The sequence below is a fragment of the Megascapheus bottae genome, chromosome 1 (assembly GCF_031878675.1).
Source record: "Megascapheus bottae isolate mThoBot1 chromosome 1, mThoBot2.hap1, whole genome shotgun sequence".
Taxonomy (NCBI): domain Eukaryota; kingdom Metazoa; phylum Chordata; class Mammalia; order Rodentia; family Geomyidae; genus Megascapheus; species Megascapheus bottae.
The window spans coordinates 38,621,107-38,683,497 of NC_143509.1; the positions used below are offsets into that span (position 1 = coordinate 38,621,107).

The window sequence follows — 62,391 nt, forward strand, 5'->3', positions numbered from 1 at the left end:
GTTGTAACTCCTCTGAGCAAGTAATTTACAGTTTGACAAAGTGAATACCAGGAAGCTGGAACATGTGTTGGTGGCAGATGTGTGTGTGTGTGTGTGTGTGTGTGTGTGTGTGTGTGTATGTGTGTGTGTGCGTGAATGTTTGAGGTCAAGCTGGAGGAAGATCAATAGAGAGAGGATGAGCAGGTAAATGCAATCCCCCTAATAATCAATGTATATATGTGAATTGAGGAGGTGAGTGGGGTTGGAAGAGGTGGAGAGAATGATGATGAAAGGGGTGACATTTATCAAAATGCACTGTAGTCACAAACCAACATTAATCCCTTTGTACAGCTCCTTAAGAATAATAATTATTTTAGCAAATGCAAAATAATCTTATGGAACCTTAAGATGATGAAGAATGAGAAGACTTCTCCATGGATTAGAGGATTTGGAGTGGGAAAAAGCAACTAGTCAGAGCAGATGCAGTCACTCTCCACAGAGGCGGATAGGGGGAAGAAATAAACTATCTCAATAAGGAAAAACAGACCTTTGAGCTCACTGAACAGCAGGATCCCTAAGCTACGAATTCAAGACCCCTGACATCTTAGGCTTGACTTTCTTCCTTTGTTTGTTGTAGAGCCAAAAAGACAACTTCTGTGAAAACATGTCCTACTATCTGAAGTCTTTTAACACCATAATGAGAAAGCATCCAGAAGAGATTTTTAGCAGCCTGAATCCTCAATAAGGACTTTAAAATACCTATATTATACAAATGTATTTCATTTTAAACTGAGGATTTAAGTACCAAAAATTTACTTTAGAGGTTATTCAGAAAAACTTATGTAGAAAAAGGATGGTAGTTTTGATACTAATAAAACCTTTTCTTCACAATAAATAAATATCTCTAAAGTCTTCAAATAACTTCAGCCTGGCACCGGTGGCTTACGCCTGTAATCCTAGTTACTCAGGAGGCTGAGATCTGAGGATCTTGGTTCAAAGACAGCCCAGGCATGACAATTTGTGAGATTCTTCTTTTTTTTTTTTTCCAGTCCTGGGCTTTGAGCTCAGGGCCTGAACACTATCCTTGGACTTTCTCAAGGCCAGAACTCTACCACTTGGGCCACCACACCACTTCTGGCTTTTTTTCTATGCATGTGGTACCGAGGAATTGAACCGGGGTCTTCATGCATGCTAGGCAAGAACTCTACCACTAGGCCACACTCTAAGTCCCCTTTGCCTTGTTTTTGAAGAACTTCACTTTACATGCCTTTCCAGGTAATAATAAATGTCTTCAATTTCAGAAAATCCGTATTTATTAACATTTTTTTTCTAAAAGGAGTTGAACTCAAGGAGTTTACTTGGCTGCTGCTCTACCACTTGAGCCATGCCTCCAGTATGCCTTTTCATGGTTGTTTGGAGATGCTGTCTTTTGAACCATGATCCTCTGAATCTTGGTCTCCTGAATAGCTAGCATTACAGTGATAAGCCACTGTTGCCCAGCTCTTCTTAAGAAACTTGATGGATAATTTTGCTGTGTATGGAATTCTAGGCTGATGAGTTTATTCCTGTACAATGCTTCAAATGTCACATTTTACTCTCTTGCTTATTTCTTTTTTAAAATTTTTATTGTTGTTATAATACTTATACACAGAGGGAATTACAGCTACGTAAGTTAGTAAACAGTACATTTCTTTTTAGACAATGTCACCCCTTCCCTTGCTCTCTCCCATTTTTTTTCTTCCCATCTCCACTCAAAAGTTGTACAGTTCATTTTTAACATAATGTCCAGTGAACGTCATTGCTGCATTTGCTCTTCATTTTCCCTCCATTTCTTTGTTCTCCGTATACTTACAAAAACATATAAAGAACAAACAAAAGGAAAAGAAAAGAGGGCCCGGGAGTTTGGCCTAGCGGTTAAAGTGCGGAGCCCAACCAGCCCAACCGAGTGGTGGCCGGAGCATGCGGGAGCGAGCGGGGCCAGAGCGAGAAGGGGCCGGAGCAGGGCCGGAGCGAGCTGGGCCAGAAAGAGAAGGGGGCCAAAAAAAAAAAAAAAAGGAAAAGAAAAGCAGAAAAAATAACTCTTGTTTCTGTCTCCTGGAGTTCATTTCAATATACATTGCATTTCTTATAATCTGCCCTTCTAAAAAATATTAATAGAATTAACTTGCAAAAGTTCAGTATCCCTCATCCTATTTTTTAGTGTGCTAAGAAAGACTTATTGGAACCAATCAGTTTTGTATCACTCCTCACACTCACATAACCATACACACAGACACACACAGAGATGTGAGTGAATCCTGAACTTCCTAGAAAACTTTCTAGACATGGATAAAATGAATGTGAGGTTTACAAAGTTTATGGTTGTCAAGGAACTCAAGTGGAATTCTAACCCCCAGAGTTCAGACTTTTCTTTTTTTTCCATATATTTTTTATTGTAATTAATAGAAGGGTTACATGATATTTGCCAGATAGAAGGTACATTAATTCACATACATTGATACCCTTTCACCTGTCTTGGTCCCCATTTTTCTTAAAACTTCAAACTTTCTGCAGGAAAGCAGAAAGTATATCAGAAATTACTAAAGAAAGTGAAAGACAAACACAATTGCAAAATGGAAAAGGAAGAGCAAGCTCCATTGCCATTGTCTGTCTTCTGTCAGGTAGGCCGTCATTTACAAAGCCGAGGTTAACGGAAGGCATCTAACTGTGGTGCCTGGAAGCTTTTCAAATTCATCTTTAGAAAAAACATCTTAAACGATCTTAAAAGATGCTCCTCATTAGAAGAGGATTTATTCCTCAGAAAAAGTGAATCATTGGCGGGGAACTTGGCCTAGTGGTAGAGTGCTTGCCTAGCATACACGAAGACCCAAGTTCCCAATTCTTCAGTACCACATACTTAGAAAAAAAAGCCAGAAGTAGTGCTGTGGCTCAAGTGGTAGAGGGCTAGCCTTGAGAAAAAAGCCTAAGGACAGTGCTCAGGCCCTCAGTTCAAGCCCCATGACTGACACAAAGAAAAAAAATCAGAAAAAGTATATCATATTAGAATACAATTGACACACTAAGTATCAAGAGATGACATAAATTCTGCACATTCTTGAAACATATATTGTTCAATAGGCAGAACTAATGAAGTGGCATAAAATCACAGATTTCTGGGAAATGTCCAAGAGCTGAAGACCTCCTTCTTTCCTTTTACCAAAGTTGAAAACTTCTCTTAGTGAGGAAGTGACCAGCCAAATAGTCTTATATTTTCAATGCTAATTGTGTTTGTGAGTGTGTGTGTGTGTGTGTGTGTGTGTGTGTAATGGTTTTGCACTCTCACTTAGCTTTTTTTCCCTGAAGGCTGGCACTTTACCACTTGACCAACATGTCTAATTTAGTATTTTTACTGAAAAATTGGGGATCAGAGTCTCACAGAAACTTCCTCCCCACACTGTGTTTAAACCATCATACTCAGATCATAGCCTCTTGTGTTGCTAGCATAACAGTTATGAGCTACCTGGTTTCAATGTCAGTTTAAAAGAAACAATTTTATTTAATGCTTATCAAAAATCTTCCTCCATGTAACTGTCTATTGCTTTTAGAATTTTTGTAATGGTTATAAGGGACTTATAAAAACAATATAATTTTCTTTTAATTTAACTTTATTGTCAGGGAAATGTACAGTTACATAGCAAGGTAGTGAATACATGTTTTTTTGAACATTGTTACCCCCCTCTCATGTTTTTCTTCCATTTTTCCTCCTGTTCTTCTAACAAAATATTAGTAGTTAATAGCATGACTTCCAGCTTGCTTAAAACTCAAGTATCTCTCTGCCTTGGCCCAACACTTTACTGTGCCTAAGAAATATCTACAATGCTAGTAAAAACTGAAGACTTCAAGTCTTACATTTCTGTGTTATAATTTAATCAGACTATTTAAGATGGGCCCTGAACGGCAGTGTTTAGGTTTCCCTTCCAGCTATGAGTGACCTGAGGACCCACATGGAAAAGTCATATATTAGAGTTAGAATCTGAAATGTCCCTGGAAGATTCTTGTGTTTTGAAAGTTGAATTTCTCAGACAGCAGTGTTCAGAGGTAGAACTTTTGGGAAATGATTGGATCATAAAGGTTCTAATCTGACCAGAATATGTGGTGTTTTCATCATTTGCGCTAATGCTAGAAACTAGGAGGGTCTTTTATTCTATTCCATTGGTCTCATATTTCTTTTAGTACCTGTACTATACTATCGATATTGCAATTCTCTAGTCTGATATTGTGATATTTATAAGTGTTGCACATTTTTCTATTCTTTTTTTAACCAGTCCAGACCCTTGAACTCAAGGCCTGAGAACTGTCCTTGTGTTTTTCTCAAGGTTAGAGCTCTACCACTTGAGAAACAGCACCATTTCTAGCTTTTTTCTATGCATGTGGTACCAAGGAATCGAACCCAGGTCTTCATGCATGCTAGGCAAGCTCCTGGCCCTGCACTTTTTAGTTGGAATTGCTTTGTTTATTTGAGTCTTATGAACATAACTTTTAGGATAACCAATTTTTCTATTTTTGCAAAGAATAGCATTGAGATTTTGATAAGTTTGAAATATACATATTGTTTTTAGTAGCATAACCATTTTCATGATATTCTGTAATTCTTGAGCATAGGAGATCTTTCCATTTTCTTTGCCCTTTTCAGTTTCCTTCCTTAAGAATTTAGTTTTCATTGCAGGGTTTTTTTTTAGCTCCTAAGTTTACTTCTACTTTTCTTTCAAAAGCAACTGTGAATGGAAGTGTTCTCTTGAAGTGTTTTTCTGTTCATGTTGCTGCACAAAATCAACATCAGTATGATGTTTATAAAAGTAGTTATACTTACAAAAGTGATCTACAATTTCAATGCAATATCAACTAAATTCTAGTGGCATTATTCACATAGAAAAATCAGTCTTAAAATTTGTATGGGAACACAAAAGGTGCCAAGTAGTTAAAAACAATCTTGTGCAAAATAAAACCTAGCTACTCAGGAGGCTGAGATCTGGAGATCACAGTTTAAAGCCAGCCCAGACACTAAAGTCTTTCTTTTTTATTGTAGTTAATAGAAGGATTACAGTTATATTCTCCAGATAGACGGTGCATTACTTCACAAACACTGATACCCCTTCTCATGTTTTTGGCCCCATTTCCCTCCCCTCACTTCCTCCCCTCATCTTGTTTTTCCCCCTTTCCTTTCCAATTTCAAATAAAAAAATAAATGTGTATACAATATACCAGATGACAAAGTAAGATATTGTAACAATATGAAATTAACCAAAGGGCAACAGAAGAGAAGAGAACTAACAAAGTATATTAAGAACAACAATCACACATCATATAGCTTTTGTTTCCATATTCTGGAGGTCCTTCCTTTAGCCTCTAGATTTTGAGCTATTGTAAGGTTTGTACTAATTATTACAAATGAGGGAAACCATTGAGGCTATGTTCCTTTGGGTCTGGCTTACTTCTTTTAATATGATTTTTTCCAAATTTTTCCATTTCCTTACAAATGGTGCAATGTTGTTCTTTCTGATGGCAGCATAGAATTCCATTGTGTATATTGTGTATAAATACCACGGCCTCTTCTATAAGTGCTGCTGCCAGAACTGGTTAAGCACCTGCAGAAAACTAAAGTTGGACCCTTCTATGTGACCCTGCACCAGGATTAATTCCAAATGGTCAAAGACCTCGAGTTAAAAGCAGATACACTGAAAACTTTACAAGAAGGAATAGAAGATACACTAGGTCTCCTTGGTCTCTTTATAAAGACCCAGAAGCACAACAAATCAAAGAAATGTTGACTAGGCAAGCATTCTACCACTAGGCCCCGGGGATTTTCTTTTAAAGAATCTGAAGGCAAATTTTACTTCTGCAGATGAGTGGGCCATGAACCAAAAATTTGTCAAGCAAGCCCACAGAGCAGGCAGGCTGCACCCTTTCTATCCCTAACTCAGCAGCCCCTGCCCTTCTGCCCACACTGCCTAAGCTCATTTTCACAATGTTCAAAAAAGGGGTGTCTTAATTATCAGGATGTAATTAAAACTTAAGGGGCTTCGAAAGGGATGTCTTAATTAAAATGCTCAGAAAAAGGATGTCTGTAACTAAAGTGTAATTAGTACTGGCCAAGCCACCTGGCCAAAGCAGGAACCCTTCAGGAGAATCATTCTCTCAAGGAAGGAAGTAAACCATTTTGATAGAAAAGACACTATCTCACAGCCTACAAAATTGTAGCAGCATCAACAATTTTAATTTATAGTATATCAAATTTGTAAAGGGGTTTTTCTAAGCATTTTATTTTAGTAGGCTTATATATTTTAGAAAATGAATGTATTTTAAAATAGCAATTATTAGCTACACAGAAACTGCTTATTAATGTAGTTTTCCATTTGGCGCAAAAACTAAAACTTTGGATCTCTTACAAGTAAAGCATCTAATGCCAATGACTTCAAATAGATGTATTTCCTAATGTAAAAGGGCATACACCATAATATTTATTTAGTCTAGGCAGATAAACATAGATCATATTTTAACTAGCAAGACTATCTTAATGATGACTTTTTTCATGTATATTATGCTTGTTGATATACCAAAAGTTTTAAATATAATGTAGAACATTTAAATGGAATGTATTTTGGATGAAATGGGTCATTTCATATTTACTACTTTCATATTTGCTTTAAACTGAAAATATACAATACTTAATATTTAGAAACATAACTCTTATATAATTTTACTTATGCTCCATTTATAATATATATATATATATATATATACCTCTTCATACACTTTGCAACTTCTTTTTGAGTTTTAAGAATTTTGTTCTACGTTGTTTTATCAAATTATCAAATAATACTTTTAGGACAAACTACGTCCTGAGAGGGAGAAAATATTAGTTTGTAACCTCCAAAGAGTCAAATATTTTTTCCCTCTTCTCCCCAGCCCTCGCTGTGGTCCTCTTGCTCTCGTCCTCTCCGCAGGCCTGTCCACAGGCCTCTCACCTCTCTACAGGCCTCTATGCCCCTTGCCTCTCCGCAGGCCTCTACAAAGGCTTCTCATCTCACTAAAGGCTTCTCCCCTCTCCACAGGCTTTGCCACAGCTCTGCTCTTGCAGTTCCTGTCATCTTGTTCTGTTCCTCTCCCCTCTCCTTCAGGGAAAACCGGCCCCCCATCCAGTCCCCGCTGCATCCCGGAGCTCCTGGTGAATGGCAGTGACTGAAGGCGTGGGGTGGGGCTTTCCACCTCACTAGTTCTCACCAAGTTTTCAAAAGTCCTTTCTCAGTGATGGAGGAACACAGTCTTAATATTCAATGTACACGTGTGAAATTAAAACCTGGTAACTTGGGGGTTGGGGAACTGGCATAGGAGAGGGGGACAATGGGGGAGCGACATTGACCAAGATGTTACATACTCATATAACCATGTGTTGAACTGAAAACCCTTTGAACAACTACTTACAATTTTTTAAAGCAAAAAGCAAAGATCTTTCTCAGCTTTGAAGTTCTAAAATAAATAATGATGCTCCTCAATAACTTTCTATATCTTCCTACCTGCTGATTCTTTTCTTTGATACAACCTGTAAAACTTTGATTTTGGACAACATTGTTTTTCCAGTGAAATAAATTACTCTCATTGGCCTTATATTTTAATGAAGATTCAGGATGTCAAACAATCACACTATTTCTCTACACCCAAATAATTTACAAAATAGTTGTTATTGTAATAACCTGGCAGGCTTAGCTGCCAAATCGTTTTTGTAAAAATGCTTAACCTGCTCAACCACCCGCATGTGGTTTCATCTGCACATCATAAGGTGATGTCCTAAGGTGACTACCACCCCACTGAAGGTCCAGGGCTGCTCTCTATCAGCCTGAAGGTGGAGACTAGCCACAGTGCTACTATTAAGCTAACTTCTTGCTCTGTCACTGAGTGCAGTGATTGTATTGATGGAGGGTTCAGGGCCTCTCAAAATGGCTGGGCATCACTACCAGTGCCCCTGCATACCTGATTCCATCTTGGATGAAGCTACTCCCATCTGTGAACAGAATTTCCTCTGGATGCTCAAGGGGGTTGTCACTCAGGTCATCTCTTACTCTAGTCAGTGTCTGAACAGTTCTGGAGGGGCATCCTGCCCGGTTGGTTATCAGGGAGCAGGGTGGCAGGACTCAAGGCATTAGTCTGGATAAACATAAAACTTGGGTGATTTAATAATTGCACTTGGGGTGCACGTTTGGGATGCAAGTTTGGGGCGATCTGAGCATTCAACAACCACCATCCCAATGGGCCCTCTAGTAAAGTCTCTAAAGAGTGTGGAGTGACTACCAGTAAGTCTTTCCCAAAAGTCAGCTTATATGTCTCCTTTACCAACATTAATGAGGCTGCCACTGCACATGTAAGCAAGTGGGCCAACCTGAAGCCATGGGATGTAGCCTCTTGGAGATGCAACCAGTCTTCTCCAGGATCCCAAGTTCTGAGTTTGCACCCCTTTAGCTGTTCCCCTTTGCTCAGAGACAAAAAGCTGGTAAGGCTTTTGCAAGTTGGGGAAGGCCAAGACTGGCGCTGATATTAGGACTGGTTTTAATGAGTCAAAGGTCTGTTGTTGCTCTTTCCCCAATTTAGGAGATCATCTCCTCCAGCTGTAGCCAAATACAAAGGCCTAGCTATTTCTGCAAAATCTGGAATCCAGAGGCCACAGTATCCTGCCCCTCACCCCTTGAAAAGAATTCCCAGACTTGTTTATTAATTGAAGGGGGAGGTATCTTTAGAATGGCTTCAATTCTTTGGGGCGGCGTTCACTGTCTTTCCTTCAGCTCATAGCCTAGATAAGTAGCCTGGGATATGCAAAGTTGTACTTTCATTGCTGATACCTTGTAGCCCAAATGTTCCAGCTCATTGAGCAAGTCCCAGGTGGCCTCCTCACAAGCCTCTCTGCTTGGCTGGCTGCCAGTAGAAGGTCATCAACATATGGTAAGAGTGTTACCCCTGAATGGTCAGTTCAGAATGCTGCCAGGTCTTGCCTGAGGGCTTCATCAAAGAGCATTGTAGAGTTCTTGCAGAAGCCTACCTCTGGGTCAGTCTATTCAAAGGTGAAGGCTGGCTTTTGCCAAGGGTAGACTAAAAAAACACCTTTTAAATCCACAACAGTATATATAATTCTTTCTGGGAGCCACTGTCTCAGGAGAATGTAAGGACTAAGGTATATGTTCTCTATCTCTTTGTTCACTTCCCTCAGGTCATGTACTAGATGGTAATCTTTATAGGAAGGAGTACTCCAGGGAGAGTGACAGGATATGAAAATCCCTTCCCATCTTCAGCGGTTGATGTGTACAGCAATACCTTTTTTTTGCCTCCTGAGAAATTGGATACTGCCTTATATTGGCTGGCTGGGTATTTCTCCTCAGCTGCATCAAAATAGGGACATCTTAAGACATAGTGCACTTACATCCTCGCAGACCCAGAAGCACCAGGCAATAAGATAATCGTGCTTTGTAGCTCAGTATGCCTCCGACATAAGAAGAAAGCCGCAAAAGTTAGAAGGCTTTGAAGAAAACTATTGTTGGAGTTAGTGAAAGTTGCACAGGTGTTTGTGAATAGAGAGGAAACAAAACAAAGGAAAGTAGAAAGGGAACAGGAGACCAAGAGTCGAGCCAAAAGAATTATTAAAACAGTGATAGCAGCACTTCAGGCAAGCCAGGACCCGTGAGGGCACCAATGCAAGTCCAGCAATAGGCAACCCAGACAGCATCCACAGAGGCCTCCATTAGCAAAAGATCATTGTACCTTTTTTCAAGGAAGAGGACACTGGAAGATGTCTGAAAACCAGGGAAAGGAATGGAATAGTTCCTAAACTTGAGTGCTGAGGAGGGTCTGGGCTCTGTTCCCCAACTCGGAGCCCAAAGTAGGGGGGTAAGAAGTTGAGACTGGATGCTAGTGCAACTTAGTCTGTTCTAAAGAAATCAGATGCACAGAGATTGAATTTAAAAACAAAACCAAGAAGTAAAGCTGTGGCTCCCATTTTGCTACTAGCTTTGAGAAAAATAAGCTCAGGGACAGCACCTAGGCCATGAGCTCAAGCCTCGTGGACCACAACAACAAAAATCCATTCACTTCCAGAGACATATTAAAGTAATTAATCAGGATTACCTGTTGTGCACCTGTGGCTCACGCCTATCCTCCTAGGCTGAGATGTGAAGACCACAGTTCAAAGTCATCCAGTGAAGGAAAGCCTATGAGGCTCTAGCTTTGAGCACAAAGTTGCAGGGTCCCTGAGTTATAGCCCCAGAACTGGCAACAAATTAAAATATAAATACATAAATTTTAAAAATCAAGATTTCTTGACAATTGTTTTGTTTATAACTCACAACAAGATTCTGAGAACTCCAGCTTAAGTTTTGTTGTTGTTGTAGTTTTTGTGGGGCATGAACTCAGCCTAGACACTGTCCCTAAGCTCTTTAGCTCAAGGCTATCGCGGTACCCTTGAGCCAAGCCCCACTTCCTGTTTTCTACAGGTTAATTGGAGACAAGAGTCTCAGGTCCTTTTGTGCCCCAGCTGGCTATGACCTTGGTCCTCAGAGCTCAGCCTCCTGAGTGGCTAGGATGACAGGCGTGAGCCACCGGCGACCGGCTTCCAGTTTAAGTTTTAATACTTATACAATCCCCTGCGGTTCTTTAATAAAAGCACATTCTAATTCTACAAGTCTTGGAGGCCATAAATCCAAAGGTGATAAAGAAAAGATTTAGTCCCTAGAATTGCCATACAAATATTGATGGTAATTTAGGTAAAAGCACTTGCTGTAGTGTTATTTGTAATAAGGAAATACTAAAAACAAAAGTCCATCAATAGAAGGATGAATTGTAAAGAAGTATGTTCAGATATAGACATGAGAAAGGTTATCAATGTTTGTGAAGTAATGCACCTTATATCTGGTGAATATAATGTAACCCTTCTATATGGAAAAAATAAACATATCATATGACAGGCTCTGGTTGCATGCAACATGAGAGTCAACTGACCCATCCCTGAGAATAAATTTAAGTGAAAGAGCCAAAAAAAAAGAAATGAAATGAAATCTACATGCATTACCATAGAAAAACCTGATAAACAATGTTGACTGAAAGATGAAAAAGCAGCGGTATTTACAATGACTTATGCAAACATAATGACAATGTGATTATAGAAACATATGGATTATAACAACATACATGGAAAGAATAACTACCAAAAAGGTTGCAGGTTTATGTAGGGAGGACAAAGGAGACTGAAATAAGTATAGATGCACAGTAAGACTCAGGTACATCTTTCATGTTTCTTTTATTTTTACATACTTGTATCATAAATAAACCTTGTCTTTATGGCATACAAAAATTTTGGAGCTGGGAGTTTGGCCTACTGGAAGAGTGCTTGCCTAGCATGCATAAAGATCTGGATTCGATTCCTTGGCACCACATGCGAAGAAAAAAGCTGGAAGTGATGCTGTGGCTCAAGTGGTAGAGCTCTAGCCTCGAGAAAGTCTAAGGACAGTGCTCAGGCCCTGAGTTCAAGGCCCAGGACTGGCAAAAAAAATTACTGTATTTTTCTCCACAGATATATTTTAATGTTTTCTCAGTACTTAGGATCAAACCCAGAGCCTTGGGCATGTTTGGGCAAGTTTTCTGCCACTAAGCTAAAATCCCAATCCATAATTTTTTTAGTATTCTTTTTGGGGCCTACAGTGGTATGAACTTAGAATTGAAATAAAAAAAATGGTTTATGCCATCTAGAATTTACTAGGGGAAATATGATTATGTTGTCTGAAAATATACTAAAAGACAGTGTGAAATGGTAGAATCTGCACTGTATAGGAATTAAGATTCCTGACTCCATGACCTTAGGAAAATTTACATTTTAGGATATTTAGGATATTTGTTTCCAAATCTACAAATGAGTTAGAAAGGGGCAGGAGGGAAGTAAGGCCACAGAAATTGGAAATTGGAGATGTGGCCTCTGATCCTCAACCTGTCATTAACTTGGCTAACTTTGATTCTTGTGTAATGTAAGACAAAAAAAAAATCTTAAAATCCGATACACCTAATTTGGGTAGTGGTTATTTGTATTTCTATTTTATTTAAATAATTAACAGCCTGCAAGTCTTTATTTATGAACATCCATTATACCTATATTCATACTATAAAAGGATGGAAACCACTCAATTGTTCATTGATGGATGACGAATGGATTTTCTTGATGTGATATATAAAGGAATCATAGCAGTAAAAAAAGGAGACTTGACAAGATGAGGGGAGGGTTAGGGGAGGGAAATGGGGACAAAAACATGAGAAGGGGTAGCAATGATTACATAATGCACCTTCTATCTAGCAAAAATGATGTAACCCTTCTATTAATTACAATAAAAAATAAAAATAGGTAACTTGACTCATGCAATAATATGGTTTGGGGCAGGGAGTTTGGCCTAGTGGTAGAGTGCTTGCCTAGCATGCATGAAGACCCGGGTTCGATTCCTTGGTACCACATATTAGAAAGGAAAAAAAAAAGCTGGAAGTGCTGTGCTCTAGCCTTGAGAAAGTCTAAGGGCAATGCTTAGGCCCCGAGCTCAAGCCCGGGACTGGCAAAAAAATATGGATGGATCTTGAGGATATTATGCAAAATGAAATAAGACAGATGCAAAAACACAATGTTCACATGACCCTACTTGCAAAAAGTGCTTAGTGAAATTTACACAGACAGAGACAGAGAGGAATAAAACAGTGGTTGCAAAAAATCAGGGGAAATAGGGATGGGAGTTATTGTTCAATGAATATTGAGCTTTACTTGGAAATTTTAAAAAATGTTCTGAAGATTACTATAGCCATAGTGGCACAATAGACATGTACTTACTGGCACTGAACTATATACTAAACTGGTTAAAATATTGAACTTTGTTGGGCTGGGAGTTTGGCCTAGTGGTAGAGTGCTTGCCTAGCATGCATGAAGACCCGAATTTGATTCCTCAGTACCACATACATAGAAAAATGCCGGAAATGGTGTTGTGGTTCAAGTGATAGAGGACTAGACTTGAGAAAGCCCTAGAACAGCACTCAGAACCTCAGTTCAAGCACTGGAAGTGGCAAAAAATTGAACTTTGTTGCATATACTTTTTAAAATTTAGAAGCATGATTGTGGTGTGTATCTGTAGAAACCAATAAATGAAATTGTGGCACTCTTTCAAGAAATTACTACACAATTATGAAAAATGAGACAATTTCTCCTAGGCTGGAATTGAATGCTTTTTTGGACACACTGGTTGCCAAAAACCCAAGGTGATGGACAGTGTTGATAGAATGGTATTGTAGACCACTTGTGGCAAATACTCAAGAAACTCATGACTGGCATTCAGCTCTGAGCAGGGAACAGGGAAGCAGAGAGTTCAAAACTTACAAGTAAAAAAATCAGTTCATTTATTAAAAGCACAGTCCTCAAAATTACCTGAAATATTAAGAGAGCTATGAAATGACTGAAATTCATATAAACAAGGAAGTGTATTTCAGATGGATTAATTATATGCCAAAGTACATATAGGTGCAGAGCAGGGACTAGATACCCAGTATGTACTTTTCCAAAATGATTGAAGAGTTATGTAAGATTTGTCATTGTATACTGCTACTTACTAAAGCAGAAAATCCATTTTTTGCCCAAATAAATTAATTTCAGAGAAATTTAATAATGTCAACATTAACTTTTGGTAACATTTTTGGTAACATGTTTTTGGTAACATTTGCTCTCTGTACAATTTTGATTTTAATTTTCATCAGTCATTGGATAAAATATTTTTGTGGATCTTCCTGTTTGAAAATTTCATTAATTGTAATTCCAATTTAATTTCATCAATTGTTATTATGCAGGAAAATGTATAAACATATTTTGATAACTACAGCAACTACACATTCACATGCTTATGCATATGTATCTATGTACACAAATAGATAAGTATCCTGATTCTCAACTGTTTTTCCCAATGTCATATTTTTAAGGGCAGCACCTATGGAAAGGCGTTATTATCTATTAAAGACGGTGTGCTTCCTACCTTATTTACAATTATAAAACAACAACTAAGTGGCTTTATTTACCTACTAGTAAAACTTTCTATCCTGTGCAAGGTAGATTTTAACCAAAGATCCTGCTTCCAAGTCTGTATACCAACCACAAATTGCTAACTGTAAATTTTGAAGAATCCACAGGGTGGCACTAGATTCCTTTAGTTTAAGTTTAAAACTTGGAAGCTGTTCCTAAAAATCAGGATTGGAGAAGTGCCCTGACCTAGGCAAAGATTAAAAATAAAAGGTAAACTAGGCACAGGTGGCTCACACCCGTAACTTCAACTTCCAAAAGGCTGAGTTCTGAGGTTTGAGATTTAAAGCCATCCAGGAAAATCCTTGAGACTACCAAAAAAAAAAAACCAAAACAAAACAAAAAGCTCTAGGACAGTGCCCAGGCCCCGAGTTCAAGCTCCAGGAGCAGCATACTCTCTCTGTCTCTCTCTCTTACACACACACACACACACACACACACACACACACACACACACCAATTAAAGATAACATGGAAGATATTTTTATCTTGCCTGAAGGGAAGACTGTCAGCCAACACATGTGAATTCCAATCTCACACTTAACCATACTTACCCAAAATGACAAGCGTAAGTTATGGACAGTCTATAGAGGAGTGTATTTCTTCCATTTACAGGTAAACATCTGTTCCTTTGAACATATTTCACTATTGGGGCTAGATCACCTTAAAAGCATTTCTAAACTCTCTTCCCAATGTCTATCCTACTTTAGGTTGTGTGTGTGTGTGTGTGTGTGTGTGTGTGTGTGTGTGTGTGTATGTTGTGTTTAGGAAGGACTTTTATTTTTTCTGTAAGAACTCATAGCTACATCCCTGTTACGTAGTACATGTCACAATACTGTTTAAATTGCTTTCAATTTTTCTGTAAATTCCCAGTTCTCAATTGTTTTGAATATCCTACAAATAGGAGTAATACTTGGTGAGTAAAATCTCAACTTAAATAGTACAAGTCTTAAAAACAGGCCACACACAAAAAGGTGCATTTCTGATCCCTTGACAATCTGATTTCTATTTAAAATAGTCTGACATAGATGTATACCTATAAACAATTTTAAAGTATAACTCCCATACTTGATATTGAATAAATGAATAAACTTCAGAAATATGTAAAGGAAGGAAAGCTGGAAATCTCCAGTTTTAAAAATTAGGTTGATGCCCATTATCATCATCACTCTCTTTTAAGCCAAAATTCCATAGAGATGATTATGTAGAATAGGCTGATGCTTTTTACAACCACAAATTCATTGTGACCCATTCACCTCATTCAGAAAGTTTTCTATGCATACACAAGAACTTTTCCCATGACAGTGTCTTGTATTCAGATTACAAAAAGTATAACAGGCACTGTATAGCTTATTCTCATTTCCTCCACCTCCTCCTCCTCCTTCTTCTTCTTGCCAGTCCTAGGGCTTGAATTCAGGGCTTGGGCTTTGTTCCCGAGTTTCTCTATGCTCAAGGCTAGTAGTGCTCTACCACTAAAGCTACAGTACCCTTTCCAGCATTTTCTGAGTAGTTTATTAGAGATAAAAGTCTCATAGCCTTTCCTTTTGAGGTTGACTTTGAACCGCAACCCTCAGCTCTAAGCCTCTAGAGTAGCTAGGATCTTGTGCCACTGGCAGCTTTGGGTTTTTTTTTGTTTTTTTTTTTTTTTTTTTTTTTTTGCCAGTCCTGGGCTTGAGCTCAGGGCCTCAGCGCTGTCCTTGGACTTTCTCAAGGCTACAGCTCTACCACTTGAGACTCAGACCACTTCTAGCTTTTTTTTCTATGTATGTGGTACCGAGGAATCAAACCTGTGTCTTAGTGCATGCTAGGCAAGCACTCTACCACTAAGCCAAACTCCCAGCCCAATTTTTTAAATAAATATTAAGTTTAAAAGCATAGTGAAGATAAACCATAGTTCTCAAAAGACTACATCTCAATAATACACTTCATTTAAAAACTCGTATTTGTCAGAACATTTTATATGTGAAACATCCAAGAGATTAATGAGCGTGTCATTCTTAAATACATGTTTATTTCTAGAAGAAATGTTTGTGATCCTGCTAAGGCCATTTGTCTAGAATCTGAAGGGAAGATATTCAAATACACCAATAACATCAAGAGTATACACTAGCTCCTGGGTGACCCGGTGCTGAGTAAGATACATAACGATATCAACTAATGCCATTCCAATTCCAAGGGTTTACAGTTCTTTACATAAGTTCAGGAAGGATGGAGCAGATCATGTGCAGACATTGAGGACCACAGATTTCCACAACTGGCATAAAAAGAAGGTTCTGAAAAGTCACTTCCTCCTTTGATCTCCAACTCATAATCAAGCCATTTTCAGATAAGACTCGGAAATTGTTTTATTAACTTGAACACAAAATGCCTGTAATAATAACATCAAGCCTTTACCAGAAATCAGTGCATAAGAGAGAATATACAGCCAAAATAAGCCATCAACATAAGCAGTATAAATCTTAAGTAACTTTCAGATTTCTATATTCAATATAAAGAACATTTTCAAGTTCATAATTCACAGTTGGTTGGTTTTAATGCCATGACATATTTGTCATTTCTGTAGTCAGAGAAGTGGTGATTAGCACATTACCACATTGCCCCAATAGTGTACACAGATCTTAAACTCCTGTGTGATATTTAGGGAAGATTTTTGGAAACAACCAAATTTTATACAGTTTGGTCTAGCACTTTTCAGAAATATCTTTTACCAAAAACTTGGTCTGAGTAAAATAGCAAAAGCAGCTTAAAAATTTGCCATGCCATTAAATGAAGGTTGCAAACTCCTCCTTTGTTTTCCATGACTTGTTCTCTAATTTAAGACAATAATAGTATTGAAATACAACCTTAACAGTAAAAGCAAAATCAACTTTGCTTTGGACCTAGAGCATAATACATCCAAGAGAGGGCACTTGTCAGCATAGTAAGTGCACAGAATGCTTTAAAGCAGAGCCGGACATACTCTAGTAAGGCATTTGAAAGCAGACACACTACATCCAAACTAAATCATCAAAGTCAGCAGAGGGTGCCACAAAGTGAACACCAAATAATGCAGAATCTACATGAAATTCTTACCAAAGGACACACAGATTTATAAAACCATAGGAAGGTACTCAGGTACCAATAGAAGACAAAAAATAATGACTAATCACTCCAAAAGAGTTGTGTTCCATAAAGGTCAGATTTGCTAACTATAAGAGGCTATGTAATTTCCATAGGACAATATCACTCAACTTGACACATGAAGTTCCTTTTTCAAAAAAAGTCAGAGATATAGTATATGATAATACATTACATAGCTCTGAATAATCAGTGATACAGAATACTCACTTTCACTAGTGAGAGGGTCCCTTAAGCACTTACACATTTATGAGTGAATTTAAAAGCAAAAATAAAGTCTGATAACCCTGCATTACCAACAGTGCAGTGAAGCTTTAACAATTGTCACCAGTTCTAACTTAACTCTGATTCTGGGCCGGGAGTTTGGTCTAGTGGTAGAGTGTCAGCCTAGCATGCACAAAGCCCAGGGTTTGATTCCTTGGTACCACATATATAGAAAAAAAAGCGGTAGTGTTGTTGAGGCTCAAGTGGTAGAGCTCTATCTTTGAGAAAGTCCAAGGACAGTGCTCAAGCCCTGAGCTCAAGCCCAGGACTGGCAAAAAAAAGGCAAAAACAAACAAACAACAAAAAAAAAACCCCAAAAACCAAACAAACAAAAAAAACACCTCTGATTCTGAGAGTATCTTTAAGTTCAAAAAAGTATAAAATGTTTAAAAATAAAAGCTTAATTAGTAAAAAAAAACAAAAAACAAAAAACACCATATATTTCTTTGAAGGACCCAAAGAAAAGTTTTCACTTATTTAAGAACATACAAATCTTTTCAAGCACAAGAACATGATTCCACTGATTTAAATTTCAATTCTAATTCTCCATTGATCTTTGTAACAAGTCATTTAAATTCTTTAGATTTACTCACAAGGAGTGGGTACAAAAATCAAGGCAGATGTTAAATATTTGAAACTTTACTAGAAAAGCTAACAATATAAGGCTCACAATTTCAACAACTCATTGTACAGCAAACTTGTTTTTCATTTTGTTAATTACAACTAGAAGAAACATGGGTAAGCATGCTCTAGAAACTTAAAATTCTTGAGACAAATTAATATTTTCATTTTCTAATCTACATAATCAGTTCTATAGCTGTTTTAAACAGCTGGATATCTATGAGGTTCATCCTTTCTTCCCCTCTATCTTCTGATAGAGGAGTTAAAAGCAGAGCAAGAATTTAAAATAGTGAAAAAAAGCAGCAACCAATTAAAATGAGACTGCATAATTCAGGAATAATAAACCACTGGCTGCGCGGAGAGGGGGAAGAGAGTCTTATTATGAAATCAAAAATGTTTGAAAATGAAGCAACTGAAATAACCTACTCTAGAACACTGCAGTTTGCAAAAGGTGTTTGATTTTCTTCATTCTAAACATATATAAGAATAGAAGCAAGAAGATTAAAGTCAATAGGAGAAAAATAAATGTTAACTGCTTTCAAAAAAAATCTTTTACAAAAACAATTAAGTCCTTGTTAATGATACCAGGAGGGAGTGTACTGTCTGATATTTTAGTGTTGAATAGTGAAGAGTAGCAAAATTTAGTGGTGGGTATGCTGTAAAATGTTTACAGGTTTGATATATTTTTGAAATTCTTTATGAAAAGTTGCTAAGAAAAATGTTAGTATTTCTATAACAAGATTAGCAGTGTACCTTAAAGGTTTTAAGTACTCAGAAAATTTAAATGTTTAAACTAAGTAAAGGAACATTGTGTCAAAAAAAACCCCCAGAAACCCAATTTGTGAATACTATCAGAGAAAGATGGACGGTTAATAATATTAAAATGCTTTTTTATCTGTATGGAAAATATGTGTACTTCTTTTGATGCAGAGATAAACCAACACAATTAACAATTATTGTGCATGATAGTCTTTTAATACCCTTTATTCACAAATATGCAGTTTTCTACTCTCTAAAGAAAAAAAAATGAAAAGTCATTGTGGGGGGAAGAAAAAGAAGTTTTTCCAAATATAAGTGTCAATCTCTCACAATCCAGCACAGTAAGTATCATCATTAATTAAAGGTGTAATGTGTCGTGGTAGTTATGGACAAACTATGCAAATTGGATTTATTTAACAGTTTTACTAATGTATCAAACTGAGATTGCATTGGAGAAGAAAAAAAGATACAGAAAAGAATTCATGAAGATCTTTGCTCTCAAGCTCTGGTTTTATGAATCATGATTAATGGCAATAATTCTTTCATCTCCACTCTCTGTGAAATGCTACCACTTGCTAAAGGCACTCATATTCTGGGCTTAATGGACACAGAGTCACATGCAACCATAAGCCAGTACTTTTTTGGTAGATATCCAAAAAGGGAGTTCATAAGTGATTCCCATTCATCCTGGGAAAACAATTATCAGTAGAAATATCTTATGAGAAACTATTTACACAGATTTATTCAGCTACACAAATACTAATAGTTCACAACAGGACTCCGTTGTCCAGAACATTACCACCACAACAAGACACTTTTTATTATATATGAAACTCTTAAACATTGATGTGGCTAATAAGGAAAAAAAATGGCAAGGGGAAAAATTTTAAAACACTATTCAAAAGTCAACATTAAGCTTTTGCCTACCCTGAAAATACATCCCTCAATATATTCCTAAAACAATTCTACCATGGTATATTAATATACACACATATATGTATGTATACATATATGTCACATATATATGTGTGTGTATATATGTATGTATATATATATGCCACTTCAAGTTCCTAAGCAAGTATTCTCAGTCTAAATTTTAAAACAGTCAAGAATACTGTGTCAAACAGTAACATACCTCCCCTGACATAAACAAGATTCATTTCACTTAGGTCACAGGACAATTCTCGAACTAGCATTGTTCACAGTATCAAGTGAAAATGGGAATTAAGCAATTACAAATCCCAGTGTTATTCCTTAGAATATATCTACAGAGAAAGATTTATAATGTCGTGAATGAATATGCACATTTCAGTGTGTCCATGTCTGTGTGTGTGTGCATACATGTATCCTTTAATCACTGTTCAATCTGTAGGTAGGTATCTGCAGCACAAAGTTCTGCAGAACAGCCTGTGAAGTAGGGTGAGAGACCTGTGCTTCCCATTAGCCTGGTAGATCACAAGGGGTATGGAGATGATCCAGGTCATAATTCTTTATTCAGTCTCGGATTTGTAAGTCTTAGATGGAAGCTGTGCATCAGTGGCTCATGTCTATAATCTTAGCTACCCAGGAGGCTGAGATCTGAGGATCACAGTTTGAAGCTAGACCAGACACTAAAGTCCATAAGCACTGTATCTCAAATTAACCACCAAAAGTAAATAAATAAATAAATACATAAGCTAGAATTAGAGCTGTAGCTCAAGTGGTAGAGTACAAGCCTTGAGCAAAAAAGCTCAGAGCCAGTGCTAAGTCTCTGAGTTCAAGCCCCAGTACACACACACACACACACATTCTAAATGATCTTCTAGGTTTATCAATTAATTAAAGGAAGAAGTAGTGAGGAAGACTTGGTGAAAAGGCTTGTTTTCAAAGTGGGTGGTATAATTATCCACATTGCAGAATTCAGTGCATGAGACAAGCAACACAAACAATAAACAACATGCACATATTTATAAGTTACAAGATATGATACACAAGTCAGGACCAATAAAGTACTTTTTGTTCCAACTGTTTTGGAATCAAATGAGTAATGGAAACACTCAGCTTTGTAACTGAACTTAAAAAAAAAACACTTTGAAAGCATATGCAATCTGATCTTTTAATTGAAACGTAGAACTTCTCTATTACAACCTCTTATTCTCAATACCTTGGAAGAGTTTCTAATTATTTTCAATAGTGATTTTTAATGACAACCTATACAAAGATATTCACAGAGCAAAAAGACTTTGACATTATGAATTCTTGGTTTCCTTATCCCTTTTCTCTCTCTTTTACTAAATGTTTTTGTTTGTTTAGGTTTCTGTCCCTACTGAATATATGACAGACAGACACATGATTTCCTGGGGGGGGGGTGGGAAAGAGTACAGATCCTAAAGCATATTACAGAATAGGACTTACTTCACAACATAAAACCATCAGAGAGCACATGTCATTGTTCCAAAAGCAACAATTTCCTACTTAAAATGTCTGCAACCTCTGTCACCCTCTGGGTCACCTAGGGAACATGGAAAGAATATAGCAAGTAACTAGCCCCAAGCCCAGTCTACCAGCATAGAGACTTGTGAAGTTATTCACCAACTTCTGAATTTGGAAATTAAGAAAGAAATTGGGTTTTCATAGGCAATGTGGTACTAAAGTGACATATAAAACAAACACATCTTTTTAGTGCAAAGAAATAAAACAATAAACTCTATAAAGCTAACTTCTTTCTTCACAAGAAAATGCATTTATGCATTCATAATATTAAGGGCACTGGGAGACTGGAAACCTGAATACACAAGGCTCGAAAAAAACAGCAAGCCCTTAAGTCCACAGCTTTTTGAACATATATAATAGCATTGCTAAGTGGGGAGAACAGAGGAGGGTGTCCATTAATTTCATTTTCAGAGGAACAAAAGAGAAAGATGAATACCACTGTTACAAAATGTAAATTCATATCCGTATTATTTTAATATTATGCAGAATATATATTCAGGAAAATTCTCTCCAAATGATATCAAATAAACCCGTGGGGATGGGTGGGTATATCTACACACACATACACACCTCTACCTCTACAGAGGCAAACATGAGATTTTTAAGTAATCATAGAACCAAGTGGTTAACACTATAGTAAAAATCTGCCCCCAAAAATCATACTTAGCACAATGAGTAACCAACTGGCAAACATGCCCTATACTGCCCTAAACTGACAATTGTACTTTAAAATCACTGGAAAAAAAGTGTTACTCAAAGAATTATAGACCCAGATAGAATCTCAACAGACCACTAATTAGTTCTTCTGCTTCTGAGAGAAAGCATTTTTACCAAATAATTCACCTTTCAATAACACATCATTTTAACAGAATAAAGTAACTTAGTACTGTTCTAGAAGTTAATCATAAAACTGATCACAAAAAATTGACAGGTATAGAACGCTCAAAAATTGTTCTGTTGTATTACTGAAAAAGAATGATGATGATAATTTCCCTCCTCTCCATCCATTTGCCCATAGAATTCTCAAGGTTACCCAGAAGTTTCACTTTCACTTGATAGCATTAATAATCATATGTATCTTATGATAGTATCAAAATATTGCTCAATATGAACTTCCTGGTGAATGTGGCATGGATGGCCACCATTCCTAACCAAAAGTATAAGTCCATTTACTAAAACATAGTAAATAGATAAAATAAAGTTAGTGAACATTCAGAGTATTTTACTAGTTCACCTAGACATATACTATGGCTTTTATGTAAAAGACATAATAATACAATCATAATTACCAGATATTAAAATCATTTGTAATACATTTTTAGTGTCTTCAAGAAAGGCAAAATAGGGACTGGGATTTTGGCCTAGTGGTAGAATGCTTGCCCAGCATGCATGAAGACCTGGGTTCCATTCCTCGGTACCACATACATAGAAAAAAGTTGGAAGTGGTGCTGAGGCTCAAGTGGTGGAGCTCTAGCCTTGAGAAAGCCCAAGGACAGTGCTCAGGCCCTGCACTTAAGCCCAGGACTGGCAAAAGAAAAAAAGAAAGCCAAAATATAAAGATCAAAAGCAAAATTCATGTATTTTTCTAGTGAAAATGCTGATGCTGAAATCTGATCAATTTTTCAAACAACATCTCTATTGCAGGAAGTGGTATTTTTCATAACATTCCAAGAAACGATCAGGACAAAGAAGAATGTAAAAATGTAAGGATTAAAGTCTCCCAAAATAAAATAAAAAGCAATCTAATGAACTATTGTTTAAGAATAAAAACTAGCAATTAAAACATAACTTTAAGTTAAATCAAGAATGTCTTCATATTTCCTAAACTCACTGAAAAACAAAATTATCCATCTTAATCCTATTAGCTATTCAAATCTGGGCTTGGAGAACCCATCATAGGCTAGAGAATAAAAATGAGCTTATTAGGCTGATACAACTAGGTGTTTCATGAAAAAGTAGGAGAGGAGGAAGTGGCCATTAAATGTGTGAACTTATACTAGATGGAAGAACAAAAGCACTTTGAAAATATCTAAATTCAAGAGACTTTCATTTCAAAATGGAGAGAAGTGACAAGGAAACAAAAATCCTAATGGAGACTAGAGCATATGTCTTTACTGAAATGACAATGCACCATGGCGATGGTTTCAGTGAAGCCTTGGAAAATGAAAGCTTCTACTTGCCTGTTTTTACTGAGATTTTAAGAACTCAGTTTCATTTAGAGGTACATAAAACTAAAATAGCAAAAGAATACGACTGTTAAATAGTCTAAGTGATCAGGCTACTGACAACCAGAGGTTGGCCGTGAATAACAAGTTCTTTCTGCAGGAACAGGAAGGTCACATGCTGTACAGAGCGCAACACAGTTGGCCTTAGAATGCATTATGACCTAAGAAGCAGCTTTCCCGCCCCCCACCCCGCCCCCAAGTTTTGAAATCTCACAGTACCACTGCAGGTTACATATATAACATTAAGCAGAGGAATGTACTCATATCAAAAGGATCACAAAGCAGGGCAAGTTGACAGAAGGCAAACCACAGGCAGGGCAAACTGCTCTATCTGAAGATGGCAATCACTATACATATCCCAGATTCTCCATCTCATTCCTGTACCGCTGTTCAGACACCTTGCTTTTATGTTGTTTGCTCTCTAAATGCTGCCGGAATTCCATCTCTTCGCCAGCTCCCACATTACACATTGAGCAGTAAAACTGGCCACTTGGAGTGACACACATGGCTAGATCACGTGGAATTCTCTGCCGAGAGCGTGGATTGAAGTAAGGACCTGACGAAGTAAGATATAAAAATAATGCATTTAAAATATTCATTACAAAACAATTGTAACTCAAAACACAAATATATTTAAGTATATGTAAGTATATATATTGCATATATTTATAATTTTTTAATTTTAGAGGAAGAATTTAATGGATTTTCTTAAACTATAGTTTAAATTACAAAGATAGAAGGGTTCCAGCAGTTAGTATACAATATATATGTTTGACTATATGTATTTGGCAATACAGCCAAACACAAACTTTTATGTAGGCTATGCCTCTGAAACATGAACACAATTTAAAAACATACCTTAAATTCTAAGCATTAAATACCTTTTTTTTTTGGCCAGTTCTGGGGCTTGAACTGAGGGCCTGGGCACTGTCCTTAGGCTTTCTCAAGGCTAGCACTCTATCACTTGAGCTTTTTCTGTGGATGTGGTACCTAGGAATCGAACCCAGGGTTCAGGCACTCTACCAGTAGGCAACACTCCCAGCTGTAAGCATTAAATTCTTTTAATTATGTTAATATATTATCCAAGGGAAATTTTCATACAGCTTTAAAAACAAAGATATGCCCTTCACAAGTGTTTATGAGATTTTATAAGAGAGATTAAAAAATGAATGCAATGCAGTCCCAAAAGAACAAAGGCTCCATGTTTTCCCTCATTTATAATAATCAATATGCATCTAAGATTTTCCTAGCAGAGAAGGAGCTCAACAGCTCAAAAGGTATGTGCATATGGCCATAAAGGAAGAGGCTAAGTGAAATGAACTCCAGATAGGGAAAGAAGATATATCCTTGTGATTGTTGTTTTTAATGTACCATGTGAAGTTATTTCCTTACTCTTTTTTTTCTTTTTTCTCTCTTTCTTTTATCTTTCCCTAATGGTTCTTCCTGTTGTTGCTGTATCTGACTTTGGTACCTGGTGCATTGTGGATAAACTTATTTGCTTATTTGAATTAGGGAAGGGAAGGGGAAAAACAAGATGAGACAAAAGACAAAAGAACCATTGTAATAGTGATATTCACAAGAAAATATATTGGAAATGAACTCTACAACTTGAGAGGGGTATGGGGAGGGAAAGAAGAAGAAGAACGTGGGAAGGGGTAACAATGTTCGGGAAGTAATGTACTCACTATCTGACAAATATAACTGTAAACACTATGATAATAAAAATAAAAATTAAATTAAAAAAAGAAAAAACATGAATGCAATGAAAAACTATGTAGTAGGCCAGGGATTCAGCTTAGTAATAGAGCATCTCCTTAGCATCCATAAGACTTCAAATTCCATATCTAGAACCACATATACAATAAAAGAGTATGTACTTATCAGTTAAAATGCATAGAAAATGCTTTAATTATGCTTATAATATTAAGTAGAATGAGAACATCACGACAACACTTTCTATTCTTATTTCAAAGCATGATACTTGAAAATATTAGAATGACTGTAGGAATTTTGGTGACATTATTTTCTTTTTGGTATATTATTGATTTCTTGAGTTAGATCATAAATCTTCTATCAAAATAATAAACATTCTATGCTCTTTGCAAAAGAATTTTCACTCTATTCGACAAATCTTGATATAGTATTTTCACTAATTTTTCATTTTTAGAGTTTTAAATTTCTAGTAGAATCTTTTCTTTGAATCAGGAATCATTACCAAGTATTTAAAAATTCCTGAACAGGGGCCTGGAGTTTAGCCTAGTGGTAGAGTGCTTGCCTAGTATGCACAAAGACCCGGGTTTGATTCCTAGGTACCACATATATAGAAAAAAAGCCAGAAGTGGTGCTGAGGCTCAAGTGGTAGAGCTCTAGTCTTGAGAAAGTCCAAGGACAGTGCCCAGACCCTGAGCTCAAGCCCAGGACTGGCAAAAAAAAAAAAAAAGTTCCTGAACAGAAGGAAAGGGTGACATTGTCCAAAAAGTAATTTACTCTTTACCTAACTTACATAAATGTAACTTGTCAACCTGTCTGTATATCATCTTCATAATAACAATGCAAAAACTTCTTTTAAAATCCTGAATAAATGGAAATATTCTTTAGTTTTAATTTTTGATACTGACATCTCACTAAATTATACTTTTGTCACTACTACTTTTATCCTAAAATGTTGTTTATCTGATATTAATATAACTACTCAAGCATCCTTCAGTTTATCTACCTTTTCTTTATCTTGTCTAATAATGTCTTTCAACTGATTTCAATAAAATTTCAACTTATTTCAAGAACATTTTAATTACTAATGTTTACACTTTTTAAGTGCATTGCACTGTATTTTCTAAATAGTATTTTTCTTAACCATCTCTTTTCAATGAACTTTTAAAAGTTTTCTTTTGCTGTCTTACTGTCAACATAAATAGCTCTGCTGGCATGTATTGCAGGTAGAGATTGGGAAAGGATAAAGGACAGTTCAGTCCTACTCTATTAAAAACAGTGATAGGACTGGGAGTTGGGCCTAGTGGTAGTGTTTGCCTAGCATGCACGAAGACCATGGTTTGATTCCTTAGTACCACATACATTAAAAAAAAAAAACAGATGTGGCTCAAGTGGTAGAACTCTAACCTTGAGAAGGCCCAAGGATAGTGCTTAGACCCTGAGTTCAAGGCCCAGGACTGGCAAGAAAAAGAAAGAAAGAAAGAAAGAAAGAAAGAAAGAAAGAAAGAAAGAAAGAAAGAAAGAAAGAAAGAAAGAAAGAGAGAGAGAGAGAGAGAGAGAGAGAGAGAGAGAGAGAGAAAAAGAAAGAAAGAAAGAAAGAAAGAAAGAAAGAAAGAAAGAAAGAAAGAAAGAAAGAAAGAAAGAAAGAAAGAGAAGGAAGGAAGGAAGGAAGGAAGGAAGGAAGGAAGGAAGGAAGGAAGGAAGGAAGGAAGGAAGGAAGGGAGGGATAATCACAACATAATATGTTGCAAATGGTCTTAACTTGTGGATGGGTAGGGAGGAGGGAAAGTGGGAGAAAAAAGTGGGAAGGGTAACAATGTTCAAGAAGAAATTTACTCACTACATTATATATGTAACTCCAACCCCTCTGTACATCACCCTGACAAAAAAAATAAATAAAAAAAAGCAGAAAAAAACTCCTATCAACACAATTCTCATTTAATATACTAAAAAAAAGCACCAAGAGAACATTCCAGAGTATATGTTTGTCTGTATCCCATTTCAAATATACTATTTGAAATCTCTAAGTAACAGTTCAAAAAATTATATTTTCTAAGAACTCCCTATATCATTCTGATTTACTACCTTGGTTAAAACTACTGCTAGGAGGCCGCGAGTTTGGCCTAGTAGTAGAGTGTCAGCCTAGCATGCACGAAGACCCGGGTTCGATTCCTCAGTACCACATACATAGGAAAAAGCCAGAAGTGGTGCTGAGGCTCAAGTGGTAGAGCTCTAGCCTTGAGAAATCCCAAGGATAGAGCTCAGTCCCTGAGCTCAAGCCCAGGACTGGCAAAAAAAAAAAAATACAACTACTGCTAGGAGCCAGGAAATGGTGGTTCCCATCTGTAATCCTAACTACTCAAGAGGCTGAGGTGACACAATTCTAGTTTGAAACCAGACCAGTCTAGGCAACCTAAGATTTACATATATATGTGTGTGTGTGTGTGTGTGTGTATGTATATATAATGTGTGTATGTATGTGTATATGTATATACTATGTATGTATCTATGTATATAATATAAAATATATGTATAAATACATATAATATATGCATATATACATATACATATATACATATATATTTTTAAAAATATCTATAGATAGATAGATAGATAGATAGATAGATAGATAGATAGATAGATAGATATTTAGAAATGTATTGTAAGGGGCCAGGAGTTTGGCCTAGTGGTAGAGTTCTTGCCTACCATGCACAAAGACCCAAGTTCAATTCCTCAGAACCACATATCTAGAAAAAGCTAGAAGTGGTCCTGTGGCTGAAGTGGTATAGTGCTAGCCTTGAGGAAAGTCCAAGGACAGTTCTCAGACCCTGAGTTCAAGCCCCAAGACTGGTAAAAACAAAAAAAAAATATTGTAAGGGTGATGATGTACAGAGGGGTTACAGTTACTTAAGTCAGGTAATAAGCACATTTCCTTTTAAACAGTGTCACCCTCTTCCTTATTTTCTCTCTGTTTTTCCCCTCCTGACTTTCCTCCTCTGAGTTGTGTAGTTCATTTCCAACGGTGTCTAGTGGGTTTCTATGCTATTGAATTGGTTTACTTTTGTCCCACCCTTTCTGATTAACCACTAAAAAGCCAGATGTGAAGCTGTGGCTCAAGTGGAAGAGTGCTAGGCTGGGTTTAAGATGAAGGAATAACATGTCCTTAAATACACACACACACACACCCCACACACTGGTTCAGGCCTATAAACCTAGCTAATGCAGAGGCTAAGATATGACAATTTCAGTTCAAAGCTAGCCTTGGCAGAAAAAGTCATGAAACATTTACTCCAATAAACAAAAAACCAGAAGTAGAGTGACTCAATGGTAGAGCACCAAATTTGAACAAATAAGCCAAGCAAGAAGTGTGATGCCCAGAGTTCAAGCCCCGGTTATTGGCATAAAAATAAAAACAAAACTCAAGTGTCAAAAACCAAAAACAGCAAAAATAATAAAAAAAAATCCTGTGAGGGTTGGAGGTATAGCTCTGTGGTACAATAATTGCCCATCTCACAAGAGGGAATTCCTGCATTCAAAATCTAGTGTCACCACCAAAACAAAACATAAAAAAAGATGATTAATTTCCTGCTCATTAAAATCAATGCTATCATTTTATTTTCTCCAGGGGGCTAGGGATGTAGTGTGACTTCTAGTATGTTCAAGATCCCGTTTTATCCTCAGCACTGACAGAAACAAGAAACATCTTTCTCATGACGTAGAAATTGAATGTGGGGGCCAGGAGTGTTGACTACTGGTACAGTGCTTGTCTAGTTTACATGAAACCCTGTTTACATGAAACCCTGGGTTTGATTCCTCGGTTCCATATATGCAGAAAAAAAAAAAGCTGGAAGTGGTGCTATGGCTCAAGTGGCAGAGCACTAGCCTTGAGCACAAAGTGTCCAAGGACAGTGCCCAGGTCCTGAGTTCAAGCCCTAAGACTGGTAAAAAAAGGAAAGAAAAAAAAAAGAAATTGAATGTGGTATAATGCAGTACCATAAAATATAAAGGAACTATGATAAATGATAATAAATAATTAACTACATAGAAAATAAATAAGACCTGAAATACACAACAACCTACAAAGCCACTAGACCAATTCAACAGAACAGTAACTGCTCAATGAGTTCTCATGGCTTATCTACTACTAATAAAGGAAATAAAAATAAGAACTTTTGAAGAATGTATGTGGAAATTTCCAAAGCATATAAAAATATGCATACTACCTGAATTATTCTGTACTATATACGTATTTCTGTGGAAATTTCCAAAGCATATAAAAATATGCATATTACCTGAATTATTCTGTACTGTATACATATTTCTTCTATTAGGCATCATCTTAAATTCATTTGCTTCTTTACGGTTTCTTCTTTGACCCACTTCTGAGGAATCCCTAAAGAAAGAAAGTTTAGGACACATGAGATTTCTAAACAAGGATCCATTTCTGTTCTTTTTCTTTGAAGGCACTGTCTCTTTGTAACAATACCTACGAGAATGAGTTACTCTGGGCTTCTGCCAGTCTCAGCCTCTTGGCATGATTCTTCCCTTGATAGTGAGCCTGTGCCACAGCAGGAGAACTAAATGAGGCATCACAGAGCTTACAGTAGTCATTCTCTGTGGCCAAGATCACTCTGCCTCCAGGCTTGAAAGAGCCCACCTGACATTAAAAAAAAAATAAGAAAAACAAATGTTAACAGAAAATAGAGAATCCATTATATCATTTTAAAAGTCATTCTGTAGAACTAAAAAATAATCAAAAGATACAGCATTATCAAGCACTCAGCTTGTTTGTTTAATTTTTGGACACTTGGGTGTGAATTTTTGATACATAGACTTAACATTTCCTAAGCAGGTGCTATACCACTTATGCCTGCCTCCAAGCCTAGGCATTCAGTTTTATAAGAAAATGAAACCGTTAGACTGGAAGACACTCATGGCTTTGTATTATAAACATCAATAGACCAAACTTCTGATTGACTTTGCTACAATTATTGAAGAAAAAAGTTTTTTTCTATATATTTTTATTGTAATTAATAGAAGCATTACATTAAATTTACCAGATAGAAGGTGCATTATTTCACAAACATTGATACCTTTCTCATGTCATGGTCCCCATTTCCCTCCAACCCCACTCATCTTGATTTCCCCCTTCCCTATCCAATTTCAAATAACCAATTAAACACATATAAAATATATCAGATAACAATGTGAAATACTGTAACAATATGAGATAACCAAGGGATGGCAAAAGAGATGAGAGATAACATAGTACATTAAGGGCAACAATCACTCATTATATGGCTTTTGTTTCTATATCCTGGAGGTCTTTACATTTAGAGTCATACTATATGGCCTTATGTATCTAGATTTTGTTCTACTGTAAATGTCTGCTAGGAAAGACCAAGGTTTCTACTGATTATGACAAATGAGGGAAACCACTGAGCCTATGTTCCTTTGAGTCTGACTTACTTCACTTAATATGATTTTTTCTAAGTCTTTCCATTTCCTTACAAATGGGGCAATGTCATTCTTTCTGACAGCAGCATAGAATTCCATTGTGTATAAATACCACATCTTGTTGATCCACTCATCAACTGAGGGGCATCTGGGTTGGTTCCATATCTTTGCTATAGTAAATAGTGCTTCAATGAACATCACTGTGCTAGTGGATTTAGTATGCCCTTGTTTCTGGACGATTGGGTAAATGCCTAGTAGTGGAATTGCTGGGTCATAGGGGAGCTCTATGTTTAGTCTTTTGAGGAACTGCCATAGGGCTTTCCATAGTGGTTGAACGAGTTTGTACTCCCACCAACAGTGTAGTAGTGATCCCTCCTGTCCACATCCCCTCCAGCATCTGTTGTTATTAGATTTCTTGATCCTGACCATTCTAACTGGAGTGAGAAGGAATCTTTGATTTGCATTTCTTTTATGACCAGAGATGTTGAGCATTTCTTCATGTGTCTATAGGCCACTTAACAGCTCTTCCTTTTTTTTTTTTTTAACTAGTCCTGGGTCTTGAACTCAGGGCATGAGCATTGTCCTTGGGCTTTCTCAATGATAGCACTCTACCACTTGAGCCACAGCACCACTTCTGGCTTTTTCTATGTATGGGGGTGCTGACAAATCAAACCCGGCTCTTCATGCATGCTAGGCAAGCACTCTTACCACTAGGCCAAATACCAAGCCTGAAGAAAATTTTTAAATGTCTTTAAGAATTTCCACACAGAGGACTTGGACAAGGAAATAAAAGTTAACAGGTGAGGCCTAAAAATCTCATTTCTAGAAAGAGTAAAATAGGCTCAGAATCTATTAGTAAGCATTTACTAAATACCAACTGTTTATTGGGCTTTCTGCCTAGTTCAGATGGATTAGATTGTTTTCAATGTTCTGATCCTTATAAAGTCTACAAACCACATAGAGATATAACATAATGAAAGAAAATTAAGTAGCAGATCCAGAAAATTATATTCAGATTGGAGAACATATTAAAAGAAACATAACACTATAGGTCTTTGTTAGGACTCCCCAGAAAAATGGCTATCATCTAGGTAACTGACACATCTGGGGGTATGGGAAGTCTTCCAGGCTCTACAGCCAGTCAGTTCCTAATGCTCTAAGGATCTGCTATGGCCACATCTCCTTCTTACTCTCTCCCTACATAACCTTTCTCCCTGCTATAAGATGCCCCTCCGCAAGTCTCCATCTTGGGGGAGCAGGTTCAATTCTTATAATAAATTTTCTCCTCTGCCTGAACAACCACATCGTGATCTCCTTTTTCCAATATAGTTATATCTACTTTTCCTAGTTATAGCTATATAGTTCTAGTTATTAGTTTCCTCTTGAGGTACCCTTTAGGTACCTTTGAGTAGGGAGCTTTCTGGATTATGTTTTTCTCACACAAACTTCAGAGTCCATTCCCTTCTGTTCTTTGGAAGACAAAAGCAGAAGAATAACACGGACTTGCATTTTTTGTAGCTTTTGAAACATGGTTTCTACTCCTTAATCTTTGAAATACTATTTTCCCCCAGAATGGCACAGTAGTCATAAATAATAACTGTAAACTGTAATCTCAGTTCTCACAATAGTTCAAAGCAATATTTAAAAAATTCAAAATTAGAGGCCAGGAGTTTAGCCTAGTAGTAGAGTGCTTGCCTACCATGCACAAAGACCCGCGTTCGATTCCTTGGTATCACATCCATAGAAAAAAAAGCCAGAAATGGTGCTGAGGCTCAAGTGGCAGAGCTCTAGCCTTGACAAAGACCAAGGACAGTGCTCAGGCCCTTAGCTCAAGCTCAGGACTGGCAAAAAAAAAAAAATTCAAAATTAATGAAAAAAACCAGTGGTAAATAAAATAGTGAAAACTTAATGGTAGGATAACTAATACTGATTTTTTTCTTTTGCCTTCGAGTAAAATATTACTTGGCATAGCACTGTTACCAATCTTGTTTGTATTTAATATTTTAAAATATTTTTATTTAACTTATTTGCTTTTTAAAAAATATTCCTTTAAATATCATTAATTGTAATTGTTTAGTTTTGGGATATTCACTTAAATTCTGTGCACTTCGCATGTCTAATTATGGACCCACACTTCAGTAAATGCTTTTAACAACATAGAAGTATCAGCCTTACTTTTCAAACGGTAGTCCATGAATCACAAGTATGAGCCTTGCTGGAAGTTTATTAGAAGCTCAGGATTCCTGAGTAATTTTCCAACTTTTCATATTTGGCAGTGGTGGGGCCAGTTTCTTTTGATCTTGGACCTCTGTTCTTAGTCACCATAGTGCAAATTTATGTTTCTAGTGTCATTGTTTTAATGCTTCAAATATATATAAAAGTTCTAGAATTTTTTATTCTTGTAGATTCTTCAGGGGGAATGAGATATACTGAAAACAAAAACACTCAGAGAAATCATCAAGCTGAATAGTTTTCACATTACTGATTGCTGAAGGCTGCTCTACGACTGGATGGTTGTCTCCTATTGGGGATGTTATTAACTAGGATGTTTACCCTAGGAACACAGCCTATGCAGCCTATCATCACATCACCATCTCTGGCTTTCTTTGGTGGTGGTGGTGGTGGTGGTGGTGGTGGTCATGGAGCTTGAAGTCAGGGCCTAAGCACTGTCCCTGAGCTCTTCTGCTTTACCACTTTTAGCCACAGCACCACTTCTGGTTCTCTGGTGGTTAACTAGAGATAACATCTCATTTTCCTGCCTGGGCTGGCTTTGAACTATGATCCTCAGATCTCAGCTTCCTGAATAAATAGGATTACAGGCATGAGCCACCAGCCCTCTGACTTTTGAAGGCAGCTATCTTTCCCTTGACAATCTTCTCTCCCATGAGACAGTGCTATTTTCTTCAAATATGACATGGTTTCAAGAATCTTTATCATATATTATTTTTCTTTGCCCCAAACCTTGGTTGCAACTCTTTGATAGCCCAAGGAAATTGAATACTGTTAATTCCTGTCCAAGTATGAAAATTAGATAAGCATACTTATTAACTATTTTATTTTGATTTCTCAGCTCTGGTTAGTTTTGAAAGGGCAAGCAGAAAGTGACTCCATTTAGGATCTGACACCATTCCCTCTTATCTGCAAAGTTTGTTTGTTTGTTTGTTTTTTTTTTTTTTTGCCAGTCATGGACTTGAGCTCAGGGCCTGAGCATTGTCCTTGGACTTTCTCAAGGTTAGAACTCTACCACTTGAGCCTCAGCACCATTTCTGGCTTTTTTCTATGTATGTGGTACCGAGGAATTGAACCCGGGTCTTCGTGCATGCTAGGCAAGCACTCTACCACCAGGCCAAACTCCCAGCCCTCTGCAAAGTTTTTTAAACTGCCTCTGGATGGACTGTAGTTACCTAGACAAGTTTTTCCTGAGAGTGTCTGCTCTTTGCTGGGATGCATGTCCCAGTTGACTGCTGGCATGTTCCACATTGGAGGTACAGGCAATTGACAGATCACTTTTTATTTTTCAGTTGAAGCAACAAGATCAACAGAAACAGTTTTTAAGTAGGGCTTATCTGGAACTTGCTAAGAAGAACGGTTAAGCTTGACTAATAAATACTTATATATTCTTTATCTCTCTGTCAATCTGACTAAATGCTGCAGAGGTTAAAATCTGCAATGACAAAACCAAATAGTAGATGAGAGTATTGAAAAAGTAACTGTGTAACTGAATATAGCACTTTAGGGTATGGCTACTTAGGACTGAAACCATTGTCAGCTCTGCAGCCAAGGTATCCTACATACTTGGGAAACAAACATGAGACATATTTGTTGGTGCCCAAATCAGATGAGCTTCTTTGCAGTTTGGGTTTAAAACTGATCATTTTTTTCCCTTTGGCCTGTGGAGTCATTAAGTCTTGGTTATTATAGAACTGCATGCAGTTTGAGTTTAAAACTGCCTGTTTTGTTTTGTTTTCTTTTGGCCTGTGAAGCCAGTTAAGTTTTGATTACAAGAAAATCTTTAAAATAATTTTGATATACAGCAGATATGGAAGTGACCTTGAGCCCAGGAATATCCTACTAGCCCAAGGTGTGCCAGTTACCTAGTTTGTAGGTGCTAGGCAGGGACTACTATGTGTGCTTGGTGGGAAAAGAGAAGGGGCCATTTTTCCTGGGCATATCTAACTATATATTGTGTTCATATATATATATATGCATAAATATATATACATTTGTCTATATTTATACATACATACATAACTATAATAAAGAAATAAAAATGGAATAAATTACAAAAAGAAATAAATCACTAAATCTCTTTCTTTTCATTCAAGGCATAGTCTATACCCAATGTTGTCGGGGTTTTTAGCACTCTTTGCCTTCTGACCAGCAGGAAGGGCAAAGAGAACACGCCCCGACTAAGATGAAACCAAGAAAGGATAGGGCTGGCTGGCCACCTTCACCCAGCCCTCCCTTCTCCAGTGGGAAGACACAGACACACCAGGGAGAATGTCAAGGCAGACTCTTTAATGGGAAAAGACCAGGGGCTAAAGTAAGAAGCAGGAAACTATTAACATAGAAGTAGGCAGGACAGGGGGAGGTAGGTGCGGTCAGAGAGGGCGGCAGGGCCAATCCATGGGTTCGAGGTAGCCTTATTTTACATCACAAACCACAGCCAAACCTCCCAACCAGGAGACAGGCAGGTTGGATCTCCAAAACCAGGAAGTGAGCACTGGGCCATGAGGTAGGCCTTTTACCCTTGATGTGACATGCCCCACACAATGTCATTTAACTCTCAATTCTGACACAAGCATACTCCTGTAACGATATTTGTTTCACTATATCAGGTATCACTACCAAATTTAATGAGAAATTGCAGTGTTTCAAGATTTTAGCAAGCATTAAATCTAGCACAGTTCAGTAAGTTAAAAGTACCAAATAAGATGCTTTAGGAATTTTTGCCCAACTGTACCTAGTTGAACACATGGACAATGAATGTTACTCAGGAGCATTTTTACAAATAATAGCTTCCTACCTTTCATATATGTCTCACCTGTGGAGGCACTGGAACAACTGGAGTTGCTGTAGGTTCTACTGCATTGCTCATTCTTGCAGGTGGAGGACAATTATTGGCTGCATAGTAATTTCGGAGTTTTTTGCCATGGTTCTTACCCTAGAAGTAAAAAAAAAAAAGAATGAAAACATTATATTGAGTTAATTGAAGTATTTATTAAAAATCACAAACAACACTAATTTTATGCTATTCTTGGTTCATGTATGTCTGTACGTAAAATTAATAGCAAAATTTTATTTACTAGATCTGAAATATAAAAGCTTCTTTACTCTTAGAGATGATTAAATTTAATTGGGGGCAGACAAGAGATGAAAACTAAAAATAATAGTAATTTCCTATACGTTTCTAAAAACGTACCATATTTTCCAATGATCTGTGCAGTCAACTTATTATTTGTAAACTATTACATACAAATCTCTTGAAGTTCAATAAAATCTACTTTAGAAGTAATGAAATTGTTAGCTTCAATTATTTTTACAAAAACAGCAATTACAGAGCATTTTTAACTTACAAATGACTTTCAAATACAATAGTTTACTTGCCACTTGCAAAAATCCGGTTAAGTAACAACCGTTGATATTACTTACATATGACATGTAAAGAATTTGCAACCTGAAACTGATGGAGGGGGGCTTGCCAAAGACCCTTTTCCAAAGGGTAAAGTAGCAGATTCAAAGCCCGAAGCAGGCCTTCTAAAGCCAAAACATGATCCTTTTCACTCTAACTACAATGGTTTTAGAATCTACTATGTACCTCTACTAAAATGGACTCACCTTATGTTTTATTTATTATTCACTTGTTTGTATATCTTGAGTGCATACAAATTAGTAGCAAGAATTAATGGTCTAAAAGCATTCTAAGTGCCATACACTGGTGGTTCACACCTATAATACTAGCTATTTCAGGAGAATGAGAACTGACGATTGTGGTTCAAAGCAAGCTTGGGCATGGAAGTCAGTAAGACTCTTATCTTCAATTAACCAGAAGAAAACTGAAAATAGTGCTGTGGCTCAATTGGTAGAGCGCTAGCCTTGAGCTGAAGAGCTCAGGAAAAGTTACCAGGCCCAGAGTTCAAGCTCCATGACTGACAAAAAAAATTCAAACCCACTGGTAAATGTTCATTTATCATCTACGTTATTCGAAACCACAGAAATAAACTGAAGACCAGTATAAAAATCTACAAGAGACAGGCACCTAAGCAACAAAAATGAACTAAGTCATCTATATCCCCTCTAATACTCTAGCTGTGCTTCTACCACATCCACAGTGACTCCCGGAGTCAAATCTAATGTTATGGTCTCATCTGTATATCTTCATCTAATTTTGATTCAAAGCAGCAAGACAAAATTGATTTTCCTTCCTTTCCATCATTCTTTTTGCCTATCTTCTGTGATTCCTTTTCCCTTTCCATCTCTCCTCCTGTACCAGACCATAGGCTCTGCATTACTCAAGGCCTCATTTTTAGACTTCTCTCCATCACTTCTCCAACTCTAAGGTTATTTTATTCAGTCCTATAACTTTAAGACAAAAATTTAGTTGATGGGCCCCAAAATTAGCTCCATCTCTGATCTCCAGTACCATGTATCCAACTGACTTCTTGCCATCCTAACTTTGAAATCTTCAGAGGTACATCCAACGTGACATAATTCCTTTCAGACTTTCTCCTTGCCACTCCATATGTCTATAAATGGCACCACAATCGATCCAGTTGCTCAAGATATACCAAAATTTTTCTTGGATCCAATCTTCCTTAAAACACTTTTAATGTATAAGGAATTCTTGGTGGCTAACCTTCGAAATACACCTCCAGTCATTCCACTTATACAACAACACTAAATATACCACAATAATTCAAACTACTTTCACTTATAATAGGAAACAACACCTAACGAGGCTCTGCTGTCAACTCTGTTCCCTTGTAATTTTCCTCATTATAAACCAGACTGACATAATTCTAGACAAAGATCAGTTTATGTCACTTACTTAAAATCTTTCAATGACTCTTCACAAATTGATATTTAAAACTGACAAATCTCTCTGTGTGTGTGTGTGTGTGTGTGTGTGTGTGTGTGTGTGTGTGTGTGTGTGTGTGTGTGTGTATGCATGCCAGAACTAATGCTTGGACTCAGGCACTACACAGTCTGAGATTCTTTGCTCACAGTTCATACTCTAACACTTGAGCCACACCTCCACTTCTATTTTACTTTGCTATTGTTTTGAGGGGGTAGTTAATTGAAATGAGTCTCGTGGATTTTTTTTAATCAGGATGGCTTCAAACCATGATCTTCAAATCTCAGTCTCTTGAGAATCTAGTATTACAGCCATGTGCCACCTGCATCTGGGTGACAAATCTTATTTTTAAGGCTTTATAAGGGGGTGGGTAACCTTACTCTGCCAAAGGCAGAGGTTTTTTTTTTTTTTGAAAACTTAGAACATAATTCATAAGCCATTCAAAATTATCATTGGACATGGATGGACTATAGAAAGCCAGCGAGGAGCAGATGTGTCTTTCTGATGACATATTTTTCATGGACTTATGTGAATTATGTGCTGGACATTCCTGTGCTTGCAAAAATGCTTTGGTCCTGTGTAGCTCTCATATCTAATGCCATATAATGCTCCTTTGTCTTGCTTGCCGTGTTCCTGATTTTTATGTTCCTTAAATGTACCAAGAACATTCTCACTCTGGAGCTTTTGTTTGTATGCTCTTTTTACTCAGATGATACCTTCTTCAGATCTCTGCATGGCTGGCTCTCTTATCATGGACATCTCCACTTATGCTGCTGTATCATCTCACTAATCCTGAAGTACTACAATCATCATTTCCAAGCAAATACACACACCATCATAGTACCACATTATATTATTTTATCTTAATACCACATAACTCCATCTAACATAATATTCACTTTAGTTTTTTTCTTTTCTTTCTGAAATGTAGACTCTGAAAATAAGGACTTTGTTTTTCTCCTCCAGTGCTGAGATTTTTGTTTTATTTTTACTTTTATTCCAGTACTAGGGTTTGCATTCTAGACAAAGTGCTCTCCCTTGCCTTCCTCACTCAAGTTGGACAGTATCACTAAACCACACTGCCACTTCCAGCTTTTTGCTGGTTAAGTAGAGATAAGAATTTCATACACTTTTCTGCTGGAGCACAACCATCAGACTTCTGATTAGTTTGGAATACAGTTGTGACAGTAATTTCTAACATAGGGTAAGCAAGCTTTAAACATTAGTTGCACAAATGAGTTGGATAATGTATTATGATACAACTAGGAAAGCAGGAGATTTTGCTTCTGCTTCAACTCTAGATTGTACCAAAGAAAGTTCTTTTGAGGAGACACTGACTCATCATTGAGTAAAACTTTATCAAGAAGGTAAAATTGAAGGGAAGAAAAAATTGTGAATTCAGACAACATTATGAGCAAAGGTCCAAACAGGTGAATTGTGCAGCCCCCAGAAAAGATGGCCTTCAGGATTTTTAGTGGAAGTGGTAGATGTTAAGATACATAGCCTGCCCATCCTTAGTGATAATGTCCTTGACCCAGAACTTGCACCTTGGAGGTAACAGAAAGCCTCTGAGATTATCAGCAAAATGAGGGAATATGACTTAATTGTATTTAATAAAACTTAACCTGGAATAAGGAGGGGGGACAAATTAAAGTAGACCAAAGTTGGAAGTTAGAAAGAGTACCAAAACCCAGAAACTGCAATAGGGTGTGATAGAAAAACAAATACTAAAAGCCCACTAAGCAAAACTGAAAATACCTAATCTATCAAATAAAAGGAAAACCAGATAATGTGTTATGAAACCAATGGAGATTTAGGATTCAGGTGAGACTGAAAAGAAGATATTAACATGTGATGATATTTAAACTGAAACATATTACCTGGACAGAGTAGAGAGAAATAATTTCCCATAAACACTGGAATAAAATGAGGGCAACGTGACACAAGAGAATTGTTGGATGGAGGGGGGAAAACACAGAAATTGGAAAAGACAAGTACAAGTAATAAGAAACTGAAATGAGGAAAGAAAGCAAGCAACAAGGTAAATACAGCTAAAATTGATTAAAAACCATTTTTAAGATGGGCACTATTGGCTTATGGCTTATGACTGTAATCTTAACTCAAGAGGCTGAGAGCTGAATATTCCTCTCAAAGCCAGTCCATCAGAAAAGTATGTGAAACTCTTATTTCCAATTAAACACACACACACACACACACACACACACACACACACACACACACACACACACACACCAAGCTGTGGCTCAAGAACAGAGCCCAACCCTTGAGTAAAATCCAGGACCAACAAAACAATAACAATTATTTTTAAGGGGGAGAATGGATAGCATCTTTGCAAATGGTTTTGCCCCACTGAAACATAGATTTATCATTTTACCAGTATTGAAAGGTAATGTGGTCTTTAAGAGGTTGGTGAGGTCAAGGAGACTCTGAACTCAGGAAGAGATGAATTTAGTCTCCCTATACTGGGTAAGTTATTTCAGGCATAACTAGCAGCTCCTCTGAATCTGTCACATGTGTGTTTCTTCTGAATGTGATGGCCTATTTCCACTTCTCCATCACACAACAAACGTAGCACAAGGCACTCACTGGAGTTGAGCACCATGCTTGTAGACTTTCTTGACTTCAAAACTATGAGCCAAAATAAACCTCTTTCCTTTTGAAATGACCTGCATGGGTAATTTGCAATAGCAACAAAAAATGGACTAAAGGACTGGGAGTTTGGCCTAGTGGTAGAGTGCTTGCACGAAGACCCGGGTTCAATTCCTCCGTACCACATACATAGGAAAAAAGCCCAGGACTGGCAAAAAAAAAAATGGACTAAAGATATCATAGGTCAATCTGTTGAGACTAAGACCATACTACAGGACATCTGGATGAATCCCCCTTAAATAAGGAAGGAGGATTAAGGATGTCAAGACTAAAGGAGTCTGAGACTCTTCTAAAAATAGGTGAGAATTCCAATACACAAATTTGGGGGAAGATATCTAAAACACTATTCTAAGAAACTGAGATAAAATAGGGAACAAAAATTAAGCCCTTGACTTCAAAAGACTTTTTTTGGAGGGTGGGGTCAGGCATAGGGCTTGAATTCAAGGCCTGGATGCTGTACCTGAGCTTTTTCCGCTCAACGCTAGCACTCTACCATTTTGAGTCATAGCATCACTTCCAGTTTTCTGGTGGATCGTTGGAGATAAGGGTCTCACAGACCTTCCTGGTGGGGCTGGCTCTAAACCATGATCCTCAGATTTCAGCCTCCTGAGTAGCTAGGACTATTGGCATGTATTACTGGTGTCCAGGTACAAGGGACTTTTTCTGATTATAAATATTTGTATTCACATACTTGTGTGAGTGTGTATAACTGAAATTTGTTCTGCAGGAAAAAAACAGAATGATGTAATCAATATAGGCATGAAGATAAAAAGTGAAGGATAAAACTCTAAGACTGCAGTATATAAACTATTAGAGTAATAACAGAAGAAGCACAGAAACAGTGGCAGGAGCTTGAACTAATTCAGTAGTGATACTTACTAAACACTATGTTGGAAATGAACTATACAACTGGGGGGGGGGAGTCAGAATGGGAAAAAAATGGGAGAAAATGTGGGAGGGTTACACTGTTAAAAACAACAACTCACAAAAAGAAGGACCCAAAATAACCAGATATGTAATGCTTGATGACCTAAGGAGAAAGATGAAACTCAGGCAAGAGTAGTCGTGGAAGCCTAAAGCAAAGAGTCTCAAAAGAAAATAACCTAGTTAGATACATTACCACCTAGGAACTCTGACACAGAAATATGCACAGGAAGAAATAACTAAAAGAAGGTCTCTAGGAGAACTGTTTATAACAGCAGGGAAGTAGAAACAAGTGACCATTTACAAAATAAGGGATACATTGTAGACTATTTGTATCATGAAAGACAATATAGTAGTGGAAAAAAAACATTCAAGGACTATTCTTACAACAAAATTGAATGGAAAAAATATAAATAACTTTTAATATGAAATTTAACGATATAAAATTTTTATTTCACAAAGTCAAACTTTTTGTAGTAAAAGTATACCCAAAGTGGGGAAAAATCATAACAATTCAGGAGCATCAACAGGGCTACATATGGGAAAAAATGCATGAGAACTTCAGCTGAATTAATATTTCTTCCTTGTGCCATTTTTCCTTACTGGTGGCTCACCAAGAAGATTCTAGCTACTCAGGAGGTTGAGATTTGAGAACCAAGGGTCAAAGCCAGTCCAGTCAGTAAAATTCGTAAGATTTATCTCTAAAAAGCCAGAAGTACAGTTAAGCAAAAGCAATAGGACCTAAGTTCAAACTCCACTACTGGCACTAAATAAAATTTTTAACAAAGAATATTTCTAAATAAAATAAAAGAAAAGAAAAGAATACTTCTGGCTGGGCATGGTGGCCCATGCCTATAATCCTAGCTACTCAGGAGGCTAAGATCTGAGGATCAAGGTTCAAAGCCAGCCCTGGCACAAAAGGACATGAGATGCTTATCTCCAATTAGAAAATGGAAAATGGGGCTTGGCTGAAGGCTAGGTCAGTTGCCAGTCTTGAGCTGAAGTGCTCAGGGCCAAAGCCCAGGCCCAGGGGTAGGGTGGTAGACGTGAGCTGAAGAGCTCAGATATAGGCTGAGTTCAAGCCCCATTGACCCCCCCCCAAAAAAAGAGTATTTCTAACTTAGTAATAAACTAGATGGCAAATACAACTGCTCAACTTTGTGGGTTGTTTTTTTTTACAACAGAAGGATTTCATTAACAAAAATTACAACAGCAACAAACAAAAGAAGTAGTTTGTCACTTCCTTCAGTAAAATCAGGACAAGTGATATTTGGATTTAAAAAGACAAGTCAAAATTGGCTACAGTAAGAATTATTTCAATGGAATATTAAGAGATAAAATGTGACATGGAGCAGCATAACAAGGAATGTGAAGTGTGAAAACAGAAACAACATAAGCAGTGTGTATATGCACATAGAAAATTTTTCTACCCTAGAGCAAGTAGAGGAATAAAGTACAAAGCGGAAATGGAGTTGTTGTTGTTGATCGTGGGGCTTGAACTCTGGGTCTGGACGCAGTCCCTGAGCTCATAGTTCAAAGCTACCACTCTACCACACTGAGCCACAGTGCCACTTCCAAAATTTTTTTTAAAGACACTCTGTATTTTGGCTTATTGCATGACAGACAACAGGAAGAAGTCACTAAAAACAGCAGGGCATATTACACAGACGGTAAGGGAACTAAGGAATCCAGTACCACCAGCTAGCTCAAGGTCAGATAGTACTATATCTCTATTCAAGCAGACACTGTACACATAATGTAACAATTGTTACAATAATGGTAAAAAACTTTTTTAGCACTTATCATATGCCAGGCACTTTATAAATATTTATTTATCTATTGGTGGTAATGAGGCTTCCACTCAGTGCTTCATATAGGCACTCTACTTGAACCATTTCCCAACCCCACAAGTATTATCTCATTTAATGGTCAGGACATCTCTATTAGGTAGAGACTTTATTAGCCCCATTTACAATATAGCTGGTATCTTTGAAAACAAACAACAAGAACAACAAAACAGAATAGATGTTGAAATATTCAGGCCAAGAAAATTTGCCAAAATAAAAGACTAGAATGAATATATTTGGCCAACCAGGTATCTGGAAAGATGAATCTGAGACAATTAAAAGTTAGGCATGCTGGGCATGGTGGCTCACACCTGTAATCATAGCTACTCAGGAATCTGAGATCTGAGGATCATGGTTCAAAGCCAGCCCAAGCACTAAAGTTTGTGAGACTCTTATCTCCAATTAACCACCAGAAAAACTGGAAGTGGTGCTATGGCTCAAGGGGTAGGGTAGTAGCCTTGAGCTGAAGAGTTCAGTGACAGTGCCCAGGCCCAGAGTTCATCAGCTGACCAACCAAAAAAAAAAAAAAAAACTTGGGCATATCTTTTAAAAGAAAGGATACTTCATAAGAAAAAAAAAAGGCCCTTTGACTTTCTGGACAAAGAAAATCAAGTAACATATAAAGAATAACCACAGCATTCACAATATAAAAAAATAACTGCACAGCAATAGATACTTAAAACTTATTTTTAAAATTCAACAAAAAGGACTGGGAGCATTGCTTATTGGTAGAGTGCTTGCCTACCATGCAAGAAGCCCTGGGTTTGATTCCTTGGTACCACATACATAGAAAAAAAGCTACATGTGGTATCATGGCTCAAGTAGTAGAGCACTAGCCTTGAGAAAGCCCAAGGACAGTGCCCAGGCCCTGAGTTCAAGTCGCAGGACTGAAAAAAAAAATCAACAAAGGATTTTATATCCAGCTAAGTGTCCTTGTATTAAACATCAAGATGTAAGAAAAATAAATGTAAACATAAAGGCTATATTTAACAAATTTAAACATGTAAAAACTAAGGAATTCAATACTAGTGGGTTATCTATAAATAGTGTTTTAAGCAATCATGAAACAAATGAGAAACTCCAACAAATAGCTGATGGTATTTTTATTTCTGTATCTGTAAATGAAAGACCTATTCAAAGTGGAGATGAAAACAAAAGATCTCTTCCCTCTCCTGCCCTTTCCCATCCCTTCTTCTCTCCCTTCCTCCTCTCTCTCTTTTTCTCTCTTCTTTTTCTTTCATGCCAGTGCTGGGGCTTGAATGCTTGAACTCAGGGCCTCATGCCCTCATTCAGTTGTGGCAATGTTACCACTTGATTCATGCCATGCCTCAGCACTTTTATGGTTAATTAGAGATGGAATATTAAAGGCTAGTTTTTGCTTAAGCCAGCTTTGGATCATGATTATTTAACCTCAGCCTCCTGAGCAGAAAAAGTGACAAGCATGAGTCATCAGCAACTGACCATACTTTCCCCCCTATATCTAAGCATTAAAATCAAACACACACCATTTGAGCACATCCTAAGCTCAGCTTGAAAGACTAATATTTGATGCCATACATTATGACACATGGGCATAATGCAGCATATAGGCTGTTAACTCCTGAAGTACTTTATGTGTATGTAGTGTGTATGAGCACACCCTTATCTTGTGACTGACAGCTGGTATTTCTGTCAAAGAAAGTACTTAAACAAAAGAGAAAAAAGAAATATTAAAATGGACACTTGAAGAAGTGGCATTGTGGCTCAAGGGGTAGGGCAGAAGCCTTGAGCTGAAGAGATCAGGGCCAACACCCAGGCCCAGAGTTCAAGTCTCATGACCAACAAAAAAAGGGGGGAGACACTTAGGTCATATTGAAATTGGAGCCCTCAATCTGAACTATTTTTAATATATGTACACACAAATAAATATATCTACAAACATATACTGATTAAGTATGCACTAACAGGATATAGAATGAAGGACATTCCAGTATCAAAGGAATAGCTAATGCCTAGATTTGGGTTTTAAAAACAGCATCTATTATCTAATACTATTCCTGACTCCATGAGAAACAACTGACAGAGGAAAAGTACAAAAAGATTCTTAAATATTTTATACTGTTAGGAAGGATTTATTGAAGCCCATCAAAATAACAGAAGCACAAGTCTGAAGATAAGTGGTTATATCTAGAAAACTTAAACATCAAAATAAATGATGACAACATATTATATATCTAAAATAAAACAGGAATCTAAAACCAGAAGTGGTGCTGTGGCTCAAAGTAGTAGAGCGCTAACCTTGAGCTGAAGAGCTTAGGGACAGCACCTAAGCCCTGTGTTCAAGCCCCAAAACTGACAAATAAAGAAAGGAAGGAAGAGAGAAAGAAGCAAAGAAAGAAGGAAGGAAAGGAAGGAAGGAAGGAAGGAAGGAAAGAAGGAAGGAAGGAAGGAAGGAAAGAAGGAAGGAAGGAAGGAAGGAAGGAAGGAAGGAAGGAAGGAAGGAAGGAAAGATGGATATACTGGAGGTGGGAGTGTGGCCTAGTGGTAGAGTGCTTGTTGCCTAGCATGCATGAAGCCCGAGGTTCAATTCCTTGGTACCACGTATACAGAATAATACAGAACCTGGTGCTGTGGCTCAAGTGATAGAATGCTTGCCTTGAGAAAGCTCAAAGACAGTGTCCAGGCCCTGAGTTAAAGCCCCAGAATGGCAAAAAAAAAAAGCAGGAATCTGTGGACTCCTGGTGATATCAGTAAGACAACAGGCTAGATAATAACAATTTGTTTCCTTAGAATAGAGTAAGAATCTATGGCTGTGTAATGATATTAATAAGTAACTGATTAGATAAATAAATGCTAAGGAAAGTGTTTCTGAATATAAAATTTCAACCAATAAGTGTAGAAGGAAAGATTAAAACTAAAAAATCACCATATGACAAACACTACTGTAATAATAATTGCAGATAACAATAATCACTGAGGGTGGGGGTGGGAGGAAGGGAAATGGGGACCAAGACATGAGAAAGGGTATCAATGAAAAAAAGAATAATCACTGAAAATAAGATGTACACACAGTCCAATAATATCTATCCATATTACATTTACACAACAGGAAATGAAAAATAATTTTACAGTGGGGGTTCTTGGAGGAAACACGTTAATCAGGTGATCAAAGTTCATAGTATCTGTAATGGGTCATCAAGTATATTATGTCCTTCCTGAATTGATACACTAGGAAGGACATGATATAATTTTTGTGTATACTTGCCAAAAAATGTACAATATGAACTCAGTAAAAGAAGCCTAAATTTAGGACAGTCTACAAAACAATTCTTCAAAAATTTTAGGGCCCTACAGAACAACGAAGGCACTGAGGACTCAGTTCAGTGGTAGAGCAGTGGTCTAGCATGCTCAAGCCCAAGGACTATCCCCAGCACCACACCAATCAATCAGACACAAAAGACATGTCCAAACTCAAAGAAATACAAAAACCACTTGAAAATTTCATTTTGGATTGTATACAGGAGCAGAAATGAACATTAGTGACATGTGAAATGGGTTAAATATCACAGTGCTAATGTCCTGATTTTGATCATTGCTATGCAGTTACATAAAATATTCATCTTTGAGGAATCTGGATGAGGTATATTTTTAAAACTTTGGATACTATTTCTGAAGCCATTTTGTAAGTCTAGAGTTATTCAAATTAAAATGTTAGCAAGCCCAAACTATCAAAGCCCCAAGTAATACACCTAGAAAGTCTGATTCTTCTCACAATCCATACCACTAGGCTCAGCTCTAGCCTAGGATTTCAACCGTATTAAGAACTACCTCAGATTCAGGCTCTCAGGTACAGTAGGCCTTATACACATTGACTTGCAGTAGGATTAGTAGTACCATCAGTCATCAAAATCATCATCATCTTAAGACAAAAACAAGTTAGGAAATATTGCCAACATTATCAATCTAGTAGGTGGTAAAATTACAAGTTATATGTAGTTTGATCCCAAAGTCATTGATTTCATGTTCATAATAGATGATGTGAAACGGAGTAAGAAATAAATCCTTTCTAATTAAATATGATTGTCAAAGGAAATAAAACACATGAATGTAGAATCAGAAGTCAGTAACATCTCTCAAATAAAAAATGAAATAACAATAGGAAAGAGAAAAGACAAGCAATACAGTACAGTCTTCCTTACCCTTAGAAATTTCTCTTTCCTTTCCACCGTTTCCATCTGTATTACATGGAAAGCTCCAGGAATGTAAAATTTACAAGTTTTAAGTTACACAGTAGTGCAGATTTATTAGTGTGGTGAGATCTCATGCAATCTGGCTTCATCTTGCTGAGTACATGAATCATCCATTTGCAGCGTTTCCATGCTGCATACACCACTATCCACTAGTCATTCAGAAGCCATTCCCCATTCATCTTACCAATTGTCACTCGGATCATATCATTGTCCCCAAAATCAAAACTTAATGATATTGATAATTCAGTTATACCAAAGTGAAGTTGTAAAACCCTTCCTTTAAGTTAAAAATTAACATTCTCAACTTAATTTAAAAAATTATACAATGGGTTTGCTGTTATCTGTGCTAAAAAGCAAATCTAACTATGCTGATTCTGTTGTCACATTTCAAGCTGGAAAACCATACATACAGTGCCTAAGTGTTTTGTTAATATAAAAGTAAATTTGTGTGTGTTTGTATAAACCATACTGTTTTTTTCTTTCTTTCTTTCTTTCTTTTTTTTGCCAATCCTGGGTCTTGAGCTCAGGGCCTGAGCACTGTCCTTGGACTTTCTCAAGGCTAGAGCTCTACCACTTGAGCCTCAGCACCATTTCTGGCTTTTTTCTATGTATGTGGTACAGAGGACTTGAACCTGGGTCTTCATGCATGCTAGGCAAGCACACTATCACTAGGCCAAACTCCCGGCCCTCCCCCCGCCTTTTTTTTTTTTTGCCAGTCCCGGGCTTAAGCTTAGGGCTTGAGCACTGTCCTTGGACTTTCTCAAAATTAGAGCTCTACCACTTGAACCTCAGCACCACTTCAGCTTTTTTCTATGTATGTGGTACTTAGGAATTGAACCCAGGTCTTCATGCATGCTAGGCAAGCATTCTACCACCAGGCCAAACTCCTGGCCCAAGGACCATATTATACATAGGGCTTTAGAAGTATCTAAGGTTTCAGACTTCTTAGAATGTATCTTATAAATAAAAGAAATGTATCTTATAAATGAATCTTATAAGTAAATGTGTCTTATAAAGAAAACACACATGCATACATATATATATACATATATATTTATATATGACCACCAATTATACTTAGCAAAACTAGGGGAGGAAAAAAAAAGAAAAAGCCAAGGATAAGAATAATAACATTTCCAGATAAAAGAAACAATAATAATAGAGATGATATTATCTAAGCAATAAAAGAAAATTCCCCATACCTCATAGGATCAAGCATATACAGAGAGATAAGTATCGTAATGCTGAACAGAAAAAAAACAAAACAAAAAAACTAAGGACTCAAAATTATACACATCCACTAATGTGAAATTTCAGACTCCAAAGATAAAAGCACAAGCCTAACAGCTTGGAGGAGGGGGAAAATAATAAGGCCATAAGATTAAAGCAGGTCACCTACAAAAAAGTCAAAACTAAAGTAAGGTTTCTTTTCAAAAACATTAGATGAGTTTTTTAAAATATCATACCGCCTTTAACCTTTTGAGGAAAAGAAATTTCAAGATAAAATGGAACTGTCATATATGAAAACACAATGCAATCATATTTTTAAGAGGCCAGTTGTTCCATAATCCCACATTTAATAGAGACATATGTTGCAATATAGTTATTCTTTCTTTTTTCAAATAATGTGAAGATAAACTCCAACAAAACAAGATACAAGGAAAAAGCTTTAAAAAGAAAGTACATTTAAAAACTAAAAGCCCAATCCAAATAACAATAAAAAGGACCTGAAATGCAGCCTAGTGGTGGAGTGCTTACCTAGCATGCATAAAGTCCTGGGTTCAATTCTTTGGTACCACATACACAGAAAAAGCCAGAATTGGTGCTGTGCCTTAAGTGGTAGAAAACCAGCCTTGGAAAGCCCATGGACAGTGCCCAGGTCCTGAGTTCAAGCCCCAGGATTGGTTAAAAAAAAAAAAGGAAAAAAAGAAGTAAAAAGTTGATACTATACAGTAAAACCAAGAGAGCATGCAACTGAAATGGTCCAAGAAGATAGAGAAATGTAAAATTAAAGGAGGATTCAAACTGATAGCTAAATTGACTGGGTTTGGTAGAGGAAACAGGAATGAACCTATAGTAAACATAATGTAAAAATCAAGAGGTAAAAGAAAATATGCAACTAAAAACTCCGGATAGTACAGAAAACTACAAAATAAATCATGTACCAAATATAGAACAACTTCAAATAAAAAAGGAAAGCAGTGCATTTCATAAAGAGAAATGGAGTAGGTTATAAGCAACAAAAAAACTGAAATGCTAATCAACTTTTGTTTTACACAGGTAGCCCTTCACTTCTGCTAAGGCCCATATCCTACTAAGTGTGTTAAAATGTTAATAGTTTTTTAAAGGCATAAGATTATTCTCCTTAAGTTAAAAAAAAAGTATCAAAACCAAAAGGAGCAATAGGAAGATACTTGAAAATAATAGTGTACATACAAAGCAAACCAACCTAAACATGATTTTGAGGAACTATAACACACAGAAAGGATATGCTTTCTCTCCCTACCCCTCCCCCACCCCCAATTTGGCTTTCTTTACTCATGGCTAGAACTCTATCATTTGAGCCACATTTCTAATTCCAGTATATATGCAGAAAAATGTCTGTAAGACTTTTCTGCCAAACCTCTGAATTGAAGCCCACTGAAGACCCCCCCCCACACACACACCAACAAAAAGTCCTGAATGATGACTACAGATATACCTGGGTCATTGATACAATAGCCCCAGTTTGGGTATATTAGGATATCAGGGGCAAATGGAAATGAGTTGAGAGGAAAGTATTGTGTAATTTTCATTTATGTCTTGGAATGCTAGAAAATGATAGTAAGACCTAAGTGTAACAATGGTTATTTATAATGTGTGAGCAATTTGAAACTTTGTGATTTCAACAGTGGAATCAACTGACTAAAAAATATGGGTAAGGTCACAGTAATGTATAACTGCCCATGAAGATGTTTCTCACTCATTACCAGTGATCACTTTTATCTGGCATATAGCTAAATTAGTGAATTTATGTCAAATAAAAAGTAGAAATCAGGCTTCAGGAAGGATAAATAGGACAAAGTGATGTAGAAATCAGAAAATATCTACAAAAAGCGAGAATCAGGAATTAAGACTAAACAAAAATCACTGATCTATTTTTGTATCTTAATCCTTTTGTTTAGCTTTTTAAAATTTTTATTGTAAAGGTGATGTATAGAGGAGTTAGTTAGCTAAGTAAGGTAATAAGTACATTTTGTTTAGAATAGTGTCACACCTCTCTCATTCTCTCCCAGTTTTTCCCCTCCCTGTTTCACTTCCCCACAAGCTGTAAAGTTCATTGTGTAGTGGGCTTCACTGCTGAATTGGTTCACCTTTGGCCCCACTGTTTCTATGCTTCCCCTTTCCCTCCCCAAATCAGATAAACTTACAATAGACAAAGAGTACAGAAATCAAAAGCAGTGATGGAAGGGAATCAACCAAAGGAAACAAAGAAAAGAGAAAGAACTGAAAACAGTACATTAAAAAGCCTCTTGCTTCCATTTCCTAGGAGTTCATTTCCATGAGCATTACTGGGAATGCTACTGCATTGATGGTGGGAACGTAAACTTGTTCAACCACTGTAGAAAGCAGTGTGGAGCACCTCATAAATGGAAACCCATGCACCTCCTGGTCTTGGAACCACACCTGGCCGAGATGGCGCCTGCCGCCCGATCGGAGGGCGTGGCTATGGTTTGTGACATAAAATAAGGCCACTTCTGGGATGTGCCCCTAACCTTTCCGCCCTCTCAGACAGCACATGATCCACCTTCTTTGCATAACTATTAACTCTCAAGTTTCAGGAATAGGCAATCCACAAGTTCCTGCCACCATGAAATGGCCTCTCAGTGACACCACCGCCAGCTACAGCCAACTGACTTTAGTTCTGCCTCCACCTTCCTGACCTCACCAGTACAGCCTGGGGCCACTGACCTAAACCACCCTGGACTGCTCTGCCAGACATGGATGCCACCGACTCTCCTCAGAGTTATCTCCTCCTATGTCTACCCTGGCATGGGAGCCAGAAGAAACAGGAACTGTGGAATCCGGGAGTAATGAACTTGACTCCCAAGCAGGGGACTGTGATATGAACAATTAAGTATGCTGAGGAGGACAATAGAGGCTGTGATTCCCGTTTACCCCAATCCCGTTTCTGAAACCCACCTAGCCCTAGTCCTTTTGGGCCCACAAAGCCCATTTCCACAGCAGCAGGACCCATATTTTCCTTAGCTAAGTTGGTTATGAGTGTCCATAAAGAAAAAGGGGAGATGTGGGAATAACCTCTGCCCTTAATCACATACACAAGTGTGTGTAGGGTGTACGTGACTGCAAGCAGGAGCCAGAGGGCGCCTGGCCCCATCCACCTGGAGCAAGTGGGGTATGTCTCAGGACACCATTGGCTGACGGTTGTCCCTATTTGATGACATGGCTGCAACCGCTCAATCTATATTTAGCTAGCACGCTTATAAATTTAGACCTGCGCCAAGAGTCATGATCTCCGGATCTGTGTTATTCCTTGTGGGCTCTGCCGCCATCTTACCCCCACAACGTGGGCATCCGAGAGGGACACCTACAAAGCAGTATGGAGGTTCTTCAAAAGACTAAACCAAGAGCTTCCTTATGACCCAGCAATCCCACCCCTAGGGATCTATCCCATTGACTACAAACCAGGCTACACTAAAGCTACCAGCATGATCATACTCATTACAGCATTGTTTACCAATAGCCAAGATATAGAATCAACTCAGAAAATGGATCAAGAAAATGTGGATACACAATGGAATTCTATGTTTCCATCAGAAAATGACATTGCTTCATTCATAAGGAAATAGAAATATGTGAAAAAAAATACTAAGCAAAGCAAGGCCAAATCCAAGAAACATAGGTTGCATGATAGCCCTCATTTGTAATAACTAGAATATGCCTATATTGGCCAACATGTGGCCTAGTGCTAGAGTGCTTGCCTAGCCTACACATAGACCTAGGTTAGATTCCTTGGTATCACACATAGAAATATCCAGATGATGTACTGTGGTTCAAGTGGTAGAAAAAAAAGAAAGCTCAAGGACAGTGTCCAGGCCCTGAGTTCAAGCTGCAGGACGACCAAAAGAAAAAGAAAAAAGAAAAAAGAAAAAAAAAGAACATGCTTATAAATCTATAAGTAGATCCCTCCCCTTGCCTAGCATTTGAAGTCCTAAGAAAAGCCATACCTAAATGATTCAAATGTTGCCTGTTAAATAAATATTCTATTGCAGAAAAATTAAATTTCAAGAAAGTACATGAATATCTCTTTAGATTTTAAGTGAATTCCAATGTCATAGTAACTTAATCTGAAAACATCTCTAACCAGAAAGGACTGCTTAAAATCACAAGAATCAGATACTCATATAACAATATCCTTTTATTACAGAGCCACGCTGAACCCACTGGCACCACATTTGGATAATAACAAATACAAGATTATACAGCTACCCCAAACCCATTGTTTCCATATTTCTATTAAAGGCTACAAGGTAATATGATTATTTGTTGAATCAAATTTTAATCTGGACTCCCCAGCCTACTCTAGAAAGTATAAACTTATCTAGGACAAGGGCAGTCATTTTGAGCTTTCCTTGCTCCCCCTTTGAGAACATCTTACAATATTCCTTCTTTATTTCTCTCTGCTTAGATTTACTTTACTAAATCACTACTAAACTTCTTTTTTTTTTTTGCCAGTCCTGGGCTTGAGTTCAGGGCCTGAGCACTGTCCTTGGACTTTCTCAAGGATAGAGCTCTACCACTTGAGCCTCAGCACCACTTCTGACTTTTTTCTATGTATGTGGTACCGAGGAATCGAACCCGGGTCTTCATGCATGCTAGGCAAGCACTTTAACCACTAGGCCAAACTCCCGGCCCCTCACTACTAAACTTCTATCTTGTGAGTTTTCCACTTTATGAAACTTCTCAAAATGCTTTTCAAAATGGATTTCAACTTCTTGTGATTTGTGTGGAAATTTTTAAGTCTAGTTGAGGATATTTCCTCTTCTCTCTAATAAGGAAATCCTCTTCAACCCTTTCCTTCCCTGGGTGACAGGTTTTTTATCTTAAAATAAAATTTTACACCCATTATCTCATTTGATCCTAAACTATTATTTTTTACTATCCTATAATTGTGGCCATTCTATCTATTCCTAGGGCTTGGTCCTACTCTTGTCTTTAATAACACATTTTTTGTCAGTCTTGGGGCATGAACTTGAGTCCTGGACACTGTCCTTGAGTTCTTTTGCTCAAGGCTAGCACTCTACCACTTTGAGGCACAGCTTCACTTCTGGCTTTCTGGTGGTTAACTTGCGATAAAAGTCTCAAAGGCTTTCATGACTGAACTGCCTCTGAACTGCTATCCTCATATCTCAACCTCCTGAGTGGTTACAATTACAGGCATGAGCACCAGCACCCCACCTTTAATACTATTTTTAAAGCTGCCAACACTTTGCTTTGACATAGGGTGACATGTCTCTAGGCAATGTGATCATTTCTCTGGTTACCAATTATTTTGAATTACTTTTTGATCTACATCATCATGTTCACCATTTGTACTTCAATGAAATCCAAGTTAAACTGCAAAGATTAGCTATCTCCTTTGCTACTCTTAATATTTTTATGCTTATATTACTTCAGTTTTCTGTTACAAGTATCATTACTTTTTTTTTTTGTCATATTGGGGCTTGAACTCTGGGTTTGTCCCATGTCCCTGAGCTCTTCAGTTCAAGGCTAACACCCTACCACTTTGAGCCACAGCACCACTTCCCAGTTTTTGGTGATTAACTGAAGATAAGAGCTGTGAGAACTTTTGTGCCTAGGCTGGCTTTGAACCACAATCCTCAGATCTCAGTCTCCTGACTAGCTAGGATTATAGGCACGAGCCACCAATGCCCAGCTTGTTATTTTAACCATTTTTTGTCAGTTATAGGACTTAAACTCTGGACATGGGTGTTGTCCCTGAGCATTTCAGCTCCAGGCTAGTGCTCTACCCTTTGAGTCACAGAACCACTTCTGGTTTTCTGGTGGTTAACTGGAGATAAGAGTCTCATGGACTGTAGTACCCAGGCTGACTTTGAACTTCAATCCTCAGATCTCAGCCTCATAAGTAGCTAGGATTACAGAAGTGAGCCACTGTACCCTGCTTAACCTTATTTGACTATTTGTCTTCTCTCCTCTGACAAGTGGTCCTTCTCTTCTGTCTTCTCCAGCTAATTATTGAGGAGATAGAATTTGTTCTATTTTACTTACTCATTGTATCATTTATTTATGGAACAGAAATTATGTTTTTTTTTCTTTTGACAGTAGTTGAGCTTGTATCCAGTGCCTCTAGACATAACCCCTTTTTGCTTTTAGATGTTTTTTTTTCATATAAATTCTCATATATTTTGTCTGGGCCATCTCTGGCTATCATCTTCCTACCTATGCCTTCCCAGTATTTTGATTATACATATGTGCCATCACACATATCTACAGCTTCCTTACTAAGGTAAGATCTCACTAGTTTTAGGCCAAAACTGGCCTGGAACTATACCTGTCCTCAACTCTACATCCCTAGTACCTGTAATTACAGGTATGAGCAATCATGCTTCCTTTAATTATGATTCTTACCAACTAATGTTTATAGAAAACATACACACAAAATTGTGCCATAAAAATTGATTTTAATCCTTATCTAGTTAAATCTTATAATGCCCTAAATTGAGTTTTTCCTAGCCATAACCCAAAACGTCCATCACTGTCTAAAACGTCCATCACTGTCTATAAACATGTGGAAGCGTGAAATGATACTTGGGGGAAGGGAGGAGGGAAGAGAAGGCCATGTACAGACATTGCCCAAGCGTTTCTCACAGTAAAAGTAAACAACTCTTCCTTAAAAGATCAAGTGGGGTACTGGTATCTAATGCCTGTAATTATAGATACTCAAGAAGCTGAGATCTATCATGATTGTGTTTCAAAGCCAGTGCACACAGGCAAGTCTATGAGACTCTTATAACCAATTACTCACTAAAATGCCAGAAGTGGAGCAAAATTGTAAATTAAAAAAAAGGCAAATAGGTTTGATTTTTCAAAGTGAGTCTCATATGAGGAAACTAAATATCTTACAAATAAATGGAGACAGCTGCACAGAATCTTGGATTTGAGGATAATCACCCTGACTGAATCACAGTTAAGACAGGCAAAGAAAGACCCTGTATTAAACTACTGTGTTGGGGAGCAAACACTGAAGAGCTGAGACTAGGACTAAGCAAAAGTAAAAGAGAGTATAATGAGCCAAATCCCTGCACTTGAGGATGAAATAAACCCAAACACTGAATGACAATATATATCACATTGTCCCCTGAACTTCAAAGAAAATTCACTATTGAAATAGTTTTTATATAATCACCATGTGACACAATTATCTGATTGAAACAGGAAGAAACAAAAGACTTACAAGCAGAATAAACAAAACATTTTAAGTTAGAGGAAAATGGCAATAAAACCATAAAACTTTGATATCAGCTTTCCAACATGCTATTTTATATCCTCAAGACAGTCATGTACATAGCAACTAGTCAAATCAGTTATAACAGAAGATAACCTTTCATTCAATGAATTTGGCTTCAATGATTTCCAAAGCCTCTTTTCTCCAGAAAGAGAAATTATATAACTTTATACAGACAACAATTTAGAACAAAAACAAATACTATATCTTCTCTTTCTAACCACAAATTAATTTACCAATTGTTCGTAGTAATAATACCTTTAGGTAGTCCTTTCCACTACTTAGTCTATATGAAGGTAAAAGTTTTAAAATGAAAGTATTAGTGCACATTAATGGGTTAAAAGAAATTGGAATGTGAGTATTATGAAAGGAAAACAAGTGTCAATAAATGAATGCTATTATCATCTCATTACAAAAAGGTAATGTTTTTCTTGTTTGTGATATGTATGATATACAGGAAGAGTTAAAAGTCAAAAGGAAAAATATAAGAGCCATTTAGAAGATTACTTTGAACTGATATAAACAGCATTCACTTCTAAGCAATTTTATACTAGGATGAGTTTGATAATTATGTTTCAAAATCCTGTTCTCCTTAGGACCACAAGCTCTAACACCAGCATAGAATTTACATTTGCTCATAAAGTAAGTTATCAAATGACACATCTTAGTATAGGACATAGAGAACTATTGTGAGAAAAATGATGTTTAAAGTAGGAACATTATGCTTTTAGTCAAACAAACTATATTTGTTCTCTAAGCCATCACATTTTCCAAGCATTTGGTCATATCTGGTTATATGGGGCAATTATGAAAAAGGCAGAGCTTGAAATTTTCACCCTACTTAATCCTTAATTTTCTTTTCTTCCCTTACCTGATAATGTGCTTGAGCTTGCTGTGCTGAGTTCAAGGTAACATTACAGAGTTTGCAGTATAGGGGCTTACACAGCTCCTCCAGGGCAGAATCTGTCTCTCCTCTTTTAGGTAACTCTTCCCCCCTTGCCAGTGGCAAGGAAGCCTCCTGCCCAAAAGGCTTCTGTGGCGGAAGCTGTAAGGTTCCCGTGGACCTAGTGGCCACTGACATAGGAGGAGAGGATGAGGGTTGCTCAGGTGGAGGAAGCCCAGGGTGTTGCAGGAGGATCATTGGATAGGAAAGCCTTAAGCATAATCCAGTGGGTGATGAGGGAAGGAGTCTTCAAATCTAAATCAACAGAAAAAAATGCACAATGAGACTTGAGCAATATGACATGTAAAATAACTCCTGAATCTTCCTTCTACTCCAAATCCATTTGGGGGACTTCTTTCCTTTGCCACATAGAAGAACTTCTCCTGCTTCTTATTTCACGGTGACACAATGTTCTCTAACTCTGAAAAGACTTGATAAATTTGGCTTTATATTACTTGGCACAACTCCAACTGCTATCCCTTTAGACTATGCACATTAATAGCAATGCATCCAAAGCTAATTAAATCCAAGTCATATGGCTCAAGCGAACATCAAAGGTCACCTAGTGCAGACCCCATCTCTTAGGCACACTTACATACTCTGTGATATTCATGCCTAGTAGCATTTGAGAATCTTAGTACCTATCTTTTTTCCATCCAAATAATATCAAAGTCAAAAGACTGTCACTTCACAGTTCTACAAAAAATATCAAGAAACTCTAAAAGTAACTCAGAATTAAAATATAATAGAAGCAGAGAATCCTTCTGACCAACTAGCAATGCTTTCTTACACAGGGTTGAAATAGATACCTATGAATAACATACATATTTAGATGTGCTGCTGTACTCAAAGCCAGGCCTACCAGTCCATACCACCTCAGTCCCCACTCAGGCTGCTTCTGCAGGCCCTCCAATGATCCCCAGTTCATATTGCCTGGGATTATGTGTTTACAAATCCTCTGCAAAACACTTTCTATCCTTCAACAGATAAATTATCTATATAGTATCCAGATTGGTAAATGTCTATTCTAGTTCCTCATTCTACATGCATATTGTTTCTTTTCCCCTTCCTTCTAAATAAATGATAGCCTCTATCCTATTTTCCTTATAGAAGTTCCAGTGTGTTCTACTTCTTCAAACTCCATGATAGTTCCTATCGCCCACCCAAATGGCATCTTCTAATTCTGATTATCTCAAAATGAAGTATTACCATAACTTTAGACTTCTCAGGATTCTAAGTGAAATTAGAATACTATTTCAAAATCCTCCTCCATCTCAATACAATATGGCTATTCTAAACTGATAAATTTCTTCCATCTGTACTGAAAATGTGTACCTTATGCAAATAGTAAATTAAAGTGAATCAAATAAGTTTAGAAAATGTAAACATCTACATTTGCTAAGTACACAGCACCAAATAATTTCAATTAAGTAACAATTTTAATTTTATATTCAGGGTCTGGAGCCAAAGAGAGAAATATTATAATTAAGAAATAATTTAACTAAGGACAAAAATTCATAAATTATTAGTCAAAGATCTTGGCAATACTGGTCACAATGTCTAGAAAAATAAAAAGACTATTTTACCATTAAGCCCAAACATTTTTCCCAGATACCTTGAGATATATAAAAAGTGATATAAAGCCAGGCACTGGTGGCTCATACTTGTAATCCTATATACTCGAGAGGCTGATATCTGAGGATCACAGTTAAGCCAGCTTGGGCAGAAAAGGCCATGAGACTCTTTAACCACCAAAAAGTCAAAAATGGAGCTGTAGCTCCAGTGGTAGAGCTCTAGCCCTGAATCAAGGAGCTCAGGGACATCACCGAGGCCTTAAGTTCAGCCCTAGGACTGTTTCATAAAAAATGCAATAGAGAACATTTAAAAAGTCAGGTTTTCTATAATAGTACTATTTCTCAACTAAACTAAGAAAATATATCCAGAGAGCAAAAGTGGAAGCAGACATTTTTAAAGGAAATTCTTTAAAAGACCAGCTTTTAAAAGTTTAACTACTTAATTATAATCATTAGTAATGCTAAAAAGGCCACACACAATGCTCACAGTCATTCAAATCTAAATTACCATAAACATACCGCTAGCTCATAAGGAAAAAAGTGTGTAGGGCTGTGCTGAAATATCTGGAAAAAGGAAATCAGTGATATAAACAGAAAATCAAATGCTACCATCACGAAAACATGTCTGGACATGTTTTATGAATGCTCACTGCCACTTGAGGAAATTCCAGTCTGTGTTCTCCTCAATTCTCCTTGCAGGTTTCCATCAAAATAAAGGATCTTCGCAAATCTTAAGTACAAAAAGATATTTTTCCCAGAGGAATGAAATTAAAGGAAAAAAATAAAACAGTATAGGTTTACCCATAAATGTATTTTAGCTTTTAACATTTAAAGAATGGGTGGACATAATAAAATTACTTCTTCTAATTGTGTAACAATTAACATAAAGTCAACTTCCAGAAAAAATACCACATGAAAATTACAACAGGTATTACTAAAATATAAACAAGAATTTACAAATACATAAATCCAAAATAAGTGAAATCAAGACCCCATCACTGAATGAACCAATGACTAATGGAATATAAAGAGTCCCAAATATATATGACTCAGATCCGTTTAACTGCTGCATTGACTTAAAAGACTGACATAAAGGCTAATGTGAATATTGTTCAGATCTAAAAAGAAATTATGCTTGCAGTGGCATAAATGAAAGATTTATGACTTTTTTTTATGCCCGTGTTTGGAAAATGGATGAGAGGATCCCCCCCCCAAAAAAAAATCAAGGCTCTACGTTATACCCCGTTTAAAGAAACCAAATTATCACAGCATAGTTTTCATGATTAGACTGAGGCCTACTCTTCACATACTATATTGAAGCAATCGGTTTTCTCATCTGGAGAAATCTACAGAGGAAAGGGAATCGAAAACAGAAACAAGTTTCTGGCATCTCAGTAAACTAGGGAACAGTGTCATTGGGAATTCTGGAAATGAAAGAAGGGAGGGGAGGGATACTCAGAGGTCATCAGACAGCATCAGCAGAGTAGGTGTGTATCTCAACAGGAAGGCTGGAAGGAACGCAAAGAACTGAGGAAGGAGAGGCCTTGATGAATTGGCGACAGTTTTTCAGTCTCCCCATGACCAGAAAACACTTACGTTAGCGTATCAAAGCTACAAACAGTTCAACATCACCCACACAAACACCTTACATTCTTGAGAGGTGCGTGCACACGCACACAGACACGCGCGCGCGCGCGCACACACACACACACACAAACCTTAAACCTCCTAGGATGCCAACATGAAAGATGGACCCCTCCCCCCTACACACATATATATATATATATATATATATATATACATATATATGCACACACGGAGGGGGGGACAAGTGGGAAGCCCCCGACAGACGATGGCATGGAGGATCCAAACGCTACACGTGAAATACTGAGGGGCGGCGGGGGGGGGGGAAGAAAAGATCAGAACAGGTCAAGCACGAGGAGGGCAGTGGAAAAAGGCTGCATCCAAAAGGAGCCGGCGCTCCCGGGTGCCCCGACTCACCGGAACCCCCAGGACGCGCCGCAGCCTCGCCGCCAGGTCCGTCCGTCCCGGGTCTCTCCGTCCAGGACGCCCGCCGCCCGCCCAGCGCGCCGGGCTGGGCCGGATCAACCCCGCCAGATCAACTCTCGCCTCTCCGCAGCAACTTTCTCCGCCCGCTGCCGCCAAGCCCCCTCCACAGCTGGGCTGTCAAGTCCGTCGCTCCGCTCGGAGCCCCAGGGAAACAGCTGCAGGAAGTGACTGCGGAACCGGGAGGCGGCGGAGGAGGAGACTGAGGGCGCCCGGCGGAGTCGCCACTGCGCATGTGCCGGGCGGACGGCGGCGCGGGCGGTGCGGGCCGCGGTCTCACGTACCCCGCGGGTTGGAGACGCGTGGGGCAGGTGCAGGGGTAGTAAAGGGCAGCGTGTGGAGCAGAGGTGGTGTGAGAAGCAAGGGCACGAGTTGGGAGGATGCTGCATCTCCAATCTCAACCAGCAGCATCTCAGCATCTCAGCAAGTAGATCCTAGTCCAGGAAGAGCGTTTGTAACTTTCATCTTCCTATTACAGAGGCCAAAAATTTTTTTAACCTCAGCCCCTTTCTCACCCTACTGGTTGGCATCTAAGGAGACTGAGTGGAACTCCCACGAAGTCCCACATTCTGCTGCTACAAAGGACATCTCTGCACTTCTGCCCCTCTGCGGCAGAAAGAAAGCTCAGCACCATGGCCTACCACAGCAATAAAACACAACCTGCCCTCTCCTCTGCGTTAAAGTCAGCCAGAGGCTAGGGGCAGGGCTTGGGGAGGGGATTTTTTCCTGCAGGAGGGAAAGCCAGGAAGAAACTGGCTTAGCCTAAGATATTACATGCTGTAGAAAATAGCCTGGGCATCGCAAAGTTGAAACTAAGAAATAAGCTGAAGGATTCCCACACTGGATTCTAATCATTTTAGTATTCCCAAATATTAAGCTGTGTGGATTGTTTTTTTTTGTGTGTGTGTGTTTGTTTTTTCTCTAGTCCTGGGGCTTGAACTCAGGTCCTTAGCACTTCCTTGGGTTTTCTGAAGGCCAGGGTTCTACCACTTGAGTTATGGCACCACTTCCAACTTTTTCTATGTATGTGGTATCGAGGAATTGAATCCCAGTCTTCCTGCATGCTAGGCAAGAACTCTACCGCTAGGCCAAGCTCCTGGGACCCCAAATATTAAGTTTTGCAGGATATTTTTTCTCTGTGCACAGCATGACATAAATTACCATTTTAATGGTGTGTGTGTGTGTGTGTGTGTGTGTGTGGCTTGAACACGGAGTCTGGTCACTGTCCCTGAGAATTTTTTTTCCTCTCAAGGCTAGCACTCTACCACTTGAGCCATAGCTTTACTTCTAGCCTTTTGGTGGTTAATTGGAGATAGTTTCACAGACTTCCCCGCAGTGGGCTGGCTTCTGATTGCAATCCTCAGTGCTTAGCCTATTGTGTAGCTAGGATGACAGAACTGAACCGCCCATTTAAAGTATTTTAAGAATATACTTGATAACACAAAGTATGTTCACATACTTGCATGTTACTTATTAATAATGAAAATGTCAAGAATACCTAATATCTTAAGGCCTAAAATGTGCCATAATACGCCTAGCATCCATAATCCTAGCTACTTAGAAGACTGACACCTAGAGAACAGTGGTTTGAGGCCATCCTACACAGAAAAGTTCACTGAACTCTGTCTCCAAAAATAACCATCAAAAATAAAGGCTGGAGACATTGCTGAAGTGGTAGAATGACAGCCCAGTGAGCACAGGTTCTAAGTTCAAACACTAGTATTGATAAGAGAGAAAGAAAAAGAAAGAAATATGTGCAATTGTAGTAGTGGGCATACTTATGCAGAATATTCAGGCCTTTACTTGGTTGAAACATGTGCCATC

The 62,391-nt window shown here is 37.6% G+C and overlaps 1 protein-coding gene across 1 annotated transcript; it reads right to left on the minus strand.

Moving 5' to 3' along the window:
• Nucleotides 1–23,891: 23,891 nt before the first annotated feature.
• Zmat3 (zinc finger matrin-type 3) lies at nucleotides 23,892–60,715 on the minus strand. Its single transcript, XM_090331132.1, has 6 exons — nucleotides 60,502–60,715; nucleotides 56,855–57,181; nucleotides 35,756–35,875; nucleotides 29,745–29,911; nucleotides 29,547–29,647; nucleotides 23,892–24,100 (listed from the first exon to the last, which is right to left on the minus strand). Exons 2-6 carry the CDS (start codon nucleotides 57,122–57,124, stop codon nucleotides 23,892–23,894), a joined length of 867 nt encoding a protein of 288 aa, XP_090187258.1. The 5' UTR covers nucleotides 57,125–57,181; nucleotides 60,502–60,715.
• Between the last annotated feature and the right edge of the window lie 1,676 nt (nucleotides 60,716–62,391).

What these genes read in the sequence shown, in the direction of transcription:
- Zmat3 (XM_090331132.1), bottom strand. Translation starts at nt 57,124, where the DNA reads ATGATCCTCCTGCAACACCCTGGGCTTCCTCCACCTGAGCAACCCTCA. An exon ending in TTGTTCCAGTGCCTCCACAG is followed by an intron (nt 29,912 to 35,755) that starts GTGAGACATATA and finishes TTTTAATGTCAG; the next exon opens with GTGGGCTCTTTCAAGCCTGG. An exon ending in GCCCAGAGTAACTCATTCTC is followed by an intron (nt 29,648 to 29,744) that starts GTAGGTATTGTT and finishes TTCTTTCTTTAG; the next exon opens with GGATTCCTCAGAAGTGGGTC.